The 72,089-nt window shown below is 45.8% G+C and overlaps 1 protein-coding gene and 3 non-coding genes across 4 annotated transcripts; all 4 read right to left on the bottom strand.

Moving 5' to 3' along the window:
• Positions 1 to 15,796: 15,796 nt before the first annotated feature.
• On the bottom strand, positions 15,797 to 19,639 carry LOC130378509 (uncharacterized). The gene is made up of 2 exons (XM_056585242.1): positions 19,150 to 19,639; positions 15,797 to 18,054 (listed from the first exon to the last, which is right to left on the bottom strand). The coding sequence occupies exon 2, from the start codon at positions 17,880 to 17,882 to the stop codon at positions 15,897 to 15,899; it is 1,986 nt and encodes a 661-aa protein (XP_056441217.1). The 5' UTR covers positions 17,883 to 18,054; positions 19,150 to 19,639; the 3' UTR covers positions 15,797 to 15,896.
• Positions 19,640 to 56,215: 36,576 nt separating this feature from the next.
• LOC130378513 (5S ribosomal RNA) lies at positions 56,216 to 56,335 on the bottom strand. Its single transcript, XR_008894734.1, has one exon. It is a non-coding gene; the product is annotated as a 5S ribosomal RNA (ribosomal RNA).
• A 351-nt stretch (positions 56,336 to 56,686) lies between these two features.
• Positions 56,687 to 56,851, bottom strand: LOC130378515 (U1 spliceosomal RNA). Its single transcript, XR_008894736.1, has one exon. It is a non-coding gene; the product is annotated as a U1 spliceosomal RNA (small nuclear RNA).
• Positions 56,852 to 57,702: 851 nt separating this feature from the next.
• On the bottom strand, positions 57,703 to 57,893 carry LOC130378516 (U2 spliceosomal RNA). Its single transcript, XR_008894737.1, has one exon. It is a non-coding gene; the product is annotated as a U2 spliceosomal RNA (small nuclear RNA).
• Positions 57,894 to 72,089: the final 14,196 nt, after the last annotated feature.

Below are 72,089 nucleotides of genomic sequence, written 5' to 3'. Positions count from 1 at the left end.
CCCCACCTCTGGTCTCTGCCTTCTTCCCTTTCCCGTATCTGTCGAGACAGGAGTTGGGTTTCTGTCTCGATGCTGTGGGTCATTCTTTCCAGCGCTTCTTCTCTCCATTTTGTTCCCTGTGGGTCCCACTCTAAGGTGTCTGCGGCCTCTTCATCGCTTTCCTTGCTTCTTCCGTGTCTCCCCTGGGGAATTCCGGAGTGTCTCCTCATTTCTTTTGTTGCTCCTGCCACTTCTGCTTCTCTTCTTTAGAAGATAGGTTGATCAGGAAGGCGGCCAAGTCCAATGCTCTGGCGCCAGGGACGCCGATCCGCGTCATCATCCTTTCTGCTTCCGACTGGGCTTGCTCTGGTAGTGGTGGCCTGGTTTCGGGGGCCTGGGCATGGCCGGGGCTGGAGGAGGGGGGTGTCCAGTTCTCGGTGCTGGGTGGTTCTTGCCCCAATGGTCCGGCTCTTCCTGGTATCATCGGGCATGGGGCGGAAGCTGTGGCCAGCTTCAGGCTTTCCTTGCTTTGTGGATGGTTTCTCTTTGTGAAGTGGGTCCCTTCTTTGGCTCGTTCTGGTTCCAGGGGGGCGGGGCTTTGCCAGGTCACCGTGACCGGGGACTGAGGGGTGGCGTGGGTTATTTCGATAACTGGGTACATGAGATGGGGGAGCGCAGGGACCTGGGTAGGACCCATCTCGGTGTCACTTACTCCATCTGCGGGTACCTGGGTGGGCAGGGGCGGGAAGTCGGTCGGGGCATAGGGGAGGGAGTACGGAGGTGGGCGGGCCTGCACATCGGCCTCCGGTAGGGAGGGATATAGCGGAGCTGTCCGGCTTGGTTGGCCAGGGGTTGGATAGACTGGGGCTATCAGGTTCGGTCGGGCAGGGTTTTCTTGGTCCGCTAGGAAGGGGTTCTTGGCGGAGAGGGCTGGTTTTAGGGTGTGGGGCAGGAGGCAAGAGGCCAATGCATTTAATACTAAGATTCTCTTTTGTTTTATCCGGTCTTGGGCTTCGAGTGCATCCGTTCGTCCCGCCTTGGTTCCAGCGTTGTTGCGGCGGACCTTTGCCTGCTCATACTGGCTGCCAATGTGCGCGCGTATGGCGGCCCGGCCGGCCTGGTCGAGGGGTCCCATTCGGATCACGCCCTCTTTCTGCCAGGTTTTGATGTAGACCTCACATCGGTCCTCCCATTTCTTCCGGTCTTGGCCTTTCAATATCTTCCCTGGTTCAGCGTTGAGGCACAACCAGCTCAGGGCTCTGGTTCGCTGCTCGTCCGACATCGTGGGCGCGTTCGCCGCTTCTTCTTACGACAGCCTGGTATGGGGGTGGTCGGGGTTGTGGACGCCTTTGCACTGAAGGCCGGATGCGGGGAGGTTTGTCTTTTTTAGCTTTATTAGTGACTGGGATAATTCTTCTAACAGGGGGTGATCGAGAGTCGGGGTTGGATTGGTATTGATGCTGTCTATTTGGAGGCGATGTAGTTGGGGAAGGGCAGGGTTGTTGTTGTCCAGCAGTGGGCGCTGTAGTTGGGGAAGGGTAGGGCTGGAGTGGTCCAGTAGGGGGCGGTGTAGTTGAGGAAGGGTAGGGCTGGAGTGGTCCAGCAGTGGGCGCTGTGGTTGAGGAAGGGTAGGGCTGGAGTGGTCCAGCAGTGGGCGCTGTGGTTGAGGAAGGGTAGGGCTGGAGTGGTCCAGTAGGGGGCGGTGTAGTTGAGGAAGGGTAGGGCTGGAGTGTTCCAGCAGGGGGCGGTGTAGTTGAGGAAGGGTAGGGCTGGAGTGTTCCAGCAGGGGGCGGTGTAGTTGAGGAAGGGTAGGGCTGGAGTGGTCCAGTAGGGGGCGGTGTAGTTGAGGAAGGGTAGGGCTGGAGTGTTCCAGCAGGGGGCGGTGTAGTTGAGGAAGGGTAGGGCTGGAGTGGTCCAGCAGTGGGCGCTGTGGTTGAGGAAGGGTAGGGCTGGAGTGTTCCAGTAGGGGGCGTAGTTGAGGAAGGGTAGGGCTGGAGTGTTCCAGCAGGGGGCGGTGTAGTTGAGGAAGGGTAGGGCTGGAGTGTTCCAGCAGGGGGCGGTGTAGTTGAGGAAGGGTAGGGCTGGAGTGGTCCAGTAGGGGGCGGTGTAGTTGAGGAAGGGTAGGGCTGGAGTGTTCCAGCAGGGGCGGTGTAGTTGAGGAAGGGTAGGGCTGGAGTGGTCCAGCAGGGGGCGGTGTAGTTGAGGAAGGGTAGGGCTGGAGTGTTCCAGCAGGGGGCGGTGTAGTTGAGGAAGGGTAGGGCTGGAGTGTTCCAGCAGGGGGCGGTGTAGTTGAGGAAGGGTAGGGCTGGAGTGTTCCAGTAGGGGGCGGTGTAGTTGAGGAAGGGTAGGGCTGGAGTGTTCCAGCAGGGGGCGGTGTAGTTGAGGAAGGGTAGGGCTGGAGTGTTCCAGCAGGGGGCGGTGTAGTTGGGGAAGGGCAGAGCTGGAGTGGTCCAGATTTGGCGGAGGGGGAGGTGTGGCTTGGGACTGAGTGAGAGAACTCAAAAAATGGCGGCCGTGATGCTATAACTCTGTGTGGCCTGTCTAACACACGAGAGCGGATGAGAGACTAGGGGGTAACCCTTGTCACTCTTGGAGGAGGAGAACGAGAAAAAAGGAGGAAAAAACAGAGGGGAGGAAGCAAAAAACAATCACAAGGCCTAGAGACGTTATTCAATACATCCAGATATTCCTTATAGACAATAATCGTTATCTGTCCTTATTGATTAATCCGCTTCAACAGACTAAACCATCAACCCACGCGGCAAAGAGATGTTGTTTAGTATCGCAGTTTATCTATGCGACAGGTCCAGCAGTAATTCAATGAAACACAGTAAAAGAGATATCTCTTATCCTTGTCAACTTATCTAGGTCTAGTTTTAACGGGTCCAACAGTAAATGAAAGCAACACAGTAAAAAAGGTTATTTATCATTTGTCAATTCATCTAAGTTTAGTTTTAACGGGTCCAACAGTAAATGGAAGCAACACAGTAAAAAAGGTTATTTATCATTGTCAATTTATCTATTTCCGCAGGTTAAGCCATAGACCGAAGCAATACGTCCGAGAGACATTATTCATTATTATCAATCTATCTATTCTTTCCTTTACCCGTTTTAACGGGCGAAGATAGAGCGGACCACGCATACACACCCACTGATTCACTCACAGATTCTCTCTTTCGCGCAGACGTACACAGACACATATCAACAGACTTCTCATTCTGTGTCCCGCACCTACAATCAGCAGACACGGCAAAATAGCGTTGAGCATAACAAAGCAAGCACGCGTTGCACACATAGCCGGGTTATCATTAATTGATTTATTTCTATATTTAACCGGCTCACAAATACGCTCGTCCTCTTTCTCTCTCTCTCTGGGCCTCTTACACACACACACACAGCCACTTCGTCGCTTTCTCTCTGGGCCTCTTACACACACACACACACAGCCTCTGGGCCTCTCTCTCTGGGCCTCTTACACACACACACACACACAGAAACATACACCCACTCTTGCTCTCCTATTCTTCCACCCACGCTGACTCTCGTTCTCGACTCCATACACACGCACTTGCTCTCTGGTCGTGAAGGTGGGGGTGAGAGGTCTCTGCTATCCCTAGTCTGCGTCAGTTCAGGTGTCTGTCCGTCAGTCCCCGCATATGCAATGAATATATGGTCAAGAGCTCGCTGTGCTTCTTCAGGCACCTCAGATTCACTTATCAAGGGCGGCGAGCCTTAGGCCTCGAGGGTGTTCTTTCACCACGCAACGAGCCTAGTTTATTTATTTAATACACAAACAAAGAGGGGGATTCTGACCCTCTTGATACACAGGTGGGGCCTTTAACCCTCTTGATACACAGGTGGGGCCTTTAACCCTCTTGATACACAGGTGGGGCCTTTAACCCTCTTGATACACAGGTGGGGCCTTTAACCCTCTTGATACACAGGTGGGGCCTTTAACCCTCTTGATACACAGGTGGGGCCTTTAACCCGCTTGATACACTGGTGGGGCCTCAAACCCTCTTGATACACTGGTGGGGCCTTTAACCCACTTGATACACTGGTGGGGCCTTTAACCCGCTTGATACACTGGTGGGGCCTTTAACCCACTTGATACACTGGTGGGGCCTTTAACCCGCTTGATACACTGGTGGGGCCTTTAACCCGCTTGATACACATCCATTACTTGGCCATCGGTATTCTCCATTCACTATGACCGATTCTTATAGGCCCTATGGTCTCGTCGGTATTCTTTCACCATGCAACGAGCCGATATTCGATGTGTCACGCGTTCAGGGTTAATCGGGTTTATGGGGAAATGCTGGGATACAGTCCTATTCGTCCCCACGAGATATCCCGTAGCGAACCGCTCTCACAGTCTCACCTCCTAATGTGATTCCTATATAACTATGCAGAGTTTGGATTTTATCAACAGGTTCTGCCTACCTTTTGTTGTGCGATCGCGAGGTGAGACTGCAGGAATCGGTCCGGTGCTCCGGGGTCCGAGGCCGTGCCGCTCTCCGTCTCTCGTTTCCCCGTTGCGTGTTCAATTCAGAAAAAATCACGTCGAGGGTCACCAAATTGAAGGGAAAAAACGGTCTGTCTAGTTACTGGATCAGATAAATGAGACGGAGAGGTAATAAAGTCTATCGGCACGAGGACCTTGGATTTATTAAGTAAAGTGGCAACGGTTATACAGAGTCATAAAGCGTGAGAAATCGAATATGTCTAAGTCCCTAATCAGCGCTGATGGTTCGTCCAGAGCTTCGCCTCCGTGGAAGGTCTGCTTCAGAAGAAGGGCAGAAGTGTCTGTGTGATACAGTTTTATGCTGTATCTTCCTCTTGGTGAGGTGTGTGCGTTTGAGACGTATGTGGTTCTGTGTGTCTTTGCGTGACCTTGGCTCTCAGGCCCTAGTGTGTCTCCTCGTGTTCTTCCTGATGGGGGAGCGCCTCAAAGAGTCTCCTGATTGTGGCCCTCCCGTTCTGAGGATGAAACAGTGCTTTGCGTGACCTTGGCTCTCAGGCCCTAGTGTATCTCCTCGTGTTCTTCCTGATGGGGGAGCGCCTCAAAGAGTCTCCTGATTGTGGCCCTCCGTTCTGAGGATGAAACAGTGCATTGTCTGAGTGTTTACCATTTGCCTGGCGGAGAAATGGGGCCTTAGCTCTGGCCTCGACCTGACTATGTTATCATGTGTGTGTTATGTGTTTAAAAGTTGAATGTGACTGCCATGTGTTGTGCTCATCAGGCGTTAAGAGTTGACTATTGTAAGGTGACTGCCATGCGATGTGCTGATCAGGCTGGGGTAGGAGTTAGCTATATTTATAATGTACATGTGATGTGCTCAGCAGGTTATTTTGCCCAACAGCGTATACATTAATTAGTGTTACGTATTTTAAGAACATAAGCTGCCCCCACATAGCCTCTAGGAAGCAGATTCAAACTCACAAGCTGTATTACCCTCACATAGCCACAAGGAAACAGGACCCGAACATATAAGCCGTAAATACTGTACATAGCCACAAGGGGAGCAGGACCTTACTGAAGGCTGTAATAGCTACTCCATCCACAGAAGGCAGCACCTTTAGACAGCTGAGGAAGCCAAGGCTATACGTCACATAGGCCACGCCCAACTAGGTATTTAAACGGGTCCGGAAGCAAAAAAAAGGCAGAAACTTCCGGTAGTTCAGACTTGCGGGTTGGAGGTATTGACCAGCTGGGAGTCACTCGCACGTGTTCAATACAATTCCCCTCCTTTTGCTCCGTAGTTACCTTACCGAAATACAAATAAAGTGAGACCTCTTTCTTCGAATAACTTTCTGGCATTTTAGCCTGTATCCAGTTTGTTTCCTGCAGCACTTAAATATCGGATTTCAAATTGATTAACACCCCACCAAACTTCCGCATATTGTTAAGACCGTTGATGGTAATTGAGGTGAGTGTGACCATTGAAACCAAAAGACAAAGAGTGGGTATTACTGTTAAAATCTTTTTTTTTTACGTACCCCTTTCATTTTCACGTTTCTGTTCCTCATCGGAATCAACCCCTCTCCTGCGTCTGACCCTGGGCGCCCTCTCCCTACAAACACCCAACGCCTCATTCACCGACTTATTCTCCCTCTCCGTTCCATCAGCCAGTGTGGGGGGGGAACTTATAGCCGCCATACCACGCCAATGAGACGCGTCGGCTGTAGCCTCTCTAGTCCCAGCACAAGACCCCTCGGCTGCATCTCCCTCTACTGTAGGGCACGCGGGCGCCTGTAAAGAGAGGAGCCCCGCTTGAGAGCTCCTCCCCCCCCCCCCATACCTGTGCCCCCATCTCCCCCTGTTGCCGGGGCCATTGACACAACCAAGTCAACTACTAGGCTAGACCCCGTGCCATGTCCCGCCTCGTTCCTCAACTGTCCAGACCCCCGCGGCACCCTGGCTACGCCCTCCGCTGGTGTAGGGTGCCCAGATGCCGGTAGAGAGGAAAGCTCTACTTGAGAGCTTTGCCCCCCGGGCATCCCCGTGCTCCCCACACCCGGGTCCTTCAGCGCAACCAGTAACTGACTGTCCAAGCCTGTCTCCCCGTCAGACAGCTCCCCGTGCTCCATCTCCTCTTCCTCACTCTCTTCCCCTCCACTTTCCTCACTCTCCAACGATACAGTCTTTGAAGCCGGATCAACTGAGAGGGCACCCGCTCCCACCTGCTCCTCCCTACACACACATTTTCCGTTCTATTACCACACTCTGTGTGTGCATTTGCATTTCATCACAGCCACACACTCCCTTGCAGGGTGTCCCTGCTTCCCGCACTTCCTACACAGGAATTCAAGACAGTCCCTCACTATGTGTCCAGGCTGGATGCACAATCTAAAAACCTTTAGAGGGATTGGTATGTACCAATCTCGGGTCAGCTGATATAAGGGAGGCGTGTCAGTCCCGAGGGGGGGAGCTAGAAGGCGGAAGCTAGGCCATGTGCTCTCTGTATATGCTCTGTTATGTGAGAAGAAAATGGAAATAAAAGTAATTTTGCTTCACCACTGCCTTTTTGTGCTGATCCTAAGACCGCTCGACATTCTACCTTTTGACACGTATAGCATCCCTCATTGTTTGTCATGGATGGCACGGAAATATTCAGCACCCTTTTCGGTGTCAAAACGTGTCGACCAAGGCAAGGACCGTACTTCTTTGTTGAACTTCACCTTTACAAAGCGTGTTCCCTCACATATTGTCATCCCAGGCCACTTCCTCCTTGCAATAGGCGAAACTGCCTCCACACCCCAGTCCGCAAGCTTCTTGAGAATCTCCTCAGCCGTAATGTACACCGGTAGACTCATGAAGGATACCACCATCTCATCTGATGTCAAGTCTTTTGCGACGACGCTGGTCCCCCTTATCTTAAAACCATCCAACAATCGCCGCTTCCCGTTGGGGTGATTCATCGTCACTTCATATTTGTTCAATGAGAGGTAGCGACATCCCAACACCAATCCACACACACTCTGCATCGCCCTTAACATCTCCATCATCGGGATCTTCTCCTCTCCCACCAGCACCACAGCCAACTCCCTGCTGTAGCTCGGGCCACCATCCGCAACCTTGTCTTCCTTCTCTCTCTCGCTGCTCTCTCCGGAGTCAGCGGTCTCCGCCCAGTACGTCCTCCGATGTCCCCTTCGCCATACAACCACCATCCGTCGCCGCACCAGGAGCCGTGTTCCGTTCCATGTTGTCTTCCATTCCAGTTGTCAAAACCGTGTGACATCGAAAAAAAAATGAACTAAAGTGTATTAATACTCCCCCAAACAGCAAGCTGTCGGGGGAATAAACAACTAACCAAAAATATATCAATAAATACTTAACTTAACACCAAAAAAACTCCTCGCTCCAACACCGTCCACCTCTCACCACTCGAGCACACCAAACCTCAATGGGCGTATCACTTCCTCAATGGGCGTATCACTTCCTCAATGGGCGTGTTCAGGGGGGTATGGCCGTAAGCAATTATTGCGGGGTCCGTACTGGCTTTTATACAGGAGCACACAAGGAGTGAGAGTGCTGCCTTGGCCAGAGACGGGACTTTTACAGAAACAATGATTAGATCCATAATGAATGAAAGAATTGAATGAATGAATACGTTATTCCAGACACAGAGTTCCATATTTGCACAATGCATTACACTGATTGGGCGTCATCGTTTGCGTGATCTTTTGAAGAAACGTAGCGTTCTATGTCGTATAGGCTTCGCTTTTTAAGGCTATCGCTATTGGGTTATCCCTAGGCGTGAGCCGTAGCACTGAAATATTTGTAATCCCCGCGCACAGCGTGGGCCTCAACAACGTCCGCAGTTCGCAAATATAGTCAGGCGCCGGCGGATGTTCTGCTCCCATTTTCTTCAGGACGATCCTGTAGCATACTGAAGTAAATAAATAGATATTATGGACTCGAAGACGATCCGCATCTGCACGGGTTACATCTTGCCGTATGGCGGCCATGAGGTGTGCAAGGGCTGCCTTGGCATGAACATCGCCGCTCTGTCTTTGTCGGCATTGTGGACAGCGCAAAGCCGACCCTGCCGCCGCCATTGCTGAATGGGCCGACGACGTCTCCCCCGGCCTCCCCTCTCCGAATGGAGAGGCCCGGGGCAGCAGCATTGCCCGTCTCTGCCGCCACCTCACTTCCAGTGATTGGAGCTTTGGTGGCAGAGCTAGCGGGCATTATCGCCAGGGCAGCCGCAAACCTTGGATTTGCGGTGCCCTATGCCTCACGCCTGGACCAGCTGCATGGCATCTGGGGGCTCGAGGACGCGACACGCCCCGCCCGTTTCGACCCGATCTGGCCGAAGTTTCCTGCCATCAGACCGTACTTCAGTGGGACTGCGGCGGAGCCCGGGAAGCTCGTGGTCCCGGTGAAAACATTTATCCAGGTCACGAAGACGGAGGGTCTGACAGACCGGGGTTACAGGGCGGTTCCGCCGCTGGATCCCGCTCTGTGTGCTGTCTTTGGAGTGAAGCCGGGGCTTAGCGACCGCTGCCCCACTCCCGCTGCTTTTAAAAAGGCGACCTCGCCCTGCTTACCAGGTCCGCCCAACTCCATCGCAGGCTGCGGCGAGTGGCCAGCAAAGGCCTCGGGCAGCGGGCTCATGGGGCGATGTCCCGCCCCACGAGCGCCGGCTATTACGGGGCGAGGGAGAAACATGCGACAGCGAGATGCGTTCGCTCACAGACCATGGCCAAACACACTCCTGTACACTATCCCGCCCGTCCCCCTGATTCCCCAAGTCTTGGATCGAGTCCAAGAGGAGCGGCTGTATATGATTCTCATAGCACCATAACGCACGAGTGCACCGTGGTTTGCCTGCCTCCAGTGTCTGCTCTTGGGGCCGCCGAAGGAACTCCCTTGTCGGCGGGACGCTCTCTCACAGGCAGGGGGAGCAATCATAGATTACTCAGAGATCGGCCAGCGCTTGTGGGCCTGGCCGCTGAAAGCGATCTCACCCATCTCTTGTGCCCCGTACGCACGCTTGCCTGTTATGTGAAGCGCACGGAGGCTCTGCGCAAATTTCAACAGTTATTTGTGCATTACAGAAAACATTCCCAGGGCCTCCCCCTGACGAAACAACGGCTGTCGCATTGGCTGTGTGATGCTATCACACAGGCTTATGTGTCAGCGGGGGCAGAGCCGCCTGAGACTATCAGAGCTCACTCGACCAGAGGAATATCGTCCTCTGTTGCTCTGCAAAGAGGGATGCCTATGGAGGATATCTGCACAGCAGCCTCCTGGGCTTCCCCATGCTCTTTTATTAGGTTTTACCTGAGAGACATGTCGCGCCTCTCTATGACGCACTCAGTTATAGGTGCTTTGTCAGAGTGAGTGTGATTGTGTGACTATTCCCCTCGCATATTAGACAATGTGAGGAGGAGTCAAATATTCATGCTGAGAGCTTGTGTCTTATCAGACACATTGGAGCTGCTCGTTGATGACGTGCCGTTAGACGCATGACGTATGTTATGCTACGTCTGACGCATGATACTAGCGCGTATGTAGCTGTGTTTCTGGTACTGATCGGGACCAATGAGGCATAGACTATATCGTGCTTCGCCCTTTAACCCAATAGTGATAGCCTTAAAAGGCGAAGCCTATACGACATAGAACGATAGTTACGTATTGTAACTCTAGATTCTATGAGTATAGGCGCAGCCTTTTAAGTGTCGGCCTCATTGTCCTTTAAATAGATGAAGAAAAGCTGTTTATTGGGAGCAGAATGTCCGCCGGCGCCCGCCTATATCTGCGAAATGCGGACGTCGTTGAGGCAAGCCGCACGCGGACGTAATTGAGGCCCACGCTGTTGGTGGGCGGGGATTACAAATTTTTCAGTGCTACGGCTCACGCCTAGGGATAACCCAATAGCGATAGCCTTAAAATGCTGCGCCTATACTCATAGAATCTAGAGTTACAATACGTAACTATCGTTTCACTGAGACAGTGGGAGAGGAGGAGGAGATTCACGAAGGGGGATAGAAGGAGGGAGGGGAGAGGGGGGTGTTGGATTCACGAGGAGGAGGAGGGTGCGGAGGGAGGGTGGTGGTGTGGGGGTTTCACTGAGACAGTGGGAGAAGGGGGTGGAGGAGGGGTCCTCGGGTGTAAGGGGCCTGGAGTTAGGGAGGTGGGGACTTTACGAGCGAAAGGGGTAAGGGGGGGAACTCGTCTTTAATAACAAAATACCAACAGACTTGAATGTAAAATGTAAGCATGCATTCCAGGGTGGTATCAGCGGATCGGCAGAAAAGATAGTATCCACTCCGAACGTCCGCTACTGCTTATTGAGCTACTGCTTAGGAACACAGACCGTGCCGGCCTTAGGAAAGGTCAGAAGAATGGGAGAAGTGAAAGATAGTAAGGATTGGATTGGAACTCTCGTTAATATACTATTTTGGCCCGATCTACACAGAGACCAATAGTGGAGGACTTCACCTCGCACCCAGTACCAAGAATAATCGTTAACGAGTACTCAAAACAACTCAAGAGTGGGGCATGAAAGACAAAGCCACTCTGTGGGGGAGGGGAGGGGAGGGGGGGGGGTCAAAGTGGAGGCTGTGAAACGCAGAGGGCAAGGTGTATTTATGAGGAAGGGGGGGAGGGAGGGCCTATTTCCAGACAGACAGACACACACATACACCAAGAGTATTTACAGATACCTCCACATGTATACATAAATATTATTCTCCCAAAGATGTCGAATGCTATACGTGTCAAAAGGTAGAATGTCGAGCGGTCTTAGGATCAGCACAAAAAGGCAGTGGTGAAACAAAATTACTTTTATTTCCATTTTCTTCTCACATAACAGAGCATATACAGAGAGCACATGGCCTAGCTTCCGCCTTCTAGCTCCCCCCCTCGGGCAGTGTTGCCAGATTTGGTTGAGCTAAATCCGCCCAATCACGTTCCAAAACCCGCCCACTTCAGCAAAAAACCGCCCAATCACGTTTTTCACAGGAAAAAAATAATTTTTGAATAAACATTAAACGGATGTTGTGGTTCTAGTGTTATATGCGCCAAGAGTTACTTCTAATGGCTCCAATGTTTTAGGCTCCGTCCAGTTGAGGAGTAATAATAAACATCCCTGGGGATTTTACCATATCGACTCGTCCTTCTGATTACGCGGTAACGCTACGGTATTAAACAATTAAGCCCAAATGGCAAGTTCTATTTTATTATCACAGACCGTGCATGTCACAGAAAATGTGGAAAAATGCACTTCCTGTATCCCAGTGCCAGGCCCAAGAATTAACAGCAGTAACATCAACCACCTGCCTTTGCGTTAGTCCTAATAGCGTATGTGTGTGGGCGAGAAAGACAGTGTACGTATGTGTGTGTGTGTGAGTGACGTCAGCGAGTGAGTGGACGAGCGAGGAGAGTGAGCGGTAGCGTGTGTGTCTAGTGAAGAAGCGAACGAGTCCGGTAGAATAAAGTATCCATCCTGTCAATAATCGGTGGCCGCTTCATTTCGACCTATAAGCAGACACACTGCCGGTGAGGTGGGCTCTTAATTCAACGTTACAATACCTGCAACGAGCTTTGCTGTCATCTGCTGGGGCAGGCGCGATCCACGATTTTAATTCAGGGTCGGTCTCCCATTCCTTTCTATAAAGTTTTTTATATTTCCCCCACTTCGGCATGATGCTTATTTCGCTAACAGAGTTGAGAGAGAGCGGGCTTTTGCCTCAGACTTCTGCGTCGGCGCACAACGGTTTGTTGATGTGACATCACGACGTGAAGTATATTGAAGTATTGGCCTACTGAGTTTTGTATTTGTACTGTTTTTAAACCATAAAATAACAGTTTGGTGTGCTGTTTTCACATTATTAAAAAACCGCCAGATATTGGCAAAAGCAGCCCAAAATGTATATACCCGCCCAATGCATTTTTCCCCGCGAGATGAAATCTAAAGTAGCCCAATTGGGCGGGAACCCGCCCAATCTGGCAACACTGCCCTCGGGACTGACACGCCTCCCTTATATCACCTGCCCCGAGATTGGTACATACCAATCCCTCAAATATCGGCGGGGGTGTTTACATATCAATCAACTAAATATGCATCAAAACTGGTCAAAACAAACGTATCTTCAACGAATTAAACTACATCACCTTAGTTATTATTCGTGCGTGCATACCCGCCACTGCTTACAAAGTATATGTTCAAACAAAGATCATTGATTTTGCGGAGACGCAACGGCGTCACTCGCGCACGCCCCGCACCATATAGCTGTCCCCAGTCGGGCGCGCGCTTCCTAGAAGCCGCATGGATCGCACAGCTGACAACGGCGGTGAGCAGTTCTCCTTTTTACCAATCAATAAGCGAACTCGCCCCACAATCGCATAATTCAACAAACCCCAAACAATATGCAGACAATATGCAGTAACTTGATTACTGGTGATTACTCTTGCATGTCAGATAAATGCCCCGGTGCGGCCTCAATACGGACGCGTGAGGACGCGCCAATAGCCGCGTCATCACAATACGTTACAACATTATAGCCAAAATATTATGTGCTCAGAAACTAGTGACATTACTGATGGTTTCCAACTTATTGCTATGGATTTAATGAGACTTAGAGGTCGAGGGCACTCAATGAGCGTGCAAAAACTGTTGTTATGATCAAAATATTGATATTTAAAGCAAACTCAAACTGAATACTTCAAATATTGGAATTAAATATACAAACTAAATATGATAGCTCCAGCTGTTGACTAGTGAAAAGTGATAATTATACTATCACTTGAAACTAATGCAGGCATCTCCAAACGGCGGACCGCGGTCCGGACCAAGTGACGGTCCCAGGACCCATGACCAATTTAAAATAATAATAATAAAATCTTTTTTTTTTTTTTTATGATTTCACTATACAAAGCATGATTATTAAGTTAGTAAAATAATTTCTCACTGAAATACAAATTGAAAGGCAGAATAGTCTGTAGTACAGCATAAAAACAGCAAAAAGCAATGATCTTCACAGAGCGAAGATCATGCACTCACCGAACTCCCCCCCTCCCTCCGTCTGTCACGGCATGTGCGTAATAGCGTCACTCAAAAAATAGCCAATCAAATTTTTTGTTTACCGGAAGAGCGATTTGGAATGAGAAAATGGCTTGCTCGAAAATAAGGAAAGTTGACCCCGAAAACTCTTCTTTTTTTTTTACATTTTAAAGATGACTGGACTGACCAATACTTGTTCATTCTCCCGCAAGGCAGTACAAAACCTTTGTTGTGTCTTTTATGTGTTGAAAACGTGGCGCTGATAAAAAGCGGGAATATTAAGCGGCATTACGTATCCAAACACAGATCCTTCGAGGAAAAGTATCCCCAGAAGTCAGAAGTAAGAGCGTGGAAAATATCCGAGCTGAGAGCTCAGTATGAGAAGGCTACGCGTGTCTTCGCACACTCATTTACAGGCCACCAACGTGCAAATAAATGCTAACTTAAGATTGCATGGATTTTGGGGCAACATAAAAAAACTTTCATTGACACGACTGTTGTGAAGGAGTGCTTGAACGCCGTTGCCGAGACGTTACTTGAAGGTAAACAAAGGGATGAATTGTGTGAAAAAATAAAGCAAATCCCAATATGAGCTGCAACGACAACCAGAAAATCCGAAATGTTATCAGTTGACGCACTGTAACAGCTTCATGCCGCTGTTCAGAGTGCCCCATCCTTAGCCATTGATGAGTCTTCAGGTGTAACGGATAATGCCCAGCTTTTGGTTTATGTGCGATTGTTTCATCAAGACAAGAAATAGATCTGTGAGGACCTGTTGGGTCTAACACCTCTTGAGACACTGTTTTGCTTACTTGAAATGAAGGCCTAATGCTCTTTTTGTGTTTATTTGAAATGCAGGTCTGGTGTACCTGTTTTGCTTACTTGAAATGTAGGCCTAATGCACTTTGTGTTTATTTGAAGTGTAGGCCTAGTGTTCCTGTTCTGCTTACTTCACATGTAGGCCTTATGCACTTTTTATGTTTACTTGAATTGAAGGCCGAATGTACCTGTTTTGTTTACCTGAAATGTTAATATGCGTTACTTTGTCTTTTCATTGTTAAAAGTAAGTTATTTGGAAATTGAAAATAAATACATCTGAAATTATAAGGTAATATGCCGTGTTGATTGTATTTGACAAAAGAAGGCTATTAGGACGTGGTAGGTTCGGACCTTTCTTGGAAGGAATTTTTAGTAACTGGACCTTGTTCAATTTTAATTGAAGACCCCTGCTGTAATGGATCTTTTGGGGAATATATCAATAAAGAGAGACAGACAGACAGAGACTGACAGAGAGAGAGAGTATATATATAACGAGAGAGAACATATATAACGAGAGAGAGAACATATATAATGAGAGAGAGAACATATATAACAAGAGAGAGAGAGAACATATATAACGAGAGAGAGAGAGAGAACATATATAACGAGAGAGAGAGAGAGAGAGAGAGAGAACATATATAACGAGAGAGAGAGAACATATATAACGAGAGAGAGAGAGAGAACATGAGGGTCATTCCTACTATTCGGTGCCATTTCAGTCTGGTAACTTTCTATCAAAAACTTTAAAATGTTCCATGATTTTATCTTATCATCTGAAGGAGGGCATGTTAAATTATAAGAAAAATATATTGGTCCAGCTCAGGATATTATATTTTAATAATTTTGACCAAATTCTTCACACCTAACATAGGCCAAATGTCCACCCTGTTACGGGACATTCTCATTTCTATTAAAAAATGATTTGAATTTGCAGCTGTTATAAAATTTACATTTTCTTAGAGATATAATGTCCCTTATTTAACCCTGCAAATGTATTTTAACAAAAACTCATAAACAAGCATTATCTTGAGAAAAGACATGTGTTATTTTAGGACACAATGTAATTTCAACACATTTATTTTAGTATAAAAAGGAATTTTTTTTTAGTAATTTAATTTAGTCAATTTACTCCCTTTAAGCAACCACAAAGATATACATCTTTTTTGATGATTTCATTTAATTATTATCAATAAACACACAGGTAACAGGGTGGACAGAAGACTAACAGGGTGTACAGGACGTAACAGGGTGGACATCACAATATATATTTCATGAAAGAAAGGCAGTTAATTTACCTTAGAACATTCACATAAACATTGATAATGTAAAAATGATCTTCACTAACAACCCATTAATGAGGATAACTGCCCCAAACCTATATAGCAAATCAGCAACAGCAAAATAACCCCCCCCCCCCCCCCCCCCCACACACACACACACACACACACACACACACACACACACACACACACACACACACACACACACACACACACTTCAACCATCAAATGTACTGCACACCCAAAAGAAACATCAGGAACATTTTTCAGTCTTTGACCTCACAGTTGTCTTGGCAACAGCAAACTATTTATCAGACCAGCAACCCAGGTTTTCTAGGAACTTCCACACTTCCTTCTCTAGCTGGACAGACCTCTTATTCAAAGGTTGTGGCTCTTTCATCAGGCACACAATCTGGTCATCTCTGTACCAGCTAATGTCCTCTCGTGGACCTGGCCAGTAGAACTTGTTGATCCCATTCTTATGCATGCATTTTACTCTTACGTCTTCTTCAACTTCCAGGATGATTCCTGGGTAGGGTTCACCATCATATTTGACAATGCACCACTGCCCAATGTTTTCTTTCATGATGGCCTCAGGCCGTGAAGGCTCTTCAGTGCACTGCAGGCTTGCCTCTTCTCCCAGGCTCACCTCCTTTATCCCATAGCAGGCACAATCCAGTACACCTTTGTCTGCCTGACAAAGGCAAGTTATGTCCCGGTATTTAATTGTCCCTGGAGAGAAACTGATGACTTGGTGGATTTTCATTGTTCCTTTGACAGGAACAAGTGGGGGCGCTTCCATCATTTCCTGCACTTTCCTCTCAACATCTCCTTCTCCCACAAAAAAAAGTTCCACCGAAGTACCCACGCTCCTCAACTGGTGGAGCATAGCCTCTGCGTTGGGGATATCTCCTCCATGGCGGACGATTTGGTCAGCTGATCTTTTAAGGGTACCCCCGACACCATCTGGAGCTCCCTTTCCATGGCTGGCCTCAAAAAAGTTCCAGCTGATATCTTTAAAGCCTTTCTTGAAAGGCTCTTTTGAGATTAGGTAAAAGTTTCCCTTCTGTTTGTATTGTGTAGCTGGGCCGTCACTGAAGACATGAAGGCGATTAATCAGAGGGTATCTCTCCCTCACCATGTCTAACACAGGGTCGAGGTGGGCCCAGATAGCTGGGGGATCGTGCCGCCTAGAAGGCGAGATGGAGCAGAACGTCACTGGGGACTGCTCAGCTGCAGTGTACAGCACTCCTGTATGTAGGGTTGCTTGCTGATGTGACCCTCCAAAATGGACCGATTGAATTTCTTGAGAATACTTACAGGAGTAGTTCTCACTGAAATCTACATGTAGTAGACATTCGTTGTTCCTCAAGTTTTCTCTGAGCTGTCTGTAGGCCCCGTACTGCCACCTGATATTAAAGATGTGTCGCCTAAATCTAAACAGCCTGTCATGAAATTCACTTACAAGTTCATCCTCTGTTCTCATCACATTTTTCTTCACAGTGATTGTTGACCTTTTCCCAGACTCCTCTCCATCGTTCACTTTGGTGTTGTCTTCCAGAGACCATTGGGTTAGGGCTATCTCTGTGTTTTCTGGAGCTCTAAGCATTGTATGGGTTGAGTAGACACAGTCTTTACACTCACCATATGCGCAGAGTTTGGATTTGGGATCGCACATTGTTGCATCTACCATCTCCTCAAGGTTCTTTGTTGCTGACAGACCGTGGCTGTACAGGGTGTTGGCCATGAACTGTAAGTTCTCGTGCGTTTTACACTGACAGGTTTCACGATCAGCCTCTGTTGGCACCACAACCCAAAATGGTCTTAAGGTGCAGAAACAAGAGTAAGAGACCTGATGTTCATTTTCTGAAAGGAACTTCTGATGCAGATTCTTCATTGTGTCAGTAAGCAAACGTTTCTGCTTTTTCTTCTTCTTTTGAGTGACAGTTTGCTTTCGTCCTGTTGTCATCCGGCTGACGTCATCTCTTAAATAGAAAGCCTTTACTTTCTGTTTGCATTCAGCCGGTAATCTGTTGCTCTTTTTTCTTTCATAGGTCATGAGCCTTGCATCTGGTCTGTGACATCGCTTCTTTGAAAAGCCCAGAGTCGCCTGTGCAGCCCTCTGCAGCCTGTATTTCTTTATAATTTTCCCAGTTGTTGCTTTTGCAATAATTTGCTTCTCCCGCTCCTTCTTAGTGTTTCTGTATTTATTTCTGATGTCCTCAATTATTGATTCCTGCAACAACAATCTTTTCCTAATGGTGTTGTTAACTCTTTGATTGCGCAGCATTGCATCCACTGTAGAACGTGGCGATTTATTTCCCCCTGCCAAGCGCTGGCACCTCTTCTTGTATTTTTCTTTTTTTCTCTTTTCCCTCTCCAACAAGGCCTTTAGTTCTTCAATATTGTTCTGGAGCCTCCTTCTGCCTTGCCTCGCATTCCTCCTTCCAACAACATTTTGCCTAAAACACAAAGCATATTGGCACACTTAAAATACAAGATACTAGAATAGAAGGCCATTATTCACATTAGTGAGTTGTGCTACTTATTATTGTAAAATCATCTGTGACTCAGGCTACACACTGTTATTATATTTAATATTAGTTGTGTTTCTAGCTTACCAGCAACAAACACACACACACACACACACACACACACACACACACACACACACACACACACACACACACACACACACACACACACACACACACACACACACACACACACACACACACACTGATATACACACACAGTAAGGGCAAAAACATATAAGATATTTCAAATCATTCTACCTAATCAACAAAGCTTTCAACTATCAACTTTTTTCTGACCTTGAGGGCCCTGGTTGTGGGGAATTTTCTGGCTCTGGAGGAGTGTCTGGACTTGTAGGAGGAGTGTTCATTGACTGAAAGGTCGTCCTGGCTCTGTCATTTTTCCTCAGCTTTCTCTTTCTTTCTCGCCATTTCTTTCTTACTGCTCTCTTCTCTCTTTCGCTTAGGTCTGACACTTTCTTTTTTCTCCCTTCATCAATGTCCTTTCTCCACCTCTCCTTCTCTTTATTGAGGTATTGCTGCCGTCTATCATGGTCTACATCCCGACGAGCCCTGTAGCGCCGTTGCTTTTCTGCGGCAGACAACGGCGCCATTCCCTGATAATTACATGCAAACCATTTTTAAAAAATCTTATGGAAGTATGGAACAAAAAAGGCATAATAATGTATAAAAAATCCAATACAAACTGGAAACACTTATTCATCTAGCCCTCTTACATCCACCCTGTTACTATGTGTCCCCCCTGTTACTGTGTAAACAGTAACAGGGGGGACATTTTATGCTAAATTTAGCTATTACTACTCATGTGATGCAGAAGAAGCTAGCTAATGTTGACCACTGAGGAGGATTTTTAACACGTTTTTTAACCATATTTTCAAAATTACAAAAAAGGATCAGTTTCCACTATTTATAAGCATAACAGGGTGGACATGTTATGCTTTACCGCATCAGTCAAGCTTTCTAAAACATTGAAAAAACGGTTGATTAAAGAGTGATACTTACTCTGCTTCTTGTAGATGATTTCCCTCCAAAAAGTAATGTTACTTGTTGAGTCATGTGACTAGAGGGATAGTCGGAGGGGGGTGGTCAGGGGGACTTGCATCAGAGTAACAGGGGGGACAGTCGATTCAGGGACACAACATATTTTAAATACTTAAAGTCTTAAAAATGTTTTAATCACAAAAAATAACATTTGGTAAGGAATATTATAAACAAAGCTATACAACAATAATGACAAATGTAGAATTTCTTTGATTTTTATTACTTATATTTGTAACTGAAGTTGAGCAAACACGATTGGGGACATGGCAGTTTAGTTGTTTGTGCTAAAGTTGGAGGAATTATTTTAAATGCAATTAATCCTGGGGACATACTGTTGTGTTCTACGGTAGAGGGGGGTTAACTATATAAGATGAGCTTTTAAAAATAAGTATTGGCCAATTTTTACAAAAAATATACCATATTAGGCTATGGGGACTCAAATGGCACCGAATACTAGGAATGACCCATATATAACGAGAGAGAGAGAGAGAACATATATAACGAGAGAGAGAGAACATATATAACGAGAGACAGAGAGAGAGAGAACATATATAACGAGAGAGAGAGAGAACATATATAACGAGAGAGAGAGAGAACATATATAACGAGAGAGAGAGAGAACATATATAACGAGAGAGAGAGAGAACATATATAACTAGAGTGGAGAGAGAGAGAACATATATAACGAGAGAGAGAGAGAGAACATATATAACGAGAGAGAGAGAGAGAGAGAGAGAGAACATATATAACGAGAGTGGAGAGAGAGAGAACATATATAACGAGAGTGGAGAGAGAGAGAGAGATCAACACCCAAACTGGGTATGGGTGTTTTTAACAAAGGGATCACACGTCAACAAAAAGCGCCGTTCCTTTGAACACCGAAACCACGGTGCTTCACCCAATGCCCGTGAAACAAAACAAAGTACTTTGCAAATTGTCCTAGTTAATATTCGGGCAAACGCACTGTATTGGATCTCTGTAGGAGATATAAGATGCCGGTCAGTGTCTGTAGCCACGGCGGGTCAGTGAAGCATGCAAAGCAGCTGGGTCAAAACTGCGCGAGGCCACCTCACTTACGGAAGGGAGACTACCTTAGAAGAAGATGCACAATGGTGTTAAAGCTACCGTGCTGGGGGGAACCGATCCCATTCGAACCCTTACCGCCTATGTAACATGCGGTATCGCCTCAGGGGAAACAAAGCCCAAGCCAACGGGAGAATATGCAACCGATTAATAAAGTAACAAGACTATTCCGACCAGCTGCACCGCTCCGTAACGGCGATCAACCCAAATAGTCGGTTATAAATAATACAAATGTGAGTAATCCGTCCCCTCACTATTTAACCATCTCCTGATGGTCAAACACAAATAAACCGCTGTAATTCGTCTCCAGACGGTACAAGCATCAGGCCTAGATGGGATGGATACTGTCGATCTACATTCCCATAAAAACACACTTCTGGCCCCTTGCTCCTTGAATATAATTATTTAATTAAATCTGTTAGCGTTTTCCGCGGCCGTCCAACTACACGGCTGTTATGATTTTTAACCCGTGGCCCAAAACCACGGAGCTCCGCAACCAGACGGAGGCACCACCAGCTCTTACACCTAAACTTTCCTATGCTAAGCTATTACAGAGTTTAGTCGATAGACAACAGGTTCTGTTACCTTTCAGTGGCGCCTGCGAAGAGCTTTTGTGCGTCTCGGTGGCCGCGTGTCCCCGAGACCCCGGTACTTTCCAAGAACGTCGAGGGTCACCAAATTGCTGAGTTCTTCGAAGAAAGTCCAATCCGGATCGCTTTTAACTCACGGATCAAAAGTATTTCGGTATGGTAACTACGGAGCAAAAGGAGGGGAATTGTGTCGAACACGTGCTGAGCGACTCCCAGCTGATCAAAACTCTAACCCGCAAGTCTGAGCTACCGAAAGTTTCTGGCGTCCAACCTCTCTGTTGAGATTGTTAGGGTCAAGTCAGCGTGGCCTGTGTGAAGTGGGCATGGCCGGTGTGACGTATTAGCCTCAGCTTCTTCACCTATCTAAAGGTGCTGCCTTCTGTGGATGGAGCAGCTATTGCAGCCTTCAGTAAGGTCCTGCTCCCCTTGTGGCTATGTACAGTATTTACGGCTTATATGTTTGGTCCTGCTTCCTAGTGATTATGTGAGGGTCATACAGCTTGTGTGTTTGAATCTGCTTCCTAGAGGCTATGTGGGGGCAGCTTATGTTCTTAAAATATGTAACATTACCATCCCAAAATATGCCTACTTTAACAAAAAGTCAGTTAAAAGCGCACACCTGTACATCCTCTGTTTGCATTGTTACGTATTTTAAGCACATAAGCTGCCCCCACATAGCCATTAGGAAGCAGGATCGAACACACAAGCTGCATTACCCACACACATAGGCGTCGATCACGCCGGGACGCGTCCCCACAAGATTTCGTCATGAATCAGTTTGTACCAACCACTTTAAAAAAAAGTTTAATTATTATGGATTATTACACGGGTCTTCTCAATGCCGTGGAACACTCCGTTCACTTGCATGGGCTCTTCTCAACTTCGCAGTGAATGCTAGATATAAATTGACCGCTGTCAAGGAAAACAAAGGACTTTTTGCCTATAATGACGAGTGACGTCAACGTCTTTGGCGGACTATTTCTCTGCTGATCAACGCTACGAATGAGGGTATTGCTAACAAATAAATTATAACAAGCCACACCATGTGAAGTCATTTTTTCGTTTTGGCAAGTAGCCGTGTAATAAGCGGAATAATATATAGAACGTCGCCGGTCGAATTTAAGCCCCTTCAGTGGGAAGCATTTACCCTCGCTGCATGTTGGTGTCCTGTTCGCCCTGTCGGGGCTTATTTTCCCAATAATGACCGGCATTCTATACATTATCCCTTACTCATTACACAGCTCTTCTCAATGCTGTAGACTACATTCGTATTCAGTTGCTAAGCGACGTCAACAACTTTGGCGAATTATTTCTCTGCTGATCAACGCTACGAATGATAACAAATACATTGGAAAGGACAGACTGTGTGAAGTTATTTTTTCGTTTTGGTAGCCAAGTAGCCATTACTAATAATACCAATACTCTTTGGCTGGGATGATGAGGCATCAGACAATCAAGTCCTTTTAGCCTGAATACATAGGTAAGAAGCACCGGAGTAGGTTGCTAGTACCATGGACAGTATCAGAACGATAACCTGTTGAACTAAATGGATGTGGTAGGCTATACCACGGGATGCATCTGCAGACCACTGCCACATAAATAAAGGTAAGACGTGATATTTATTGCTTAAGATTTGCTGGTGCTGTGGCGAGGTCTTTTGTGTTTTTTGCAAAAGTGGTCGACTGTTTTAACTTGCAATTGATAGTCGGTGGAGTCAGTCTCTTGTTGACACAAAGTGTCATTCCTGAATTCTGGAGTAATTGAGGGGGGGAGTTCATGAGTTTTGGTCAGAATGCCTGATGTAGGCTAGTTTTGATGGAATATGTGTTGTGAATTGAACAGCCAGCTCCTGATGTGATACAGAGTTCAGCCATAGGCGTCGATTACGGGGGGGACGGGGGGGACATGTCCCCCCCACTATTTGAAATACAAATTTTGTATTTCACCACTTTTAAAAATGTGCAAACCAATTGCGACTGAAAAAATCCCCACATACTCAACCAAAATCGTCGAGTCTAAAATCATGCGATAGGCGCGCACGAAGACGTCATTTATTAGATAGACCTACCTAATAAACCGTTGGAACACACAAGACCGGAACCCATAGCAACGCCGGTAAACAAACCCTGACTCCCGAGAAGCCCAATCCCTATGAGCTCCCCGTGCTACGGCCACCCGGAGGCGCAGAGAGCTTTTGGCCGTCATATTATATATACAATTATATTATATTATATACTATTATATATAGAGCTCCGAGAGTCGCAAACGGCAACAATCACTTTCTCCTCCATGCTGCAGTTCACCCCGGACTGCACTGCACTGAGTTTGACGGTTGAACGCTGATTGGCTGTTACGTTACACATGTCACTCAGTGGCCACGCCGTTGACCGCTGATTGGCTGTCATCACGCGAAATTCGTGTCAATCGAGCGAATTTGTCGACGGCAGTAGTAGCTTTGGAACAAATCAAAACAAATCAAAAAAATTCGCCGATACGCGTCTATACGTTCACTTTGTATGGGATCTTATTGCCCCGTCGCGTTTGGTGTTATTACGTAGTTCTTCAAGGAAAGGGTCGAATCCAAAGGAATAGCTTTAAAGAGACTTTATTTAGTATAAAGTATTTTCGGTATGGTAAACTGATACTCTGAAGCAAAGAGAGATTGAAGATGTGTCTAAGCACGTGCGAGCGTCTCTTAGCTGATCAAAAACATTAACCCTTGTTTGTCTAATAGCTGCCGAGAAGATTCTGAAGACATGCTCGATCTGTAGGCTGTTAGTGAAGGCTGCAGCCTTGCTAGGACGCGTCCTTGCTAGTCGCGTCCTATGGAGATGAGACTAGAGTGCTAGCTCGAGTGCTTCCTAGCGTTTGTAACGTCGGACTTTGGGAACGACTTGGTAGTGTGGAAGCGCTTCCGCTTTTTAATACTGCGTGTCCGCTTGTACACACATGTGCGCTTATGAATAAAACATGGCAGCAATCAAGCTGATCGATATTTATTTGACTTTTGACTGTTATGAATGCGGTCATGTCTCCTTCGCATGGAGCCTCTTTGGGGAAGTCACAAAAGCTTTGTTGTGGTTGATCGAATTGTCTTTATTAAAGGAAAATCCATTCAATTTTTATAAAACTAAGTGAAATTGTCTGAGAACTTAATTCATGCATCACATTTACAGTACGGTTGATTACTATTATGCAGGGGGGAAAAGACAAAGAAAGAGATGATAAACGTGTATTTATTTGGATATATTATTTAACTGATCTGATTCATTCATTCATATATGCCTACAATCTACCAGTGCTTTGAACACATAAGTATATCATATAAAATACAATTATATACGTTCATTAAAAATTACAAACATTGCAAATGATCGGTTGTGCATTCATTTTACAACATTGGATAGTGGCACTATCCCTTCCACCGGTAAACAAATGTTTGTGCGCTACCCTAAGGCGCACAAAAGCCTCCGTTTGCTGGGCTGACCCTAAAAAAAAACGATTCAACACAAACATAAATAGGTATACATAAATAATGTAATCTTGTGAGCGAGTAAATTGACATTGGTGACAGTGGTGTTTAACACCAGCTACGTCCATGCAAAATATAGCAACGTATCATTAAGTTGCAAAAACGTTTGAAAAGTGGCACAGGTCTTTAGGCTTGATTATTTGCATTAACATGATGAATCTACAAAAAGCAATACGGCACAAAATATTTCTGAAAACTAATATAACTTCACTTCGTTTGAACGTGTACTTCTCTGCCATTTTAGAGAACCCGCCCAGTGAACACAGAGGATTGTGGGTAGTTTTGGCTCGTCTAGGATGCAGCGATGCATCCTTGAAAAATCTCGGAATTCTCAAAAACAAAGGATGCAAAAATGGCGCGGCTTTCGAGTGTCCTCAACATTGGAACAGTGCTTGTCGGCGTTCTATGACGTAGCGTCCTTAAAAGGGCGGTCGTTGAGCATGCTTCCTTGACATTGGGAAACAGCTATGGTCTGAACAGCGCGGACCGGAAGTAGTGGGAGGAGCCGGTGTGACGTAACCCTCGGCTTCCTCGCCTGGTCTGTTGTGCTGCCTTCTGTGGCTAAAGTATTTATTGCAGCCTTCAGTAAGGTCTTGCTCCCCTTGTGGCTATGTATTTACGGCTTATATGTTTGGTCCTACCCCCTAGTGGTTAAGTGAGGGAAATACAGCTTGTGTTCTTAAAATACGTAACAATCCCTCCTTGGTCATCTCAGATGACCATACAATAATATTTTAAATCATAAACACCATTTACCACACCGAAAACATAATCAAAGTAGGAAAAATCATCAACACCATCAACCGTGTGGGAGAAACTCTATCGAATAGAGAAAAACCACTACGCATTCCCGATAATACTGAAACGGTATTCACATTGTGGGTCTCATAGGAAATACAGGTCATTATTTAACAATACAACAATGAACATATATCTTGTTATCAAACAATCATATGGTCAAACAACACACAAACAAAAGTATCCATAGAAATCCTAAGCTAATACCCTTCGGTTATGTGCTACAAGGTCATAACATTTTCAACATGTGCAAAAGTAAAGTAAAAATTGGTAGTCATAATACAATTTTAAAAATTCAAAATGATTGATAGGCTAGCATGGATTTGGGTGGTTCAGGTGATCTTCGTGTATTGGTGTATTCTGTCGCCGTCGGGCCTGTAATTCATGAACCCAAGACTCGTCCCTCCTTGTCAAGGGCTCAGCTCACAGAGAGGTTACTTTTACATCATGGGAGCCTCCAAACAGGTTCTCCGTCGTCGTCGTCGTCGTGTCAGCAACAGGTGGCCTGTAAACAACCGTCTCAAAGAAGATCAACAGTACATTATCAATGCAGCGATAACGGGTTGCACTCGTAACCAAGCAACACTACACAATAACAAACAAAGTCTGGTATGGTTGTTTTAAAATTTGTTACTCAAGTAAATCCGGGATATTGATTATCTTATATACAGGCAATTCTACTAGAATAGTATAGGTGTTGACTATTCTACATATTACAGCTGGATAGGGTCGGGCCCCTCAGGTGATGTATCGTTCACTTTCATCGGACCATATCTGATCCCCATGTAAGCCTGAATGGCACTTGGCGCTTCTGTAGCGCCCACTGCTGTGGTGATCAGCAGATGCAGTAGCCCTCTTGCACAGGGAATACAATGGCAGCCGGTGACAATTAACACGGTCTCTGCATTTATTCCCGCGACGGGCAATTACTGGATCATGCCTTTCCACCTCCCAAACATGCATCTCCATCCATCCTGTGAAAGGGTCATTAATGCCGGAGTTATCTGCCAATTCTAACCTGAGGGATTGTAATTATGCCAGCGCCCTGGCCACCAACCCAACCGGAGCTGTGTTATTGGGGATAAAAGTACAACATGTTGTGCCTATCATCACATTTATCCCTCCTTGCTCTGTCAATAACATATCCATATCTATATATATTCCTTTTAACTTTATCTGGTAAACTGAACGAACTGTTGCTGATTATGATACATGTAATTTATCCAAACAATATATATATACATATTTTTTATATGGTGGACAACTAAAACAGAACCGATTCAAATCTTGCCATTCTTTGATTTCCTCGTGTGACTGTTACTCCTTGCTCGGTGGACGTAGTTTATAGGCTCCGGGTGTGTCTGCATCTGGTTCTGGAACTTTAGTTTCTATTGTAGAAATACAAACTCATGTACAGCAGTGAGTTGTTCAAAAACATATTTCCTATATGTAACGTGTTTCAACGAGTCAGGACACAGTTTTTAGGAGAAATGGAGCGAACTCCTGTTTATTTCCCCTTCAGGCAAACAAACACAACGTCACAAAAGGACAACGCTGCATGTTCTTTCCGTCCGTCACTTGGTCATACGACGCTCTCTCTAGCTCGCAGAGAGCGTCTTCCTCCTCTCTCTCTCAACCCCTCACTGAAAGACAAGCAGGCACATAAATACACACTTCCTGATTGGGTCAGATTGCAGACACCTGTCTGCAATCAGACCCCATCACCCCAGCAGACCCGGTGCTCCATACTCCCCCTGCAGGCCAGACGCCGCCCCACCTCCACATACCCCCACCGCCCGACACAGGCTGGGGATCCATCCGGCCGCAAACCTACTCCCCCCCCCCCCCCCCGGGACGGGAGAGGAAGTCTGCCACGACCATCTGCGCCCCCGGCCTGTGGGCCACCCGGAAATTGAACAGCTGCAACGCGAGGTACCACCGGGTGATCCTGGCGTTGGCATCCTTCATCCAGTGGAGCCACTGGAGGGGGGCGTGGTCGGAGTAGAGGGTGAACTGGCGACCCAGCAGGTAGTAGCGAAGGGCACCGACCGCCCACCGGATGCCGAGACACTCCTTCTCTACCGTGCTGTACCGACCCTCGCGGTCCGACAGCTTGCGGCTCAGGTACAGCACCGGGCGGTCGGTCCCCTCAACCTGCTGGGTCAGGACCGCGCCCAACCCCCTATCCGACGCGTCTGCCTGGACGGAGAAAGGGAGAGCAAAATCAGGAGCACACAGGACTGCTTCCCCACAGCGGTCTTGCCGACCTGCGGCCGGACCTTCCCCCGCCCCAGGTGGAACCCCAGATACTGAATCTCCCTCCGCCCGATCACACACTTCTTCGGGTTGGCCGTGAGCCCCTCCCGTCTCAGCGACTGAAGGACGGCCGCCACCTGCTGCACATGCTGCCCCCAGTCGTCACCATAGATGATGATGTCATCTATGTAGGCGGCAGCATATGCAGCATGAGGCCGTAACACACGATCCATCAGTCGCTGAAACGTGGCCGGGGCCCCGAACAACCCGAACGGAAGCACCTTGAACTGGTAAAGACCGAGCGGAGTGGAGAACGCAGTTTTTTCTCGGGCTGCTGGAGACAACGGAATCTGCCAGTAGCCCTTCGTGCAGTCCAGGGTCTTATAATATTTGTCCATGCCAAGCCGGTCCACTAGCTCGTCGATCCGAGGCATTGGGTAGGCATCGAACTTTGACACCGCATTCACCCTACGGTAGTCGACACAGAACCGGACAGACCCGTCCGGCTTCCCCACCAGCACGACGGGACTGTACCAGTCACTGTGGGACTCCTCGACGACGCCCAACTCTAACATTGCTGCCAATTCGCGCCGTACCACGTCTTGCTTGTGGACGGGCAGCCTGTAGGGACTTGTCCGCACCGTTAACCCGGGTTGCGTCTCGATGTTGTGAGTTATTAACGGGGTGCGACCAGGCAGGGGCGAAAAGACGTCGGCGAACTGGAGCTGCAGACTGCCCACGTCCGCCGCCTGACTCCCCGACAGATCCTCTCCTCGGCCGACCGGAGGGACAGGCCCCGGAGTAGGGACTTCCGGTCCGAACTCCTCTCCCTCCGGTAGTGTCGTGGCGAACGCGACCGGGACCACATCAATCCACCTTTTGAGCAGATTGATGTGGTAGATCTGTCGGGAGTCGCCCCGGTCTGGCCGCACTACCTCGTAATCCACGTCCCCGACTCGCCGTGTGACCACGAAGGGACCTTGCCACTTCGCGAGTAATTTGGTGCTAGAGGTGGGCAGCAGAACGAGGATCTTATCCCCCGGTGTAAGATCGCGTAATCTAGTCCCTCTGTCGTACAGGCGTTTCTGATTCTCCTGGGCTTGGTGCAAATGCTCACGTGACATTACCCCGAGTGAGTGGAGCTTTGCACGCAAGTCCATGACGTACTGGATTTCGTTTTTACTGTCGCTGGACCCCTCCTCCCAGGTTTCTTTAATGAGGTCCAGGACGCCCCTGGGCCTGCGCCCATAGAGCAACTCGAATGGGCAAAACCCAGTGGAAGCCTGAGGAACTTCCCACACCGCAAACAACAGAGGGTCTAGCCATTGATGCCAATTACGAGCATCCTCCAGTACAAACTTCCGGATCATGGACTTTAACGTCCGGTTAAACCTCTCACACAAGCCGTCAGTGGCTGGGTGATAGACGCTCGTGCGGATGGCCTTGACCTTCAACAACCCGTAAAGTTCCTTCATCGTGCGTGACATGAAATTGGTGCCCTGGTCAGTGAGAAACTCTTTTGGGATTCCCACCCGCGATATGACATGAAACAACGCCTGCGCAACACTCTTCGCAGAGATATTGCGCAACGGAATTGCTTCCGGGTATCTGGTTGCGTAGTCGATCAGGACTAACACAAATCGATACCCTTGTGCGGAACATTCTAATGGCCCGATAATGTCCATGCCCACGCGATCGAATGGGGCCTCCACCAGAGGAAGGGGCCGCAAGGGAGCCCTGGGAATGGCGGGGGGATTCACCAACTGGTACTCGGGGCAGGAGGCGCACCACCTACGCACTTCCGCCCGAATCCCCGGCCAATAGAATCGAGCCATTATCCGGTTTAGTGTCTTCTCGTACCCCAAATGGCCTGCCATTGGGTTGTAATGCGCCGCCTGGAAAATCATTTCCCGGCGGCTCCTGGGTACCAGCAACTGGGTAAAAATCTCCTCACTCTCGGTGTCACGACCCACCCGATAAAGCCTATCCCTAACGACCACAAAGTGTGGGTAAGTCAGCACTGCGTCTGGCTGTACCCTCGAACCATCAATAGCAATCACTTGGTCGAAGGCTGAGCGTGAAGTAGCGTCACGAGACTGCTCGAGGGGGAAATCGTCCACCGGTGGGAAGCTCGGCGCTCGGACCTCGGGTTGAGAACCTCCCGCCTCCTCCCCCGATCCCTGATCAGCGTCGGACACCCTTGCATCGGCGCAGAACATAGCGCATGACCTACATGTCCCTATCCGTCGTGTCCGCACCCCCGTAGTCTCGCTAACCGCCCCTGGAAACCCAGCCCAATCTAACCCTAGAATCAGGGGGTGCGTGAGGCTCGGACTAACCGCCGCCTTGACTATGCGTTTTCCCCCCATAATGAATTTCGATAGGGACCAAGGGATACGTGTGAACATCCCCGTGTATACATCTCACCGAAACGCTCGATGCCTCTATCAATGCCTCGGATCGCACCAGGCGCTGATGGATCATGGTCTGCATACACCCCGAATCCAACAGCGCCTGGTACGTACCCCGCTGTATCCTCACCGGGATACGGTACGCCTCGCCGGGACCGTGGTGAAGAGCCGGGGCACCGGTGACGCGGACGACCTGGCCCACCTCCATCAACGGACAGTCCCGCCGAAGGTGGCCCGGCCGTCCACACCGCCAGCACGCCTCCCCTGCCGTCTGAGTGCCCGTCTGCGGGATGGGGTGGGAAGGTGCACTATGTGCCTGCTCGTGACTGGGACCCCCCCCCCATCTCGCCCTCGGTCCCGGGGTGGGCCTGGACCGCTGCACCGGTCCGCGGGCTCGGTCGTCGGTCTGACAGAGGGGGAGCCAGGTGGCCCTCCGCGATGATGACGGCCGCTGAGAGGCTCCCGGGCTGGTGGTACCGGACCCAGGTAGATGTTCTGGTTGGAAGCCCCTCGACGAACCTCTCCAGGGCCACCTGCTCCACTATGTCCTCCGGTGTGTTTTGTTCCGGGCCCAGCCACCTCCTCGCCTGGTCCCGCAGCTGCTGGGCGTAGGTGAAGGCCCGGCCGCCGTCGGTGAAGGCCAGGGACTGGAACCGCCGGCGATGTTCCTCCGGGTTTAGGCCCAACCGGTCCCGGATAGCCCTGGCGACGAGGTTGAAGTCGTTCTGGGCCGCCGCTGGTAGGCTGTGGGCTGCGAGCTGGGCCTCTCCCGCAGAGGCAAGAGACGGTGGGCCCACTCCTGCGGCGGCCACTCTGAGACCTCGGCCACCCCTCGGAAGGTCTCCAGAAAGGCATCTGGGTCGTCAGCCTCCCCCATTTTAGGAATAAATATTTGTTGGCCCGGTCGGGTTACCCCGCCACGTTTTCCGGGGCCGAGTAGCTCCCGCATGGCCTCCCGGTCTGCGGCCAAGGAGCGGGCCAGCTCCACCAGGACGTCGTTCTGGGCCTGCTGTAGCTGGGTCTGTAGCGCTGCTGTTTGCGCCAGGTGTCCGAGGACACTGGCCAATGGCGATTGTTCCATACTTGACTCGCCCAACGTTGGGCGCCACTGTAACGGGTTTCAACGAGTCAGGACAGAGTTTTTAGGAGAAATGGAGCGAACTCCTGTTTATTTCCCCTTCAGGCAAACAAACACAACGTCACAAAAGGACAACGCTGCATGTTCTTTCCGTCCGTCACTTGGTCATACGACGCTCTCTCTAGCTCGCAGAGAGCGTCTTCCTTCTCTCTCTCTCAACCCCTCACTGAAAGACAAGCAGGCACATAAATACACACTTCCTGATTGGGTCAGATTGCAGACACTTGTCCGCAATCAGACCCCATCACCCCAGCAGACCCGGTGCTCCATACTCCCCCTGCAGGCCAGACGCCGCCCCACCTCCACACTATAATTCTATTTTTAGTTGTTCTAATGGAAGTCCATTATGGGACCCTAGAAATGTAAGTGTAAGCATGAATCTAACCGTAAGCATTACGTGCCAAGTTAGCTGTGTCAGAGTGATACACGGTACTCATCTTGCTTCTGGAAACATTGGACCTGAAAATTGTATGCGTTTTAAATATGTTTGTATTATAATTGATAATGCCTCATTTGTATTCCTTCATCTAACCAATTCTATTTAGTGCTTGTACAGATTTTAAATTTTTGTTTTGAGTGTTCCATTCCTTATTCTGAGCTGATTTAATATTCACACTACATCCCTCCTTGCGCATTGCTTCAGCCATGCGCATTAAATTAACCAATTCTAACAACGGTGTAGTGCAACCAAGTTGAAGTTCCTTTCCTTAATCATTTGTACATAAACCAATCTATTGTGAAGAGAAATGAAGACCAGTACATACAAAACCAAAGGTCAATAGTGGTGGGTCTATGCAGCCGTCTTGAGACCACGCTGTTCTTAAATGCAGTAACCCGTAAATGTTTCATGAGTCAGTATACCTGTGTGCCGTAACTTATCAGAGTAAAAAAAAATATATATATATAATATATATATATATACAGGGTGCGAATTTGTGAAAAAACCAGAGGGGGGGATAATTTTGAGAGACATTTTATTCTCTCAAAATCACCACACAACAGTGTGAAAACTTATGAAAACAGGTGATCTTGTGACCTTGTGTATCTAAACCTTACACTTAGGCTTCATAACGTAGGCGGTAGGCCTATTTTGAACGTGAACTTAACCACTGCATTTGCAGAAATATTTTCTCATAGCTAATATTGTTTTTAAATGTGCCAAATAAAAAAAATATATATTTTTTCCCCGATATCAGTTCAACAGAAAATATGAAATACCACAATGTGCTGTCAAGACGTTTTTTTTTTTTTTTTATGGGTTAATCGGGTAGACTATAGGTCAGACTACGAAGAAAGTCCGCTCTGATGACGCACTTCAGCCTCTTTTTTTTGCTTTCCTGTTGGCGGATCGATAGCAGCGTGTTGACCCTGCTTCAACCACATCTCTGCAAATCTGCGGACCGGGAAGGAGGCAACATCTGGTGCATTTACAGAGATGAAAAGCAGATTGTGCAGTGTGGACACATTCATTCTGTTTCTGCCATCTGTAAGAATGTGGTTCATGGCGCTGAAACCTCTTTCACACTCGGCTGTGGACACTGGGAGCGTGGAGACAGCGGTGAGAACTTTGCGCATGCTCTCTCCTGTGACACCGTGACATTTAAACTCATTGAACTCCTTCAGGAGTATGGGACTGGTTGCGGCCTTAACAGCAAGAGTTTTGTGTATGGCGAGAAGTTTTTCATCGCCGTAGAGGATGCGCTCGTCTTCATCAGATGGCCAGTTTGATGGATTTAGAACGGCGGCGGCAGAGATTATCCCGTTGTCATCCAGCCTGCGCTCAATGTTGTCAGCCAGGGAGACGAAAAATGGCTCGCAAAACACCTCTGCCTTGCGACGGCCCCCATCACCTGGCTGAGACACACTGACCCCCATGAATGTGGAAGATTTTTCAAATTCCTCCCTCATGCATTTTGTGTTCACACCGTCGGCTTTCCTCATTGCTCTCAGTGCGCTCAGTGCCACGCCCACCTCAGTGTTGGCACGGACAGCTGTTGCGTCTCTCCTCTGAAGGAAAAGTGACAGGGCCTGTAGAATCTCCAGCGCATCTTTAATCAGTGCCATCTCCACCAAAAAAAGCCACTGTCATTTTAGTGTGTATACCCTGACATCTTGCCCTCTCCTTGGTGGATCGGGATGGGTTTTTGGCCACCTCTCCAAAAAGTTTCACCAAGGCTGGATAGCTCTCCCAGAGAGCTGTCACTGACGTGCAGGATGAGGACAGCCAGCGCACATCAAACACTCTCCCAATCCTACGAGCCTGGATACCCAAATCAAAAGCCGCAGACTCAAGCTCTTTCATGTGTTTGGGGCTTTGAGAGAAAAATGCATATAGAGAGTCGATGAACATTTGGAAATGACTGGCATCTGTGGTTTTTTTCACAGCATCGTGGACTGCAAGTTCTAGCTTGTGATTCATGCAGTGAATGACCGTCAGGTTCACGTTGACCCTCTCACGCAGGAGTGTGGCTGCACCTCTGTATTTGCCCATCATAGAAGCTGCCCCGTCAGTTGCAATGCCAATTAGCCGGGAGCGCAACACGTCCTCGGAGATGCCCTGCTCAGCCAGGCTTTGTAGCAGGGTGTCACAGATGGATTCCCCGGTGCATTACTTCAGTTCGATAAGATGAAAAAAGAAGTTGCAGATCTCGCCCTCATAAGGAATTCTAATATAGACGATCAAGCATGTTTTGTTGGACGCTGTGGTGCTCTCGTCAATTAGGATGCTGAACTTATCGGGTGAGTTTTTGATGAAGTCCGCGCGCTGTGCTGTCATTTTATCTCCAATGAACATGTTTATGTTGCGGCAAGCCTTGTCTGAATGCAGCATACATCCGAGATTTACCCCGTTAAGCTGCTGAAGTTCCACCAGCTGTGGCTGCATTTTGAATGAAAGGTTGTTTTTGCATATCATGTAGGCAGTGCGCATGCAGTTTTCAGTGGCCTGTAAACGTTTTGCATTATGTTTTCTCCACAACTCGGCGCTGTTGTCAACTGCCTTCTCAATTGCGGCCTGTTGTCTTGTCTGTAAAATATCAAGACATTTCAGGTGGGAGTGGCACTTTCCATGTCGGTTTATTTTGTCATGTAGTTTTTTCGCTGACTTTGCTTTTACACCATTAACGAATGCAGGGTCGATGTGGAGCCTCTCTTGTGTATAGGGACCCAGATCTTTAATTTCAGAGCAGGCTGTGCACTGGACTGACCTGTCGGTTGTGACAGTAAGCCACTCTCGACCCTCTCGCCATTTAGCGAAGCGACCCGGCTCAATGCAGCCCCCAACCATAGTTAAGGGGGGCGAGGGATTAGCAACTGACCCCTGTCCACTCGGATCGGCCTGGGAGCTCTCCTCCGCCAGGGAGATGCTGTCCACCATCCGATCGGCAATGTCAGATCTTGTTTCATCTTCTGTTATATTTTTTCTCTGAATTTTTTGTTGTGATCCTGTAAAATATGAAGATATGCTGCTCTGTATTCTTTTCATTTTTCCTCCATTTGATTTAAACTTTTGTTTCGGCGGGGACAGGAATTTGACTTTTGAAACCATAGAAACGCAAGTAAATCCGGTTGGTTTTCAAAATAAAACTGCTTTCTGCGAGCGCGACGCCTCTGACTCTCTCCCGGTAGATCAAAATCACAGCACAATCAAAATGAAGACGGACCCTGTGTATTTTGGTTGTTAATTATTACGATGTAATGGTGAAAATACTTTGGGTGGGGGGGATAATTTTTATCCCCACCGAGGATAAAAATAATTCAGCAGAGGGTAGGACGTGTAAACCAGAGGGGGGGATAATCCCCACCATCCCCACCGGCAAATCGCACCCTGTATATAAACTATAAGTGCATTTCACATTAATCGCAATTATTACATGGGTCTTCTCAATGCCATGTAACGCTCCGTTCACTTGCATCGGCCCTTCACAACTTCCGGCTGTGAATTATATTTGATAATTTGATAATTTGATAAGTATAATCATGAGTAAAATTGACCACTGTCAAGAAAAACAAAGGATTTTTTGCAGCGTCTTCGGTTGCTAAGCGACGTCAACGTCTTTGGCGGACTATTTCTCTGCTGATCAACACTGTGAATGCTGGTAACAAATAAATTGTAATAAGCGGGATATGTAGAGATCATCGCCGGTCATTAACGTATAAGCCCCTACGTATAATAAGCCCCTTCGGGGAGAAGCAAGACACCTCCGCTGCGCGTCGGTGTCCTGTTCGCCCTGTCAGGGCTTATTTTCCCGACAATGACCTGCGTTCTATACATTATCCCAGAATCAATTTGTGGTCCAATCAGTGATCCATATCTGGTAGGATCACTGATACATTATTTCGCAGTGCGATTATAAACTAAAAAAAGTGATTAAACAGTATTGGTACATCAACCATTGTATTCTTTGCAATTGTATGTGTATTGAAGTGTCTGGAAATAACCGTCATCTTTCTTACTGGTCTTACCGGTGCAGCTTCTGGCTGTTGCCGGGGCAATCCTTTTCTTTTTTGGAAACTGTTTGACACAAGCAAACAGTGGTATGTTAATCCAAATGTTAACATACATGCAGAAATCAAATAACAAGCATATCATGTAATTTATCATATAATAGTCTACAGATTAGATGTATTTGTTGTACCGGTATGTCCTTCAGACTCTTTTTCTGTTTTTGGGCTGTGTACCCTCGTCGGTGGCAGTGGCAGCGCTTGTCATCAGGACAGTCTCCACTAAAGGTGTACACACAGAATATAAAATAAGCAAGCAGGTCAGATATATACCGTATGTGTGGCTGCTCAAGGAAATTCTACTAAAAAAGTGAAATATAGCACAAGTTCAACAGTCTAGAGATAAGATGTATTTGTTGTAATTTGTAACTCCAGAAAGAGAGAAGGGTATGTGTGACATTGCGCATGGAAATTAACTTCATCGATTATGTTCATTTCAGAAAGAAGACATGCAAAACAAATGAAATATTTAACTTAGGAGGGATAATGTGAAAGATGGCAGAATATCAGCTTTGTGTTGATTAGGTACACCTCTTGTCCTTGGGACTCTTTTGCTCTCTTTGGGCTGCGTACCCTCGTCGGTGGCAGTGGCAGCGCTTGTCATCAGGACAGTCTCCACTAAAGGTGTACACACAGAATATAAAAATAAGCAAGCAGGTCAGATATATACTGTATGTGTGGCTGCTCAAGGAAATTCTACAAAAAAATTGAAATATGGCACAACAAATTTGAACAGCAATAATTAAGCTAAGCACACCGAATTATGGTCCTTTCATTGAAGATTTTTTGGGTTACCTGTCTCAGGTTCAACACCAGCTGAACACAGCTCTAACCCCTCGTTGGTGCTGGTGGTAGGGGTGGCTGAATGGAGAGTCTCTGCAAAAGGTGTAAACACATAGAATATTAACTATGATAATAATGTACTATAATAATGATAATAATAATATGCTGCTGAAGCACATTCTCACCAAAAAATATGAAAGATGACAATAAAGCTAACCACACCTTGTATTTTCATTGGGTCTTCGGGCTCGAAATGTAAAATATAAATGGCCTCTCCTTCACACTGTGGCATACTTGTGGCATCAGATGGCACTTTATTTCCTGAAAGCAACACAAAGAACTTACAATTAGGTCAAAATGTGAAAGGTAGGAGTGATGCAAAGTAAACATACATCTGTCATAATCCTTTTTTGTACATTTTGTTATTTGATGTGATTACATTTTTACAGTGTCCTACATTTTTCAGAATTGGGGTTGTTTAGAGACGTTATAATGCAGAGTAAATGTGAAATTACCTTCTACAATTATGCTGTAAATTTCTTTTATATTATCCAAACATTTCTGTTCCCCAACAGAAGAAATAAGCCCCTCTGGGAGGACTATCTTTCCCTCCTTCTTGGGATATTCAAGAAGGAGGATGGGCCTCCACCCCAATGCATTCATCTTCTCGACCTGAAAAAATAGAGAAAACTTTAAAAACAATAATAAATTGTGCCAGAGATATATGGAGACACAAGCTCCACAGCAGTACGTTTCAATAGCAACTCAGAGGCAAATTTTACTTATAGAAGAGCTGATGTTGGCGCCACATTCTTAACCTAACATTAGTACTATGGTAATGTTACTTACCAGAATGACAGCGTCATCGAAAAGATGTGAGGTGACCTGGGCCCCGTTTCCCGATAACGATGGATCTTCGCTCGTACGATCATTCTCCCGATGGATCTTGCGATCCATCGATAATTTCTTAGTCGGGTTTCCCGAAACTCCTCTTAACATGAACGCGCATTCGCTGCACTCACGACGTCGTAGGATTGTAACTGTCTACTGACACAGTGCTGAAATGGGCTCCGTAGGAGGGGGAGACGCAGGAATGTCGCAGGAAAATTGTGTTAAAAAGGGTTAAAATATATCCCCATCAAGGACAACAGCAGAGTAGCCTACGAAAAAAATAGGCAATTATATGAATGCTAAAGACATTAAAACACAATTGATTATGCTTAAACCGACATATATCAGTCATAATCCTGAATGCACTGTGCGTTTCACGGCATTTTCCCCCCTTAAATAATTCCTCTTCACACCTGTGAATAACCCGGGAGACGTCCATGATGAGGAATACAACGAAGCCCACCGTCTGGCCCGGTGCATCGTTGAGCGCACGATCGGGAGGTGGAAGTTGCGCTTTAGATGCCTTCACAAGTCAGGCGGAGGGCTCCAGTTTTCGCCGGCCAAGTCATGCGCCGTGATATGTGTGACGGCTATGTTGCACAACATTGCAGCTAAGGCTGGGGTGGCATTGCTTGAACCGGAGGAGGCTGAGGACGATGACGACGAGGAAGATCGGTGTGAGGACGGCCTCCCTCATAACTACGCGGCTGGTTTTCATGCGCGTCGAAGAGTGATTGAGACTTTTTTTTAACCCCCTCCACCCTCCCACATGTCACTAAACATTCCCGTCAACGTGACCAATCCCCACCATATCCCAGCCTTTTGCCTGCTCCTTTGCTTGTTTTTTATAATTTATAATTTCTTTAATTTTTTTTTTATTTTTTTTATTTTTTACATTATTTTATGCTACGTTTTATGAGTAGCCTATGTCAGTCTGCACAAATCCCCCCACTTTCTCTCACACATTTTGAGTGCCCTGCCTGCACATTTTCTGGACTGTCCCGTTTTATTTTGGCCATTTTAACATCTTTATTAATAAATTAATTAATAATCTTTATTAATTACCAAACTAAGAACATAAAGGCGCAATGCGTTTTAATAAAACGCATCCAATAGACGGAATGTCCGATGGTGACGCCACTGAGGCTATAGCTGACGATGCTCTTAGCGTCCTACGAGTACCTACGAGCACCCCTGGAGTAATCGTTAGCTACGAGTGTTTTCAAGACGTTCGTTCCCAACGATGCTTTCGGGAAACGCGGTTAAAACTCTACGATGCCCTTTCGACGCACTTCACGATCCACTTAGGCTAACGACGCTTTCGGGAAACGGGGCCCTGGTTACGTTTGGTGTTGGCCACCCATGCATCTTTCTGATTTAAAAACTTGTCCAGTTTCTTTTTTAGCCTCATTTTTTGTGGCTGTGGTGCCTTGCACGTTGGGCATACTTTAAACACATTATAAATGGGGACCTGACATGCAGCGCATGCCTTTTTTAAACCGCCCTTTGCCATTGTTTAAGTTTTGCTGTAAACATAAACAAGAAAAACATCATTAGAAATACCATTGTATAAAAATGACAAATTCCTTAATTTAAGTTAAGCGAGATTTAACCATAAAACAACACTTTCAGTCTTTCAACTCAGTTTTTCTAGACAGATATTTGTGACCAATCCATGGTATCTAGTATAACATTATTCGACTTGCTTTTCCTACACCTTATTTTTGTAGATTCTAATACAGCCCCTGGGTAAATGTAATTACCAACTGTAGATTAAAAGGGAGTACCAGCGATGCGTTTTCGCAATGAGTCCATCTTTACGGAGATATTTCTGAATCGCAGCCAAGGAAAACGGAGGGGAAAATACACTTTTCGCCCTAATACTGGTCTAGAACGTCACCATAGGCTGCAATCTTACCACAAAATTGTGTTGGTAGTGGTACATGTACTTTTAAAATAACCATAACTCAATTTTCAACCGATTTACAAACGGTTTGGTTTATTACAAACGTTATCAACGTGGTTATGATATTGTACCTATTTTGGAACATTATTCTATTTTTCATTATTCTATCAAAAGCATGCAGTCATAACTAGCCTACATCACGTTTATGACAAACCAAACCGTTTGAAAATCGGTTGAAAATTGAGCAAGTTATGGTTATTTAAAAAGTATGTGTACCACTACCAACACAATGTTATGGGTGAGCAGCTTACTGTGGTAATATGGCCTTTAGTGGTGACGTTCGACTCCATTGGCCAGCAGCGCGGACGAGGCATCTAGTTAATATATCAATGTTTGCAACACCATAACAGACTGAAACTAACTTTCACGATACACCCTAAATGACGCAAAAAAATAGTTAGGTAGGTTTATGGCAACAACTTTGTTCGGTGTTTTGAAGAAATTAACATTGCACATTACACGTGGTAGAGATACTTACCGATCGTGTAACTGTGAAGCTGCAAAGTGGCGAAGTCACGCCACTTCCGGTCGAGCCCTATAGGACCCAAGCCAAGCCCCAAGAAACAGTACAATGTTCCGGAATCCAACAGTGCTCAGATGCCACGCCTGGTATAGCACCTGCTTCAGCGGGCTGTGGACGGGTCCGTCATTTCATGTGGCCCAGAAGTAGATATCGCCGTTCACTCCAATACAAGTGGGGAACAGGAATGTGTCTCCGCAAAAAATGTCTGGATATCAATCGAAGGCTCATAATTATATTAAGACCATGTTCTAAAGAAATATATTGGGTGGGTGGGTGGTTGGGGGGGGGGTACACTAGACACAAATAGGAAGCAATGAGCATTTCAATGACCAGAAATATTGAATAAACACTCAGGAAGAGGAATGACCTCTGCCACATGACAACTTAATGAATTATTTAAAAAAAAACCTAGCTCGTTAAATCAATGAGCTTGATGTTTTGCTTTCCCAAATAGGTTATAGGCTGTGTCACTACCATGTATGTCCGTGCGCATCTCCCAGAGTGACGTAATTAGCCAACGGACAGCGATTAAAAAAATAAAGAGTAATGTTGATTACCAAAGTAAATTATTAATTATTAACCATTTTGTTGCTTCGAGGAGGTCTGGTGATCTGTATATAATAAATAAATAAATAATTAAATATATATAGGACATATGTATATATATATATATATCAGTGGCGGCTGGTGGTTTTTAAAGTGAGGGAGGAAGGACTGCGCGCTTGGTTGCCATTGGCCTGCTTGCACTGTTGGTGTATGGTGGCATAAGAATGTGAGACTCAAGTTGTTTCAGGGTGTTTTGGTGAACTACAAAATAGCAGGGAGGGAGTTATGTGAACAAAATGTATACATAGCCACCAGTGGCATCACTGTAATTTGAGAAGGAAAGGATGCAAAGCATATTAGTCAAATCAGGCCTACTATTGATTTGTAAAAGTAAATCAAAAAATCTGGGCCTATCATTGGGCCTATTTTTGCCCTCACTGACTGAAGTTATTTAGCTATGTTTATTTTCAGTTACAATTGCTTGTAATGCTACCAGTAAGTCATGCGCACCTAGCAAACCATGTCGCACTCACAACACTGACGTTGCCATTACTTCTGGTGACCTTGATTTTGGGAAGTGGTCTACCTCTTTCTTTGGTCGCTAACTTAGCACTGTAACTGAATAAATGGAATGCTTTTTGTAATAAGACGTTAACAATGTCCTCCGTTTCCAATGTTTCCATTGTGCATTTAGGATCTCGCTATCGCAGATTTCACTTGCTCTGCGTCTCTCAGACTGAACACCGCGGCAATGCAGACCGGGTTTGCTATCGACAGCGTTGCCAGATTGGGCAGATTTCCCGCCCAATGATGATCTTTCCAGCCTAACATGGTTAAAAGTAGCCCAATTGGGTGGGAAATCGGACCAATCTGGCAACACTGCTCAACATCCAGGGATCCTGCTTATTGGTTCATAGCGCAGACGGATAGATTTTTGCGCGAATCAGACCCCTTAAGGTCCCACCCACTCAGAGGAGGATTTTCCTCCTCTCTCCCATTGAAACCCATGTTATCCACCGGCCGCCAGTACTTTCGGGAAAATTAATGGGAGTGAACGGTGGCAAAGGGAGGACGTTCCTCCCTGAAGTAATTGTCAATAGGCGATAGGGGGTGCTAATGTCCCTTTACCCAGGGAAACGAACATTATATATTCAAAGGCAATAAAGTAGTCATATTTAAGGGCATTAATTCATTACAATAGTCTGGGCAATCTACATTTTTTATTCTCAACAATGTTAGGGAGGATCTTCCTCCCTCTCTTCAATGGAGAAGCCTCCACTGATATATATATATATATATATATATATATATATATATATATATATATATATATATATAGCCTATACCTGTTTATATTCTGAGAAACGCTCCCATCCAAAAGGCATGGGTTTACATTTCGTTCTGCAGTACGAATAAAGTCGGACAATCATGCTCTGGGACACGATTCAATACTAATCTTCCTGAGCATATGCACGAAATGTATTTGAGGAGGTATGCTGAAAAAAAACGGGGATATCAGAGTATCCCTAATACTACATTTACCCTTTGATGCATATGTTGTTTTGACATGTAAATAAGAGGGGGCCCTGTACCAGCGCACACCCCTTCTGTAGTCGAATAAAATAGAGGATATGGTTTGTGTTATGTGTAGCACAAAATAAGTCAGACAACCGTGCTCTGGGACACAGTTCAATAGATTATTTTCGTGAGCATGAGCACGATACATAATAGAGTGTGTACCAAACTATCTGCTGCCAAAATTGTAGTATCCATATTCCATAATACAAAGCATTGACCCTTTGTTGCATTTGTGGTTTTGACACATAGCCTTCATAGGGTGAACTGTATTTTCTGCCACACCCCTTCTGAAGCGAGCGAGCGAGCGCTCTCTCTCTCTCTCTCTCTCTCTCTCTCTCTCTCTCTCTCTCTCTCTCTCTCTCTCTCTCTCTCTCTCTCTCGTGTGTGAGCCAAGGAATAACAGTATCATTTACTTGCATTGGAGCAAATTCCGTGGCCACATCACGGACGATTTAAGTGATTCCGTGAGACCAACATGGACTGTGAGTTAAGCGCCCGTGGTCGACTCGCTCGTTGAAACGGGAATCCGTGTGTGAGCCACGGAATAACATTGTCATTTACTTGCATTGGAGCCAATTCCGTAGCCACATCACGGACAATTTAAGTGATTCCGTGAGACCACCACGGACTGTGAGTTAAGCGCCCGTGGTCGACTCGCTCGATGAAACGGGGATCCGTGTGTGAGCTACGGAATAACATTGTCATTTCCTTGCATTGGAGCCAATTCCGTAGCCACATCGCGGACAATTTAAGTGATCGTCCGTGAGACCACCACGGACTTTGAGTTAAGCGCCCGTGGTCGACTCGCTCGTTGAAACGGGGATCCGTGCGTGAGCCACGGAATAACAGTGACATTTACTTGCATTGGAGCCAATTCCGTAGCCACATCACGGACAATTTAAGTGATTCCGTCAGAATAGCACGGATTTTGAGTCAAGCCCCCGCCGTGGTCAACTTTGGCACACACACAGATTGAAACGGGAATCTGTGTGTGTGTGCCACGGAATATCAGTGTCATTTACTTGCATTGGAGCAACTTCCGTGGACACATCAAGGACAATTTAAGTGTTTCAGTGAGACCACCACGGGTTTTGAATTAATCCCCGTGGTCGACTCGCTCGTTGAAACGGGGATCCGTGTGTGAGCCACGGAACATCAGTGTCATTAACTTGCATTGGAGCGAATTCCGTGGCCACATCACGGAAATCGGCGTGTTTCCGTGATGTGGCTACGGATTTCGAGTTAAGCGTCCGTAGTCATTACACGGATTCCTGTGAGACCAGGTTGTAAGAAGAGACAGGCAGGTGTTTTAGAACCAGCTGCCGTAATACCGCAAGCCGCCCAGCAGGGCGCACTTCAAAACCAATATCCACGATTGGCATTTTCTCTCCCAGTACAACAGCCTCAGAGCCAACTGTCACCTACTCCACCTGTTACACATGTACACATCCATAATTATGGGAACCCCACAAATAAAAATAGACAGAATCAGTACAAAGGGCCCCAAGGACAGTTTAGAAACAATCAACAACAAGGATCCCAAGGACAACGCAGAGGTCCTTTAATATGTTATGTATATGTCCTGTTTCGTGGGACATCCTGCAGCCAGAGCTTTGTCCCTCCTGCACCAACAGTGAAGGCATTCATGCCTAACAAGTCCTCAAGGCCATGTGGGGCTTGCCACGTGCCAAACTGTGGTGGACAGTGGAAGAGGTACAACCCTTTCAAGGACAAAGTGGCTGGAAGCATGCAGAAAATGTTTCCCTACTGTCCATCCACTAGGAAGTCCACTACCCCTGGCTTCGACAATGTGGTGTATGACAACTTTGAACTCTTTAAGAGTGTCGTGGATGCAGAGTTGGAAAGGAGGACTGTGTGTGTGTGTGTGTGTGTGTGTGTGTGTGTGTGTGTGTGTGTGTGTGTGTGTGAATAACTTACCTCTGTGATGCCACTGTTCCTGTGCCATCTGTAAGAGAGAGAAAGAGGCTTGTTTGTGTGTGTTTGTCTCTGTCTTTGTGTGGGTTATTAAAGTGCTTCAGCAAGCACTATCTATTTATTTATATTGTTAAAAAAAATGCAAAAAAACTTATAAAAAAAACTTTGTAGTATCCATTCTGGTCTATTTTCAATATCAAGGCCAATCTTTTTAACCTTAATCAGTTCCAATCTAACACAATCAGTTTACATACCCTTTAGTGGTTGTTCATGTTCAGATAATCTGTGTTTTTGTCATGCATGTTGTTTGTCTTTGTCAGCTTCATGGGTTTGTGATGTTTGTATGTATTTGTCTGCTTCAGTTTTTAACAAAAGTTTGCTAAAGAAAACACAAAAAAACACAAAAACAGCTTGAGCCTTTATTTGTTGATTGGTCACCTGAGTTTTTGGATAATCATGTTCATTATTGCACTTTAGCCTGTACAAGCCATTTGTTGAGTTGTATCTTAAGTACAAGTGTGTGTTCAATTGTTGAGATTTTTGGATTATTATTAATGTTATTTATATGTGCCTTTCCTTTTGATGTGTGCATGTCTGTCAGCTCCATGTTTAACTAAATGTTTGCAAATGGTAGTACATGTTTGTCTCTCGTGTTCTCGCCTGTAGATCTGTACCTTGTTGTGGTGGGCGAGCTTTTAATTAAACAGATCTTGTTTACTTGTGTTTTATATGCATTGCCTTTTCAGTGAAACACATTCTGGGTGAAAAATAAAAGTTGTAAAAGAATTTGAGTCTCTGTGTGCTTTGCTTTCACAAGGGGTGGGGTAGTGGAAAGAAAAAACACACCAAAGAAATTAGAAGTCCTTGCGTCTTCTCTCCCGCAACCAGAGGTGTGAATACACCCCCCCTTTGCTGGCTGCACTCCCTGTGTGGTCAAAATACTGAGTTCTGTGAATGGCTCTGTCATCCAGACAAAGTGAGTGCACTGAATACATTCTTATTATTTTTCTTAATTCAGCCCAAAAATGTAACAATTAAACACTTTTCCACTTGATAATATGAATCTCATCAGCTACATCAACTCAAAGTATGAAAATAATAAACAAAACATTCAGCAGACTAGCTGATTTTGATAATCTAGGCCTTGCACATAATATTTCTGGAAATAAAACCTCCCACCGGTGGCCACCAGATGAAGCCGTCCGTTTTGATTCTCGATCCTTTATGAGCGATCCCTGGGTTGAGGGATAGGGACTTTGGGGGGTCATCAGCCATTCCCAGGCGGTCACCCATCCAAGTAATAACCAGGCCGGACCCTGCTTAGCCTCCGAGATCAGACGAGATCGGGCGTGCTTTTTTTATTTATTTTTTTATAAAAAATACCAATTTATATTTGCAAAAGACATTCATCTGTAAATATTTACACAAAACAATGACATACACACAGGAATCACATTCATGTTAAGGGGTAACAAAAAAAAAAAAAAAAAATCACTTAATAATAACACGTGCGCCTGATAAACATAGAGGCACACTCAGAAATTAAATGCTAGTTTCCCTTCCGATGTTACAGATATAAAACCACATCCGTCAATAAAACATTCATTAAAGTCCTCAGCACCATATTTAAAGATCAAACCCACATTTCTCCTGACAACAGATTCAAACAAATCCCACACATGGACCCTTTTCCCCTCAAAATGAGCAAGATTCCTTCTTGACATAATAGCATACCTTACGTGGCTTAACACAAAATTAAACAAACGAACATTAGGCAAGGCAACTTTATTTATATAGCACTTTTCATACACAAGGCAGACTCAAAGTGCTTCACATATAAACATTGTCATACAATAAAATAAAATAATAGATAAGTAAAAGAAAAACATGCAAAGAAATGGGTAAAATAGAAAAAGGCATTTTAGTATTAAAATAGAAAATAGAGGCAAAGTTAAAAAGCTTTTTAGAAAGTGCAATGTATTTAAGATTTTAACAGAAGGCTATAGCAAACATAAAAGTCTTCAGTCTTGTTTTAAAGGTGCTCAGAGTTGGGGCAAGTCTTAAATCCTCTGGGAGTTTATTCCAGCTATTTGTTGCATAGTAACTAAATCCTGCTTTCCCATGTTTTGTGTTTACTCTGGGGATAATTAACAGATTGGTCTCAGAGGATCTTAGTGGTCTAGAAGGCTGATGTAGTGGAAGCATATCAGTTAAATATTTTGGGCCTAAACCATGTAGGGATTTATAGGTTAGCAACATGATTTTAAAATCAATTCTCTGACCTACAGGAAGCCAATGTAACGATTTCAGAATTGGTGTAATATGATCAAATTTTTTGGTCTTTGTTAGAACTCTAGCAGCAGCATTCTGAACAAGCTGAAGCTTCCTCAGTTTGTTTTGGGAGACCTGTGAGGAGACCATTGCAGTAATCAAGCTTACTAGTGATAAAGGCATGTACAAGTTTTAGTAAGTCTTCGGTGGACATGAGCCCTCTAAGTCTTGCTAAATTTTTAAGGTGATAATATGCCGATTTTGTAACTGATTTGATGTGACTGTCAAAATGTAAATCTGAATCCATGATAACCCCTAGATTTCTGGCTTTGATTGCGGTTTTCAGGGACAGAGAGTGAAGGTGTTGGGTTACTTTAAGCCTTTCCGTTTTAGAACCAAATACAATTATCTCTGTTTTGTCCTCATTTAGTTGAATGAAATTTCGGCACATCCATTCCTTCACTTGCTCAATGCACTGGCACAGCAGATCTATGGGCCGATAGTCATTTGGTGATCGCGATACATAGATTTGCGTGTCATCAGCATAGCAATGATGGTCAATATTGTTATTTTGCATGATTTGCCCTAGTGGGAGCATGTAGATGTTGAATAAAGAGGGTCCTAAGATCGAACCTTGTGGGACTCCACATGTCACGTTGGTTGATTCTGATACAAAGTCGCCAATGGAAACAAAGTAGTTCCTATTTTGTAGGTAGGACCTGAACCAATTTAAGACAGTGCCTGAAAGCCCCACCCAGTTTTCTAACCTTTCCAGAAGTAATGTATGGTCTACATTGTCGAATGCAGCACTGAGGTCAAGTAGCATTAGTATTGAGGTTTTGCCATAGTCTGTGTTAAGACGGATGTCGTTTACAACTTTAATAAGGGCGGTCTCAGTGCTGTGCAGGGGTCGAAATCCTGATTGGAAGGTGTCATAGCAACCAGTTGGTGCCAGGAAGTGATTTAGTTGCTGGAGGACAACTTTCTCAATGATTTTACTTATGAAGGGTAGATTTGATATTGGTCTGTAGTTGTTAATAATAGAGGCATCTAGGCTCCGCTTTTTTAAAAGGGGTTTAATAACTGCAGTTTTCAAAGCTTTTGGGAACTTGCCTGACTGGAGAGAGTTGTTAACTATCTGCAATATGTCTACTGCTAGGCAGTCGAAAAAGAGGTTGGTAGGTATAGTATCAAGGCAACAGGTGGATGGCTTTAGTTGTGTCACAGTTTCCATAAGATTTTGAGAGTCTATAACATCAAAGCATGCCATCCTTGCCACGTAATTTTTGCCTGAACAGGGTGGTAGTCCAACATTTTTGTTTGACGTGGAGATATTGATGGCGCGTCTGAAACCTTCAATTTTATCAATATAAAAAGCTGCAAACTCATTGCATTTCTACGTGGAATGGAGATCAGGTGGAATTTCTGTTGGGGGGTTGGTCAGTCTGTCAACAGTTGCAAATAGGGTTTTTGCATTATTAGTGTTGGTTTTAATGATATTGGAGAAAAATGTTTCTCTAGCATTTTTTAAGTCTAAATTGTAGGCACGGAGGCTCTTTATAGATGTCATGGTGAATATGAAGTTTTGTTTTACGCCAGATGCGTTCAACCTTCCTGCATTCTTTTTTCTGTGCTGTTACAGAAGCAGCTTTTCTCCAGGGTGCCTTTTGCTTTCCAGAAATCGTTTTAACCTTATAAGGTGCAATGACATCTATGACTTTCAAAATTTTCAAATTAAAGTTTTCTACAAGATCATCAGCAGAACATGGGTTTAGAGGTGGTAGCAAGGAGATGGCCCTTTTAAAAAGTACATTCAAATCTTCATTGATATACCGTTTTTTGACAGTGTTTGATTTTGTCTGTATGTCGGGAATAAAAGATATGTTAAAGAAAACACAAAAGTGGTCAGACAAGGAAGGATCAGTCACAGAGAGATCAGAAACATTGAGGCCCTTTGTGATAACCAGGTCTAGAGTGTGCCCCTTACAATGAGTAGCCTCTTTCACATGTTGAGACAGTTCAAATGTGTCCCAAATGGTAAAAAGTTTTTTTGCACACTTGTCATTCAAATCATCAGTATGAAAATTGAAGTCACCAGTTATAACTAGACAGTCAAATTATGTGGAGATGCTAGACAATAATTCTGTGAAGTCATCGAAAAAATTTGCAGAATATGTGGGTGGCCTGTAAATAATTAATAGGAGAACTCTGGGGGAGCATTTCAATACAGCACGAAGGTATTCGAACGATGGAAAATCACCAAATAACATCTGTTTCCCCTGAAATACATTTTTAAATATAGCAGCAACCCCTCCACCTCTTTTTCCAGATCTACATGCATCAAAAAAGTTATAGTCGGGAGGAGCTGTCTCTATCAGAACGGTTGCACTGTTATTTTGTTCCAGCCATGTTTCAGTTAAAAACATAAAATCCAGTTTAGAAGTGTTAATAAGATCATTAACTAAAAATGATTTGTTATTAAGAGACCTCACATTAAGTAGAGCCATCCTGATGGTGCTGTTGATAGGCTTTAAGGTTGTTTTTGGTTTGGAGGCAATAGATATGAGATTTGTGAGGTTAGCAGTGTGTCTAAGTTTCCCTTTGTTTACTCTCTTAGTGGTTACAGCATGAATGCGAAAGTTGCCCTGCTTTGACGTAGGCCACCTTGGGTTCAGCAGATTATGAGAAACTTCCTTTATACTGTGTCTACGGCTGAACCCTTTTTTGTCTCAGTAATACTCAGGACTACTATCAGTACGGTGGTGGGGGTAGGGCGCAATCCTCCTGGGTGTTAGCATCCTGCGGCCATGACGTGGCGATGATATCATTGACACAGATGCAAGTTTGATGCCAGCATATTCCAGTTTCTTAAATTCGGCTGGAAAATCGCAAAGGGAGTCATTGGAGCTGGAGTTGTTGTTGTGGCTATGGGAGAGATGAGGCTGGAGGTCATCGTCGATGGGGGAGTGCAGAGGAGGGGGGTGGCCGTTCCTCGCCAAGCCAGCATCAGCGATGGGGGAGGGCACAGTGTTGATGGCGTCGGGCGGGCTGTTGTCTCTCTTCAAGGTCTGTGGGCTGTCTGCTATCTGTGCGTCAGATAGTGGCAGAGTAGTTGTGTGGGGGAGGCTGTAGTCTCACTTCTTCTCAAACTGTGCTCTGATTGTGGCCTGTGCGTCAGACCATGGCAAGATTGTGGCCTGTGCGTAAAGCGAGAAGAGAAGATTGTCCCTCAACAGTTTTGAGCCTAACCTGTTTGGGTGTAGGCCATCTGCTCTGAAAAGATATTTGCGCCCCCAGAATAAGTTGAAATTGTCAATAAAGTCCCTTCCTCTTTCATTGCAGACTCTGGAAAGCCATGTATTCAGTGCAAGTAGACGACTGAATCTGTTTATTCCCCTGTCAACTGTTGGTATGGGTCCACTGATGGAAGACTTGATGTGTATTTTGTCCAGTGTATCCAATAGATCAGTGTAATCCCTCTTCAGAAGTTCTGACTGTTCTCTTTGAACATCATTAAATCCTGCATGCACAATAATCTGTGAGATTTTGGGGTTCTCCAATATGACTTTGGCTAGTTTATGGTTGATATCACTAACCATTCCATATGGGAAGATGCATGTTTTGATCTTCTTACCGGTTATATCCTTGATAGTTGAGTCTCCTATAATCAGAGTGTCTGGTTCATCTGCTTTCTCTGAGATGGGCCCTTGTTGGACGGTGGCAGACACATGCGCAGCCCGCCTCCGTGGCGACTGGTTGTTCCGTCACCTTTCCTTTTCCCATTTACACCAAACAACAACATTTTGTTCCATTCATATGCCTTTACAAAACCCTTTTCCCAGTTTTTAAACAGCATATCTTTTAACTTCAAAACAAAACTACGTAGACATTCACATCGGATATATATATGTAACAAGTCTTCTGGCTCAGTTTCACACACGTCACATTCTCTTTTGTTCTCTTTGTTAATCTGATGCAGCACCGTGTTTACATAGATCCTGTTGTGTCTCGTCATGAAGTCATTGTTTTCACATTCTATTGCATTATATTTGATTTGGAGGTTTACCCATATCAACTGTACATTCATACCTGGCAGAACCCTCTCCCACATTTGTTATGATGCCGGTCTTTTCAACAGTTTCGCTATCAGTTCTAAATATATTTTTTTTACTTTTAATTCTTTAAACTCTTTACTTGCATCATTTTTAACAAACACTAGTTTAGGTAAAGGTCCATCCCCTGTCCTCACACACTCTCTCTAAATCAAATTCCTCCAGTCTCCAGGCATACTCCCCTTAATTATATCATACATTTTTACAATCATATCTCTCCTAGCATCCTCATCCCATTCTCTTACGCAGTCTACCATTGCCTGCCCAGGCAGAAACCCATAGACCATGTCCTTTACTTGCCTAATTCCTGCATCCATGAAAACCTTATTGTATAGCATTTTGTTGTTATGCTGTATTATAGGATTGAGAAAAACGGGTTTATTCATTACTTCGGTTACATTACTACGGTTGTATGATATGTTGGGTAGGAATTCTCCCCACGCTCTGAACACCTCTTGGTAGAAAAAAGGCACTTTTTCATACATTGGTTCTTTCAAAACCATAAGCAGACTATTCTCTCCACATCTACCAGCCATCTGAACATACATTTTAAAGAATTGTTTCCACCCATAGTCATTCACATCATGGAGATACTTCTTCACTGTTTTAACCCTCAGTGCTTTACGTTTTGTGTCAATGTCCACCAGTTTTAACCCTCCCTCACTGTACCCTGCTATCAACGTTTTGTGGGATATCCTCACACCCTTCCCATCCCACAAGAAGTTTGAAGTCAGCTTATTTAATTCGGATAGAACCCATACCGGAAGATCTAGTGCACCCAAAACATACACACATTTGGATAATAATAAGGAATTAACAACTATTACCTTACCTTTTAATTTCAATTTCCTCTGCTTCCATGCATTTAAAGTGATTTTTATCTTATTTATCACTCCTGTCCAAGTGATATCTCTTGCTTCCTTTTCGTTTGGACCTATGTTTACTCCTAAAACTTTGATGCAGTCTACCACTCTAAATGCAATCATACTGTCAACCCTATCCCCCTCCTGACCTATACACATTAGTTCCGATTTTTCTATATTCACTTTAGCCCCTGCTGCCCTCCCATATGTTCCCATGTGTTTCATAATTATATTGATGCTTTCCATATTTTCTACTGTTATTGTCATGTCATCCGCATATTGTTGAATTATATTAATTTTCTCACCTGGTATTTGTATTCCTTTTATATTACTATCCTTTTTTATAAGGACAGCAAAGGGTTCAATAGACATGCCATATAACAGTGCTGATAAAGGACAGCCCTGTCTCACTGACCTCTCCAAAGCAAAGGTGTCTGTCATCAGACCATTACATTTGACCCTACTCTTAGCTTCCTTATACAGCAGCCTGATCCAACTCACTATTTTATCCCCAAACCCAAACTCTTTCATAGTCCGAAACAAGAACTCATGCTCCACTCTATCAAAAGCCTTATTCAAATCTACACTCAACACAATCCCAGACTGTTCTTTCATGTGCCTAACAACGTCCCTAACTGTCCCTATTATATCTGCTATGTCTCTCCCTTCGACACTATATGCCTGTGTCGGTGATATTATTCCTCCCATTACCTTCTTAATCCTATACGCTAAAACCCTTGTTAATATCTTATAGTCACTATTCAATAAACTAATTGGCCTATAATTCCCTAACTCCAACCTACTCCCCCTATTTTTAAATAATATTGTGATTACCCCAGTAGTGTGGGGAAAAACGGTCTGTCTAGCTACTGGACCAGATAAAATGAGACGGAGAGGTAATAAAGTCTATCGGCACGAGGACCTTGGATTTATTAAGTAAAGTGGCAACGGTTATACAGAGTCATAAAGCGTGAGAAATCGAATATGTCTAAGTCCCTAATCAGCGCTGATGGTTCGTCCGGAGCTTCGCCTCCGTGGAAGGTCTGCTTCAGAAGAAGGGGATGAAGAGTCCCTGTGTGGTACAGTTTTTATGCTGTATCCTCCTCTCGATGAGGTGTGTGCGTTTGAGGTGTGTGTGGTTCTGTGTGTTTTGGCTCCCAGGCCCTGAGAGAGCTTCGTAAAGGGGGAGAGTTCCTCGTGTCTCCGGTGTGATAAATTAAAACGGGGAGTGCCCCCCTGAAATGTCTCGTGTGTGATAATTTAATGTGGCTCTCAGGCCCCTGGTGTGGGCAGAGGTATCTCTTGGTTCCTCCTAACGGGGAAGAGCTCTCAAAATGTCTCCTGTGTGATAAATTAATGTGGCTCTCCCGTTCTGGAGATGATACTGGTGCATTGTCTGAGTGTCCACCATCTGCCTGCCTGGGAGATGGGGCCTCCAGCTCCGGCCTTGACCTGACTATATATTATCATGTTTGTGTTGTTGGGTTAGAGCAAGAGTTGACTATATTATAATGTGTCCATGTGATGTGCTCATCAGGCTAGGGTAGGAGTTAGCTATATTTATAATGTACATGTGATGTACTCAGCAAGTTATTTTTCCCAACAGTAGCCATGGATTCTGGAACCAGTTGTCCCTCCTCCATGCTTTGATATACCATTAGCAGTATGGGTGCCAACACATCAGCAAACTCTTTGCAGAATTCACTGCTAAGGCCATCTGAACCAGGGCTTTTATTGTTTTTTGCATTTTTAATTGCTATTTGTATTTCTTCTACTGTAATCTCTCTGTCACACATGTCTTGCTCGTCTGCTGATATCTTTGCATCCACACCACTCAAGACCTCATCAATACATACTTTTTCTGTGTTCCCTTTTTTATACAAGTTTTTATAGAAGCCTTCCACTGTATTCAAGATGCTAACCAAATCATTTACCTTCTCCCCATTTTCATTCTGTAGTTCGTTTATATAATTATTTTCCTGTTTATTTTTTTCCAGGTTTAGAAAGTACGCTGTGCACCTTTCCCCCTCTACAGCATACTGTACTCTACTCCTTACTATCGCCCCATCACATTTATTTTTCTCACAATCTTTTAGTTGCCTTCTCAACTTCATATAATTTTGTATATTATAATTTCCATCTTTGTCTGCTTTCCCTGCTTCTTCGTTTAATTTATTTTGTATCTCTTCCTCTACCTGATCCATTCTAAAGTTAATTTGCTTGGCATAGTATATGCTTTTCTTTTTAACTTTTTCTTTCAAATTTTCCCACCAAATACAAATATTATCTTTGTTTAATCTGTTCTCTATTTCTTCTTTGATACATTTAGCTATCATCTCTTCATATGAATCCTCTCTTAATAAGCTGTTGTTTAGGCACCATATTCCTCCACCTACATTCCTTATACATACGTCCCTTAACCTCAGCGACAGGATTGCATGATCACTAAGAGTGGTAAAAGTATATTTCACCTCTTTTATTTGGCTGACAATGTTTTCCTTAACTAGAACAAGGTCTATTCTACTCTGTCTAAGGGTCCCCATAACCACCTGCCTCCGTGAAAACACTTTTCGTTCTGCATTTTCCTCCCTCCATACGTCCACCATTTTGTGTTCTGCCATCATGCTTTTCAAAAAGTTCCTTGACCCATCATACCTGTATTTTACATTATTTGAATAATCTAGTCTTGATAATTTTACATTATAGTCACCAACCATCATACAATCTCCCGTGCACAGAACCTCCAAGTCCTCAAAAAAACCTTTTCTCAGTTCCTCCACGTTTGGTGCATATATATTGATTAATTTGTATGTGTTTTTATTGTGGACAAATTCTATCGCTATCACACGTCCATTCCCTCCACAAAAGGTTTGCTTGACACCACTAACAGACCTCTCTCTGACAAGGATTGCCACTCCACATGCCTTCGCACTCCCATTGTCTATAAATATGGGCCCTTTCCAAAGCTTACCAAGGGTTTCCACAAATTCATTATCCCAATGCGTTTCTTGAAGGCACAATATGTCAGATTTACAGAGTTCAATCGTTCTTTCTATTTTGATCATGTTCCTTAGGCCGTTTGCATTTAAGGATATTATTATGACCATAGTAGTGGTAAAAAGAAAAACACAGCTTTCCATAGATGCTCGATGGGTCATACCTTCCGCTCTTTTGGCTCCCTTTTGTCCCTCTTTTTGATCATTCTCTTCCTGCTGGCTTTCACCGCATCGTAGTCCATCGACACTCCTTCCTCCGATGTTCTCGTCTCCATCACCTCCATGCTCGAATCGTCTGGCTCCTTAGGTGAAGCAGTCGCAGCAGCAGCCCCGCCGTCCCGTGGAGCCTCACTGCAATCCGGGGCCTCCACCTCTCCTGGTCGGCCGCCTCTTTGTTCACTCGCCCGGGCTGAGGGAGTTTTGGGCGCTGTGCTAGCGCCTTCCTCCATACTTTGCCCGGATGCTCCTCCCGTCATGCGACCCGTCTCACCGGACACTCCATATGCACTGCTGCCGATGGTGGATGGGGTCATTTCACCCCCGCTAGCAGCTCCGGTGTCCTCGTCCTGCTGTCGCTGATCCTCCTCGGACCGGGAAACGCGCTCGCCGCCGCCGGCCAGCTCCGCGTCCACCGTCCTCTCCTCTCCGCGTCTCCCCCCCTGCAAGTCACACTCCCTAGCATAGTGTCCCTGGTGCTTGCATTTATAACAGGTGAAGTCTGGGCATTCTCTTAAAATATGTCCTGGCTGGATGCACAGCCTGCAGACCTTCACCTGCCTGTCATGAATTACACGGAAGTACTGTCAGAGATTAATCGAGATTTAAAACACTTAGACTAATTTAAGAGAGAGAGTAAAAGAAATCGAGGGGTCCGGAGCAAGAATTGAAAAAGACTTTATCGTGAAGAAAAACAACAACGACAACAGCCTGAGTGGGTCTGCAGAGTCACTGGCTTGCCAACAGATTCGAGCCTCTTCTTAAACACACAAAAGCACAGTCCTCAGCAGTTTCTTGTTTTTCTAGGTGTCCACACATAATAAAACACAAAATACCTCTAAACAGATGGTCACCGAGATAGTCTAGGACCCAGGAAGTGGAGTCAGCATGCATTGTCTCAGTAGACAACTGCTCCTGGGGGGTTGCGCCCCAACCCCTGCTCTGACCCAAGACTCCCAGGCCTCGTGACCAGCCCTGGATCAAAATCCAAGACGCTTTACATGTTTTCTACCATTAGATATACAGGCCTAATTTTAATCATAGTTTACCATAGAATATAATCATTAATTTCTACCACAGTACTCCCCTCCGTCTAGTGTCTCGAACTTTGTTGTGTAGGGCAGTGACTGTACAAGTTCAGTGAATTGTACTTTACAGAACCTTGTCCCGTCCACCACGTCTGTCCCAGGCCATTTCTTTCTTTTGATGGGCGAGATCGCCCTCACGCCCCACGTTGAGAGTTTCTGCCTAATTTCAGCGTCAGTGATATAAGATGGCAAGTTTAGAAATGAAACAACTATTTCATTGCTTCGAACTTCTTTGGCAGTCACCCGAGTTTTTTTGATTTTGAAACCATCTAATAACCTTGTTTTGCCCTTTCCCATCCTGCATGGTGATCTCGTAAATGTTCTTACTTTTGACCCTGCATGCCAGAACAATCCCGCACTTTTCCTTGATTCCCCGCAACAGTTCCATCATGGTTATGTAATCTTCACCGACCGGCTCTACAATCAAGGTCAGCTCCTTTTTATAGCCACAATCACCCTCACTTTCTCCCTGTCTCTCTTTATCTCTCCTACTATTCACCATGCTTTCTTTCTCAATAGGCCCACTAACGGAATTGATCTCCTGTGTTATTCCTTTCTCCCTGGCTTCAATATGTCCAGAATCATTCTCCCGTTCTACATGTGTCAAACTGTTCTTAACTTCCATGTTTTCATTCACAAGTTTTTCCATCCAATCACTAAAAGCATAATCAATCTCGGGTTCTGCATTCATCAAAGTGGCCTTACCTTCTATTTTGTCATTTATCAATTTATCCATCCAATCAAAAAAAGTATGAAACAATCCCCCAAACAGCCAGGCTGCAGGGGAAATGAATCACACATAAAACTATCACAAAAGCACCTTATGACTCACAAGCACACGCGGTCCTAACAAACACTCGACTGCTCACTTCCTGCTTCCTGCTTGCACACCTGAACGGGATCAGACGAGATCGGGCGTGTTTTTTTTCTTTTGGTGACACCCGTCACTACTTACAGCAACCTGGGCTTCTGAGGAGGTCTCCCATCCAAGTACTAACCAGGCCCGACCCTGCTTGGCTTCCGAGATCAGACGAGATCGGGCGTGTTCAGGGTGGTATGGCCGTAACCAAGAATTTTCGGGACCATATTAGCATTTATACAGGAGGAGCACGTAAGGAGTGAGAGTTCTACCATGGCCAGAGACGGGACTTGTACAGAAACAATGATTGGATCCATAATGAATGAAAGAAATGAATGAATGAATGAATGAATGAATGAATGAAATGAAAGAATGAATCAATGAATGAATACGTTATTCCAGACTCAGAGTTCCATATTTGAACGCAATGCATTACACTGCTTGGGCGTCATCGTTTGCGTGATCTTTTGAAGAAACGTAGCGTTGCAAACATGGTATGGACTGCAATAGGCAGCACGATGAAGCCATTCATAGCTATTATTTTTTTAGAACAACATGATCAGGGGAGAGCGCGAACGCAGTCCCCCACTACCAGAAATTATGCAATCGAGATTCCCACATTTGGGGAATTTGCACGTGTCAGCAACAGCCTCAGTGCAATGGCTGAGCCTCGCTATGGTTGAACCACCTTCTTGATCATGGTATCTCCCTTGCCAGGTAAGTATGAGTTGCACACGTTCAGGTGGGCTGAACGATGCCCACGCGTGTTCCCGTGGAGAACGGTTGCAAAGCATTCGGAGATGTCTAGACTTTAATAAACACTGTAGACCGCCGGTCACACGATGACAGGCGAATCTGAAATCAGCGAGATGGAAGCATAACGAAAGGAAACCTGAAGATCCGAGTTATCGACACGCCACAGAAAGAATCCTTTTTTCTTTCTTAAACAACAGAATATCGTTGGAATAATTGTAAACAGTGCGTTTATGAATTGTAAATGACACTTTATTGTCTACAGGCGGAAGGGTGTACTCTCAGGCCCCGTTTACACGAAGGGAAAACGCAGATATTTTCACACGGTTTGGCCTCTCATTTACACGAAAACGCCGTTCTTGTCACAGAAAACGATCATTTCTAAAAACTCCGGGCAAAGTGGAGATTTCTGAAAACGCCGGTTACGCGTTGTCGTGTCAACGGGTAGAAACGGGGTTTTAGGATCTGAAACGTCACATTATGCGCCAGGAAATGCTTAACGTCATATGAGCGCCTTATGTTTACAGTTTGTTTGTTACAGAAAGACCCTCATGTTATTCGTTGTTGTTGATTCTGAGGATTCTGATTGGCTTGCATGGCTTTATCCTTCTACCTACACTGCCGCCCGTAGGTTTGGCATAGTTATAATGTCCCAACGGCGTATTTATCCGTTTTGATGTAAACGACAACTTTTTTGAAAACGATGTTGTGTGCACAATGTTATTTTTGAAAACGGAGGGGGGGAAATATTCGTTTCTATAAATACCCTGCTACGTATAAACGTGGCCTCAGGAGGCGTTTAGTTTTGTTTTTCACAGTGAGAGAGGGGTGCACCGGTCCTGGAGGTACTGCAATACCAGGTCGATGCGTGGAGTGGACGGAGCAAGCCCCTTTTCCATCTCCCAGTTCCAAAAATCAATTTAATATATGGTCCCCGGGTAGGGGACGTATCAGATATTAAACTGATAAGAACAGATACTACACTTGATCTTAGCCAAAAGGCCGAGAATCGATGCCCCCACATGCTCAGACCAAGAGGCGAGCTTCCCCGACACGTCGCTCCACGTGGCGGTTTAACAGACAACGGAAAAAAAAATAAAAAAAATGACCAAGCACCCTGTGTGCGTGTTTGTGTGTATGTGAAAGCTGAAGAAATAAACCGAGGTCGCTACATCTCTTTGCTGCTGCCTGCTGGCAGTCTCACTAGGCCGTCTGCATGTTTCACAAATAGAGTTTGGAGCAGTGGAGGCTTCTATAAGACTACAGTGGGGTGTTCCACAAAGCCGGTTTTATCACATAACCGGGGTTTTCCGTTCCAAAAGGATCACGGTATGTTAGTTGCTATAGCAACATATGCTCTGAATCAAACCTGAGGGGTGTTCCACGAACGGAGGTTTAACAAACACTGAGTTAACGCTGAACTCTAGGTTGATTGACCCTGTGCCGACCAACCCAGAGTTTTCGGTTCCACAGCAGCGGTTATGCATTAGTTCAATCAACTCGGGGTTGGTTAACACAGGGTTGTGCGCGTCCACGCCAAACTTAAAAAGACGTGATGTATGGATCATGGAAACCCTGATCGATCCCACCATCGTATTGGTATAAATTTAAATAAGCCATTTTTTTAAGCCAATCGTGAAAAGGCCGACAGTCGGCAGACTGGATCTGGCCCTCAAATTGTCTTGACCCCGGTGGAGGAGCTGTTAATAAACATAAATTCAGGGCGCCCTGGCATGGAGGGGGTACCTGGAGGTACCTACCACCTCAGAGAGTCATGGGCCATATCCCACACTGGTTGAATGTAGGTTTTTGTGTTTTCTTGTATTTTAGATTTTTTTTTGCCTTCGAAGTAACACATGCAAACCGTGTGCTTGCCACAGCGCATACTATTCCAAATGTTTCTTTTTTTGGTAACTGGGTAGAAAACCTAAAAGTGACAATTCATCAACTTCACAGATCAAGATGGATCAGTGCTTGTAATGAAGCCGCCGGCTACGATCGAACATTCTCCAGTGGATGCAAGTCCGTTAGGACTATTTTATACTTTATGTTGTAAATGCCTCTCGGCATAGTACTCAGACAATATTGCTCTTTGTATGATAGGAGGCCGATACAAATCTTGGATGGGTCATCTGAAACGACTGTGATGTGCTCAGCATCTCCAGCATTATAGCCTAGATAAAACTACCATTTGAAAAAAAACGGAGGGCTACGCAAATAGTCTGGAGTGAACTGAGGCCAGGTCCTCGATTGGTAGAGTTGGCTATGTAAGGCTATTCAAATATATTAAAGATTTGCGCGAGAATCTATATCTCCACTCCAGCAAAAAGTCATCCAATATGCCAAGATGTCGAGCCGTGGTCTTATCAATCGCTCCCGGTGGATTGCACGTATAATTTGCGCTCTGATATCAGCAGTTCTCTCATCAAAAGGGCATGCCATTGTGAACACATGAAATCTGCGGTGAACGCCAGTTGAAATACCCCAAACCGGGTTATGTTTCAAACTTAACCTGCGCAAAACCTGGTCCGACCAGGTTTGATTCAGAGCATATGTTGCTATAGCAGCTAACATACCGTGATCCTTTTGGAACGGAAAACCTAGGGTTACAGCAAACCCTGGGTTAACTTACCCGGTTATGTGATAAAACCGGTTTTGTGGAACACCCCACTGGTTGGACCTTTAACCAGGAAACCTCTGTCCGCTAAAACTACGTCCCCTGGGAGCAAATTAGATAAAAAGTTACTTTGTTCTGTGATAAACGTATCACTTGTGCGACCTCCCCATCCAGTGGAAATGAAACAAATGGAACCTTGAGGGCTAATTGCAATTAGATATTTCATTGTGTGGTGTGATTTGTATGACGAGTAACACTGAGCACTGGCTAGCAATCTACTGGGTTTCTCTAGAAATATTTCAAAACAATCTATAATGCAAACTGTCTTTTCAAAGCTACTGTTTCGAAATGCATATGGAAGAGATTTTCTTAAGTATTCTCTGTCAGGCCACAACACCAGACTTGGCACCAGTCTACAATGCATCACACTAATGCAGTGTTTGAAGAGCTTTGAAACAGTGGTTGAGTCAATGTCAAAATAAAAAGCCAAAAATCCAAAGGACAAGTTCAATCTAAGCTTAATTAAAGTTAACATGTACTGCTGAAAACATGTTAAACTAGATTTAAGTTGGAGAAAAGGAGCCACAATATGAAAAATTGTCATGAGAATGGAAAATGCTGATAAACCAGTGAGAGTATTAACCCTTTTATGCAAGCTCATCTCATTCAGTGTAGTCCTATTCATTTTTTCCTTCAACAACATATTTTCAGTCCTCAGAGCTTGGCATTCTTGCTCAAGAGATTGGACGCGTTTACCACAGGTGTCAGTGCTGCATGGTGGCGTTGCTGGATCATCCTCATGGAGAACAGGCTGGACATCATTTCCAGGTTCTTCATGGGTAGATTCCTTCAAAGGCTCTGTGGTGGGAGTTTGCTCTGCAGTAGGATCCTTGTTGCTGTCTTTGGGACAATATGTTGATGCTCTGGTGAGAACAAAAGTAGTGTAAAGAGTATGTATTAGGGCTGGGCGATATACCGATATTTAAAAAATATCGATATTTTTTCAAACGCGATATGAAACGAGACCATATCGTCAATATCGATATAATTTAATTTGCGTTGAAATTACAGCATTTGTTCCAAATAACACCAGTTTCGAGCCGCCTGCTATTCTGTAACTCTGCTTATGTAACAGAGCTGGACTCTCTGGTGACAGTGGCAGAGAGAAGGACCCTTGACAAACTGCTGTCCATCCTGGACAACACCCACCACCCTCTGCATTACACCTTCACCAGGCAGAGGAGTGTTTTCAGTGGCCGACTGCTGTCCCAGTCCAGCTCCACTAATAGACTAAAAAACTCTTTCGTCCCCCTGGCCATCAGACTGTACAACAGCTCCCAGTAAAGGCAGGGAGGACAATAGATAACAACAATGGACATTTTATTTATTTATTTATTTATTTATTTATTTATTTATATTTATTTATATCTGTATTTTTGCACATCCATCTGCACTGTTTTTATGTGTGTTTTTGGCTGCTACTGGATACTTGAATTTCCCCCGGGATTAATAAAGTATCTATCTATCTATCTATCTATCTATGTCTCTCCCGCTCTGCCTCCAGCTCACACACACAGTCAGCTCCTTCTGCCACAAGGTGACTCCTCACCTGAAAGTGCAGTCGGACGCACCGTTCCCGGAGGCTCCTGCGCTGCCAACATCCCTCCCTCCGCCAGACCGGCCTCAGGTCCAGTACCGGCTCATCCATCACGTGGCTGGAAAGAGACGTGGTGAGAAGCGGAGGTAAGTTGTCATAAGAACTTTGTTTCACCTGTTGGCTGTGGAAAGCAAATAGCACACACCTCATATCAATACTGATCACACGTGTATTTTAAATTTCCAGATTATTTGTTGATGAGCCAGAGCATGTGACTCCCACGAACCGGCCGGTTCAGCCCACTGGGTTTGTCGTCCTCCTCCCGGCCGAGGCCTGCTGTGCCCACCCCCATTCTGCCGAGGCCTCCTGCGCCCACCCACCTCCAGCCGAGGCCACCTGCTGCGTTGACCTATGGCCCACCCCCTGTGCCGTGGGCCATCCTGCAGCCAGAGCTTTGTCCCTCCTGCACCAACAGTGAAGGCATTCATGCCTAACAAGTCCTCAAGGCCATATGGGGCTTGCCACGTGCCAAACTGTGGTGGACAGCGGAAGAGGTACACCCCTTCCAAGGACAAAGTGGCTGGAAGCATGCAGAAAATGTTTTCCTACTGTCCATCCACTAGGAAGTCCACTACCCCTGGCTTCGACAATGTGGTGTATGACAACTTTGAACTCTTTAAGAGTGTTGTGGATGCAGAGATGGAAAGGAGGACTGTGTGTGTGTGTGTGTGTGTGTGTGTGTGTGTGTGTGTGTGTGTGTGTGTGTGTGTGTGTGTGTGTGTGTGTGTGTGTGTGTGTGTGTATAACTTACCTCTGTGATGCCACTGTTCCCGTGCCATCTGTAAGAGAGAGAAAGAGGCTTGTTTGTGTGTGTTTGTCTCCGTCTTTGTGTGTGTTATTAAAGTGCTTCAGCAAGCACTATCTATTTATTTATATCGTTAAAAAACTTGAATTTCTTTGTTAGTCTTTTATTTATTGTTTATATTGCTGTTAAAATTAACTTTGTAGTATCCATTCTGGTCTATTTTCAATATCGAGGCCAATCTTTTTAACCTTAATCAGTTCCAATCCAACAATCAGTTTACATACCCTTTAGTGGTTGTTCATGTTCAGATAATCTGTGTTTTTGTCATGCATGTTTGTCTTTGTCAGCTTCATGTGTTTGTGATGTTTGTATGTATTTGTCTGCTTCAGTTTTAACAAAAGTTTGCTAAAGAAAACACAAAAAAACACAAAAGGGAGGAACAGCTTGAGCCTTTATTTGTTGATTGGTCACCTGAGTCTTTGGATAATCCTGTTCATTATTGCACTTTAGCCTGTACAAGCCAATTGTTGAGTTGTATCTTAAGTACAAGTGTGTGTTCTTCAATTGTTGAGATTTTTTGATTATTATTAATGTTATTTATATGTGCCTTTCATTTTGTGCCCCCTCCACTGACTCACGTCACTTTTTGAAATCGCGAAACATGAGCCGTGTTCGAAATTGTTCACTATTCATTGGGTATTTTAAGTGCACTATATTGTGCATGAAATTAACCACTGAGAATTCGAACACCACTAAAAAATGGCGAGCACCCTATATAGTGCACTATATCCGTGATAGGGAACGATTTCGAACACAGCTATGGAGTCTGCCTGCACAAGCAGCTCCGAGGAGCTTGTTTGCAAGCGAAAGACCAACGGCTCCATAGTATGGAAATGGTTTGGATATAAGGTGCCTGACGAATTACAAAATCACGTAATTTGTAGAGTGCTTAAAAACTGTCGCAACCTAAGGGTTGCCATTCTGTGCATAATATTCCGGAGGTGCACACAGCTTTTGGCCGTGATATTATATATTATAATGTTCTCAAATACGAGGCGGAGGCAGTGTCTAGGCCACGGTTTATTCAACCATCAAACTGTATTGAATTCTGAACGGTAGGAAAAGTAATTGTAAATCGAAACGGTAGGTAGGTAGGCTATAGTAATAACGGTAACTCCACAGTAACTTCATGGTTTCTCACTCCGCGAGACCCAAACATAAAACATTAAAGGTCCCATGACATGAAAATCTCACTTTATGAGGTTTTCTAACATAAATATGAGTTCCCCTAGCCTGCCTATGGTCCCCCAGTGGCTAAAACTTGCGTTTGGTGTAAAACGAGCACTAGCTGTTCTGCTCGCCTTTGAAAAAACGGAGGCTCAAGCGCGCTGATTTGGAATGTCTTTAGGTTTGTCACAAAGCATCTAAGCTCCTCCCCTTACTCTGCCTGGCCCGCCCAGAGACGTTGGCCCGCCAATGAGACACGACCGTGCGAGCGCCACGTGTGTGTGAATACACACACTGTAACGCAAGTGTTTCTTGTCGGTTCTTTGACGTCTCTTGTATTTCCACAACGAGACTGTAGTGGGGGTTATCTGAGCCATGGTTGAGAAGGAATTGGGGGGAAAGGAACTTTGGCTTTGACTCGCTGAAGTACATGAACTGCGACATGCCTCCCGTGTGTTCTAGAATATTTACAGAACACAGCTAAAGGCTATGTGCGCCACATCCACTGTAAACAGAGCGCATGGTACCGTGGCTGCAAGCTGCTCAGGGCTACAGACAGACACCAAAACAGCGCATTTGGGGGAAGCTCAATGTGCGACTGGCTCGGAGTGGCTGTAACTCTGCACCACGGCAGAATTTCGGGAACGTCTTTGAATACTGTGTTAGTTGCCCACTAATAACTATATTAAAGAATACATAAAATAGCATGTCATGAGACATGACATGCAACGCCCCCCCCACGCAGTCGTTACGGTTCATAATATTTCAGAGGCGCACAAAGCTTTTGGCCGTGATGTTATATATTATAATTTTCTCAAATACGAGGCGGAAGCAGTGTCTAGTCCACGGTTTATTCAACCATCAAACTCTATTCAATTCCGAATGGTAGAAATAGTAATATCAAACCTGCCGCCGCCGCCCCCCCCCCCCCCCCCCCCCCTCGACAACTATCGATATTTATCTTATATCGATATTCTGCTTGAAGATATCGAGATATTACTTTTGGTCCATATCGCCCAGCCCTAGTATGTATACACTACTGATGACAGTGTGTCATTCTTTTGTCAGTCACTCTCTGTTTTCTGCAGTATACTAGCTTTCGTTAGTAAGAAAGTAAGTAAATTGTATTTGTATAGCACATTTACATCCAAAAGTGTTTTATAGTCAGTATATGATAAATAAACAATGTAATAAAATAAATGAATAGAAAGACAATGACAGGGATATTGACAATGACAGTGACAATCACATGCATAGTCAGTGGCTGCCAAATGCAAGTCGGTAGAGGTGTGTGATGATTTCAAACCAGTCACAGATGTTATGGTTTTTAGCTCATTGGGTGTTATTAAACCTACAATGAATTGTGCAAAAAAAATTTGGTTTATAATTTTACCAAGTCCATGGAAGTGGGGTTGACCAGGTTAAGGAACTTAAATATTCACCTGGGAGGGATGGCTTTCGCAGATAGCTTTGTCGGCTCTATCTTCTGTAGCTTTGCTTTCTGTCGTCTGTTGAAAACCTCCAGTCTCATTTTTCTTTTCCTCTTCTCTGGAGATGGAACGTAGTTGAAAAGAGATGGAACAAAGTCCGGACTCAAGGGATTATCACTCTTTCTCCATACAAAATAAATAGAAACATTTCAGTGTCGAACTTGGGTTTGTTTACTACTACGTTAGCACTTGCTAGCTTAGCAGCTACAAAACAGGACATTGTTAGCCCCACGAATTGCATGCTATAATTCAGCTAGCTATGTAGTATTAAACTGATCGGAAACCACAATTATAGCCTATTAAATAATGAAGCTAAGCTGCTAAGCTTTGTATTCTGTAACTCACCTGATATGAAGTGATCGCTGCACAAGCGGAATCCAACAGCCGGGGGGTCCCATTTTTCAGTCCTTTTTTGCTTGCTCCTGGTTCTTTTAATGGCGCTGATCCACTTAGCTCGCCTCTCCGCATCTTTAGGAATGCGGTAGAACGACGTACATTTATTTTTGCCTCGTTTATTTGTGCAACCTGGTGCACAACAGTTATCGACCATGTCTTCTCCACCACAACAGCCGCAGTCTGCCGAATACTGCCAAAATGATTTGTATTAAGCTGTTTCGATTTTGTAGAAAGAGAAAAGATTTTGACCGTGTCATAACACGTTCGTTGTGTATAAAGGGAAGACGTAGAGGGTACGTTTTTAGCTGCTGGGTAGACTTCAGTCAACCTATCGCCGTTTTGTCTGCGAGCAACCATATTACTCGTGGGTGGTCTCCTATATGTGTATGGCATGACTATATGTACCCAAGGGTCGTTGAAATAATAAGCTGATTAATGTCTGTTTTGTAACGATAGCTAGGCGCGGCTAACGACACTGTTTACAATGAGTAAGGATATACGTCGCATACCTGCAAACTTGTTGCTTTTCGGCGACAATCAACGTTTTCTTGGACAATTTGATGTGGATATGTGTTGATTTGGGTCTCTCCTTGTCCGGCAAGGAGAGGCCAGGCTGTACTGTACAGAGGCAGCAAGGTCTGTGGCAGAGGCCCGCAGCAGCACTGTTGTTGACCCTAAATGGCTGGATCTCAAGACAGCAGAGGCGGCTGCCAAGTGGTCGGGGGCTGAGCTGTGGAAAGGTCAGCTAGTCATCACGTTCGGGTAGTACGCCGGTCAGACCTTCAGGTGGCTTGTGGAGAATGATGTCGGCTGGCTGGTGTGGCTGCTGTTCCAGTACTGCCAGCAGGGAGAGCAGAGCGAGCTGCTGAAGTGGCAGAAGGAGCGTGCTCCTTCTGCCACAAGGTGACTCCTCACCCGAAAGCGCTGTCGGACGCACCGTGCCCGGAGGCTCCTGCGCTGCCAACATCCCTCCCTCCGCCAGACCGGCCTCAGGTCCAGTACCGGCTCATCCATCACGCGGCTGGAAAGAGACGTGGTGAGAAGCGGAGGTGAGTTGTCATAAGCACTTTGTTTCACCTGTTGGCTGTGGAAAGCAAATAGCACACACCTCATATCAATACTGATCACATGTGTATTTTAAATTTCCAGATTATTTGTTGATGAGCCAGAGCCTGTGACTCCCGCGAACCGACCCGTTCAGCCCACTGGGTTGTCGTCCTCCACCCGGCCGAGGCCTGCTGTGCCCACCCCCATTCTGCCGAGGCCTTCTGCGCCCACCCACCTCCAGCCGAGGCCACCCGCTGCGTTGACCTACGGCCCACCCCCTGTGTCGGCAGCACCCATACTGCAGGTCTTCCCCGCACAGGCCCCCTCCGTCCTGTTTCGTGGGACATCCTGCAGCCAGAGCTTTGTCCCTCCTGCACCAATAGTGAAGGCATTCATGCCTAACAAGTCCTCAAGGCCATGTGGTACTTGCCACGTGCCAAACTGTGGTGGACAGTGGAAGAGGTACACCCCTTCCAAGGACAAAGTGGCTGGAAGCATGCAGAAAATGTTTTCCTACTGTCCATCCACTAGGAAGTCCACTACCCCTGGCTTCGACAATGTGGTGTATGACAACTTTGAACTCTTTAAGAGTGTCGTGGATGCAGAGTTGGAAAGGAGGACTGTGTAAATACCTGTGTGTGTGTGTGTGTGTGTGTGTGTGTGTGTGTGTGTGTGTGTGTGTGTGTGTGTGTGTGTGTGTGTGTGTGAATAACTTACCTCTGTGATGCCACTGTTCCCGTGCCATTGTGGTAGAAATTAATGATTATATTCTATGGTAAACCATGATTATTATTAGGCTTGTATATCTTAATGGTAGAAGACACATGATACCTGCAGAGCCTGGGTTCAGAACAGATGGTGGGACACAGGAATGAGCAGGAAGCTACGGGGTTAAGCCATGTTGACCTCAGCCTTCAGCCTTGGGTCAGACTGGTGTCCAAAATCACTTTGTTGATAAAGTTGCTTAGACGAAGATTGATGTGGGCGGAAACCTCCATTGGGACAAAGGAAGTCTTGTATGTATGTGTGTATAAAGAGAAGCTGGAATCGATGTTCGGCAGTACTCTATAGACCTACTCAGGCTGTTGTCGTTGTTGTATTTCTGCACGATAAAGTCTTTGGTCAATTCTTGCTCCGGACCCCTCGTTTTCATTTTACTCTCTCTCTCTCTTGAATTAGTCCAAGTGTTATATATCTCAGTTAATCCACTACATAATTTGGCGTCACAAACAGGATTACAAAGGGACAAACCAATTGCCGGGCTGCTGGACGGGGCGCGGACGGATCACACAACCATGCGGGGGGGGATTTCTAATTCCGTTCTTGGTATCTTGAGAAAACGGGCTTCTCGCACTTTTGAATAGATACGTTTCTTGGTTGGAGTACCGCATGAGTTGGTATTTTGAGGAGTTTCTTGTTTGTTCGTGATCTGGTCGAGTGTGTATGTGATTAGCCATTATTTTGAAGGAATAGACTAGTTGTGTGAAGCATCGTTTGTATGGGTTCAATGCCCTAAACGTGATTCAATTGAGCTGCAGATATTGGATCTGGAGGTGGGGCCAGTCTTTAATTCTGATCTTGGTGCTTTGTGGCAATCATTCTTGTTTGAAATTCTGGTTGATTCAATATCCATCCGACTGTTCATGTTTTAATCAAAAGGCCAGTTTCTACACTCTGTCAACTTTTTCTTTGTAATTAATTACAAACAATTCTGACATTTTTCAATATAATATTAAAATTGTATGAATCTGTTTATTGTCTGTATTTAAGTCGTGTTAGGATTAAGTTACCTCTGAGATTTTTACGACCCGGTTTATTTTTTGTTGATTCTGTCATAAATAAATTAGGCGGACAGAGAATAGTTAATTTGTTTGAATTAATTGATAATCATAAATAAATTAGACGGATAGAGAATAGTTAATTTGTTGAAATACTGAATAAATGTGTAAATCTTCTTTGACTTAAACATCATCGCGCTGACTCTAACTGCACGTGCACGAGCAATCTCACAGGGTACGAGCAGGAGCCTGCAGGCCAGGGTTAAAGATAACAGTGAAAGGGGCCACATTCCAATCTTCGGGAGGGAGACGAGCGCTTGGGAAGAGTTCACATTTGTAGCTTAGAGGTAATAAAGTATTTAAACTAACTATTATAATAAACTCAAATAAATTGTATTAATTAATAGTGTATTCAAAATAAATAAATACAATAAATAATGTAATAAAGTAATAATTAAAAATGGCAACAACAGCGGTAGAAGTTTTGAGTAGAGACCGTCTATTGCTAAAAGGTGAGATGATAAAGATCTCTGAGAAATGTGAAGAAAGGACAGAAGGATCAGGCACTATATGGCCCATGGGAGGGACTTTTGATCCAATAATGTATAGGGACATGGAGGTAGTAATAAGGAAGAATTCTTATTTTAAGTTGTAAATGTGAGCGAATGAGTGAGGAGTGAGTGAGTGAGTGAGTGAGAAAGAGTTAGCATTGAGTTGAGTTAGAGGGGTCAGATGAAGTGATTTGTGAAGAGTGAGACAGAGAAGAGGAAGAGTGTGTGGATTGGCAACGAGAAGTGGCGATGAGATTGGAGAAGGCTTTCCGGTTAGAATTTTCTTTGGGAGAATGATATCTTTCGATGGTCTTTTAAGATTAATAATCTAGTTTTGGAGTGTGTCCAAAAACAAATAAACCAGAAAGGAAAGGAAAGGATTACTGAAAGTGAAAATGGTTATGGAGATTTGTGAAAGCAAAGGAAGTAGGTAAAGAGAGGTAAAGAGAGTTAGAGAGGAGGAACGTAAGTGAGGAAAATCCGCCGGTGGGGGCTGGACAGAGAGACAACAGAGAGAAAGAGACTGAATTTGCATTGTACTGAATAGATTATTTGTGTGCTTGGATGTACTCTGTATTTGGTCCCTGAATGTAACCTATGTCCACTGTTTTAGAGAAAACATAGAACCACCACTGGGATTGGTGATTCTGTGGCTCTTGGAGACTCTGCATCGCGTCGGAACACCATGTGGTATCGATCATTACATCTTGGTACACAGAGCACTGGTGAGACAACGGGTTGGATCAGAGGGAGAAGGTGTTTGGAGAAGGGAGAGGAATGTAAAGAAAGCAAAAAGGGCGGACGCGGACCAACGCAGAGGTAATAAATCAGCGGAGAGGAGGCTGGGGGTCGGTTTAGCTCAGGAAGTAGAGGGTGTCTTGTAACCGAAAGGTTGCTAGTTCGATCCCCATCTCCTCCTAGCTGAGTGTTGATGTGTCCCTGAGTAAGTTACATGGTGATCACAGGATTTAGGAATAATTACCTAGACTCCAAAACATGAGCAATTAGCGTTAAAAATTGTCTGCAAACCACACTCCACAGGAGTCAATGGGTTCAATGGCGCTCAAAAGAGGAGCGGACCCAACCCATGGACTCTGCGTGGATAGGTGTGTAGTGACTACATTATAGGTTTGTGTTCCCCTCTTACGGATCGAGTGGGAGGGAACTGGTTAGGAGTCACGGGGGGCTAGGGGGACGCTTTAGAGTGTTGCACTAGAGTACGAACCATGCGCTGTGACCGATTGTTCTGTTCTACTTTATTGTAATAAATAGTTATAATTAAGTTGCCTACGTCCTCCTTTTCCTCCGGCACTACACTGGTGACCCCGACGTTCGTTTTTGTTATTTATTTGTTTACGAAAACAAAGAACACTGCGATTCTCAACATGTCCGCCCGAGGAAGACGTTCACGGCGGCAGACATCACCGTCCCCTGACAGGATGACGCAGACCGTGCGCACCCCCACTCTTAAACTGCCGGAGTTCTGGGAATCAACACCTGCTGCATGGTTCGCTATAGTGGAGGCGCATTTCAATAAAAGCGACGTTACCGACGACGATGACCGGTACAACCATGCTGTGGCTATGTTGGGCAGCTCCACCGCGGCGCGTGTGGTGGGGTTTCTCTCCGCCCCCCCGACGACCAACAAATATGGGCGCCTCAAGGCCCTGCTCCTGGAGACATTTGAGCTTTCCACCGCAGAGAGGGTGCGTCGCTTATTTGACGTGTCGGACTTGGGTGATGAGAGGCCCTCGGCCCGTATGGAGAGGATGCTAAACCTGCTCGGTGCAGAAGACCCCATGATCCTCTTCACGGAGCTGTTTATGCGCACGCTGCCAGCTCAGGTCAGGATGGCGCTGGCTAACACCACCATCGTTGGACCCCGCGCCCTGGCCAGGGAGGCGGACCGGTTCGTCTTGGCCATGCCTCAACGGTCCCCCGACCTGCTTGCTCCCGCGGCTGCCCCGCCACCGGACCGTCGCAGGAGGGCGAAGGACGACGCCGGACCCTCTGGCCAGCAGGGTAACGCTGCGGGCCATTGTTTCTACCACGCCAATTTTGGCGCCAAGGCCAAACGTTGCCGCTCGCCCTGCTCCTTTGGACGGACGGGAAACGGCAGGGCCGGCGCTCAGTAGTAGCCCTGAGCGCTGGTGTCACCAACAGGCTGCTCTTCATCCAGGACACCGTCTCCGGTCGCAGATTCCTCTGTGACACAGGTGCCCAGTGGAGCATCATTCCGTCAGGGGGATCGGAGGTGGCGAAGGGGGAGCACGGCCCGCAGTTGGTGGGTGCGGACGGCACGCCTATCCGTTCCTATGGCACTAGAGCGGTGGACGCAGGGCCGGCGATCGGCATAGGCGAGCTAGGCGACCGCCTAGGGCGACAAATGCGTTGGGGGCGCCCTCTGGTGGCGCCCTTAATTAAAAAATATATCAATTAAAATATACGACGCGAACGGAGAAGCGAGGGGGCGCGGGAGCAATTGTCAGGGCGGCCCGAAACCGTCAGCGTAGCACCCCCCCCCCCCCCGCTCGCAAGACCTGTCCAGGGCGCAAGTTGATTTCGAGTCGCCTAGGGCTCCGAAACGGCCAGCGCCGGCCCTGGGTGGACGTGTGCTTCGGAGGGCAACGCTTTACCTGGGATTTTGTCGTCGCAGCTGTTACATTTCCCCTCCTTGGCGCAGATTTTCTGTGCGCCCATAACCTGTTGGTGGACGTGGGGAACAGGCGCCTGGTGAACTCACAGACTTTCGCTTCCTTCGCCTGTACGAAGGGGGAGGCGGCCTACAACGGGTTGTCCAACACGCTCGCTGAAAGTGACCAGTACCTTCGGCTGCTGACAGAATTCCCTGACCTTACTAGGCCCACCTTCTCCGCGCCCACGGTGAAGCACGGAGTGGAACACCACATCGAGACCAATGGGCCTCCCCTCCACGCCAGAGCCAGGCGCCTCAACCCGGAGAAGCTGTCCGTCGCCAGGGCATAGTTCGCGCACATGGAGCAGGTGGGCATCGTTCGATGCTCGAACAGCCCCTGGGCGTCTCCCCTGCACATCGTTCCTAAGCCAGACGGTGGGTGGCGCCCATGTGGGGACTACCGCCGCCTCAATGACGCGTCCAAGCCTGACCGCTACCCGGTCCCGCATATCCAGGACTTTTCAGCGCACCTGGCGGGCAAACGCATCTTCTCCAAGGTAGACCTGGTACGGGGGTACCATCAGGTCCCGGTGCACCCAGAGGACGTCCCTAAGACAGCCGTCGTCACCCCCTTCGGTCTTTTCGAGTTTCTGCGGATGCCCTTCGGCCTGAGGAACGCGGCGCAGACCTTCCAACGCCTCATGCACTCGGTGCTCCAAGACCTGCCCTTCCTCTTCGTCTACTTGGACGACATCCTCGTCGCGAGCACCACGGAAGAGGAACACCTGTCCCACCTCCGGACCCTCTTCACGCGGCTCAGCCAACATGGGCTGATTGTCAATCCGGCTAAGTGTGAGTTCGGAAGGGACACCCTTAACTTTCTCGGGCATCAGGTCTCCGCGGAGGGTGTGATCCCCCTCCCCTCGAAGGTGGAAGCAGTTGCAGCCTTCCCACGCCCCTGCACGGTCAGCGAGCTCAAGGGGTTCATCGGGATGGTGACCTTCTACTACCGTTTCCTCCACCACATAGCTCACAACCTGCAGCCGCTGTACGAGGCCCAGAAGGGC

This window comes from Gadus chalcogrammus, unplaced genomic scaffold (assembly GCF_026213295.1).
Source record: "Gadus chalcogrammus isolate NIFS_2021 unplaced genomic scaffold, NIFS_Gcha_1.0 GACHA083, whole genome shotgun sequence".
Taxonomy (NCBI): Eukaryota; Metazoa; Chordata; class Actinopteri; order Gadiformes; family Gadidae; genus Gadus; species Gadus chalcogrammus.
This window is presented reverse-complemented; position numbering and strand designations above follow the sequence as displayed.

Bases quoted from the DNA above. Each gene is read 5' to 3' on its own strand.
- LOC130378509 (XM_056585242.1), bottom strand. From the start codon at position 17,882: ATGCTGCGCAATCAAAGAGTTAACAACACCATTAGGAAAAGATTGTTG.